The 72,089-nt window shown below is 44.6% G+C and overlaps 2 protein-coding genes and 1 long non-coding RNA gene across 7 annotated transcripts in view; 2 read left to right on the top strand and 1 right to left on the bottom strand.

The window, feature by feature from the left end:
* Positions 1-10,069, top strand: part of cdk14 (cyclin dependent kinase 14) — a 634,917-nt gene extending 624,848 nt beyond the window's left edge. For all 5 annotated transcript variants that reach the window (XM_068006560.1, XM_068006534.1, XM_068006551.1 and 2 more), the window contains one exon: positions 6,166-10,069. The gene's annotated coding sequence lies outside the window, so the exon portion shown is untranslated. The remainder of the gene's footprint in view (positions 1-6,165) is intronic.
* A 21,654-nt stretch (positions 10,070-31,723) lies between these two features.
* Positions 31,724-35,387, top strand: fzd1 (frizzled class receptor 1). The gene has a single exon (XM_068006504.1). It carries the CDS (start codon positions 32,000-32,002, stop codon positions 33,698-33,700), a length of 1,701 nt encoding a protein of 566 aa, XP_067862605.1. The 5' UTR covers positions 31,724-31,999; the 3' UTR covers positions 33,701-35,387.
* A 1,987-nt stretch (positions 35,388-37,374) lies between these two features.
* On the bottom strand, positions 37,375-67,021 carry LOC137342555 (uncharacterized). Its single transcript, XR_010967288.1, has 4 exons — positions 66,936-67,021; positions 60,210-60,306; positions 39,855-39,973; positions 37,375-37,827 (listed from the first exon to the last, which is right to left on the bottom strand). It is a non-coding gene; the product is annotated as an uncharacterized lncRNA (long non-coding RNA).
* Positions 67,022-72,089: the final 5,068 nt, after the last annotated feature.

The following is a 72,089-nucleotide window of genomic DNA, read 5'->3' as shown; positions in this document are numbered from 1 at the left end:
TACTGGTTTTAGTTGTTCTGAGCAGAGATTCACACCGCGTGTGTTAATTCTGCTGATGCTGGTTTTAGATACTATGCGCAAAAACTCTTCCTAACGTGTCAGAATGTACAAATATTAAAGTTATAAACAGGAAAAGGGCGTTAGGCTCAAACAAACCTATCCTTTTTTCATAGACCCACCACACATACCATCCTTCTCATCATATGCCTCAATCTCTTCTCTCTCTAGAAATGCATCCAGTTGTCTCGAACTTATACTGTCTGCTTCAGTGGTCTTCCCCCTTGGGTGAAAATATTCCACCTCACTTTTCTGAATCCGAAAGTACATTTTTTTGAAACTTCTAGCACTGGTATTTAAACCTACTGCTGGTGAACGATTTACCTGGATCACGTTTTGTCAATTCTCTTCATAATCTTGAAAACTTCAATTAGATCACTTCTCTCCTAAAGAAAATGAGTTCAACTTCCTTGATCTTTCATCATAACTTAAGTTGCTGATACCTGGAATCATCTTTGTTCACCTCTGTACCCTCTCAAAGGCTTCCTATGATTAATTGACCTAAAGTGCACAAAGTGCTTCAGATGGGGTACACATGTCAAATTGTAGCTAATATATCACCTTTACCTGTTTTCTGTAATTTGCTGTCACTGGCAATTCTCATTTTTAGCAATAAAGGGAGAGAACAGAGATCCTTGTTAGACTCTCAGGGAAGGTGGGGATTCCTCAAGCCAGCATTGGGCAGTGCAACAGCCTTTCATTGCAAGTGGGCATATACACAGAAGTGTAGTCTTGTAGGATTCATATGCATTTTGTTACAATTTAATAGCGAATGTTAATTGGTCTTAGATTATGATTTTCGCTGTAATATTGTGCGCTTTTCTATCTAGAGATTGTAGTTATACAGGTTTGCCTTACATTGGAAAATAAAAACCTAGAAACACAAAAATATTGCTCTTACTGTTTAGATATTTATCAAAAATGTAGATCTGCATAAACAGTGCTGCTTGTTTGGTGGAAAGCACTAAAAGACTATTAACTGTGTTTAGCATTGCTCTGACTATTGCTCCTATCCAAAAATAGGTTTATAAAAGTTAAGAGGGAAAAGCTGATTTTACACAGCTTTTTAAAGGTGTTGTCAAAGGCAAGTCATGAAAAACTGCAGAATTGCACAGGGTAGGAGAAAATCTAAAAGGGATACAGGGCTGGAGAGAGTGGTGGCCAAATTTGCAAATGATATTAAAATAGGAGGCATAGTAAACAATTCTGAGGACTATAGGAAGCTGCAACAGGATATTGAAAAAATGGTGGAATGAGCAAAAAAGTGGCAAATGGAATTTGGTATCAGTAAGTGTGAGGTGGTACATTTTGGTGAAAAAAAATAAAGTAATAATTCTACTTTGAAGGAGGGTTAGATGATGTGGATGAGGTGATTTGGGGGTCCAGGTTCAGAAGACATCAAAAGCAGTACCTTAAGTGCATAAGGCCATAAAAATAGCTGATGGACTGCTCATTAATGTGTATGTACATGGTGATGTAAAATGTTTCACAAACATTAGAGGATATGATTAATAGCCACAATTCCATGTTTGAATCCCTCCAATCAGGTTTCTGCCCCCGCCGCAGTACTGAAACGGCCCTTATCAAAGTCACAAATGACATCCTATGTGACTGTGACGATGGTAAATTATCCCTCCACATCCTTCTCGACCTGTCTGCAACCTTTGACACGGTTGACCACACCATCCTCCTCCAACGTCTCTCCTCCGTCGTCCAGTGGGGTGGGACTGTGCTCGCTTGGTTCCATTCTTATCTATCCAGTTGTAGCCAGAGAATCACCTGCAATGGCTTCTCTTCCCACTCCCGCACTGTTACCTCTGGAGTTCCCCAAGGATCTATCCTTGGCCCCCTCCTATTTCTCATCTACATGCTGCCCCTCGGCGACATCATCCGAAAACACAATGTCAGATTCCACATGTGCGCTGACAATACCGAGCTCTACCTCACCACCACCTCTCTCGACCCCTCCACTCTCTCTCATTTGTCACACTGCTTGTCCGACATCCAGTACTGGATGAGCAAAAATTTGCTCCCAACTAAATATTGGGAAGACTGTCTTTGGTCCCCGCCGCAAACTCCGTTCCCTAGCCTCTGACTCCATCCCTCTCCCTGGCTACTGTCTGAGGCTGAACCAGGCCGTTCGCAACCTTGGCGTCCTATTTGATTCTGAGGCGAGCTTCCAACCACATATCCGCTCCATCACCGAGACAGCCTACTTCCACCACCGTAACATCGTCCGTCTCCACCATTGCCTCAGCTCATCTGCTGCTGACACCCTCATCCATGCCTTTGTTACCTCCAGATTCGACTATTCTAATGCTCTCCTGGCCAGCCTCCCATCTTCCACCCTCCATAAACTTGAGCTCATCTAAAACTGTGCTGCCTGTATCCTAACTCGCACCAAGTCCCGTTTCTCCCATCACCTCTGTGCTCACTGACCTACATTGGTTCCCGGTCCGGGAATGCCTCGATTTTAAAATTCTCTTCCTTGTTTTCAAATCCCTCCATGGCCTCGCCCCTCCCTTTCTCTGTAACCTTCTCCAGCTCTATAACTCTCCTAGATCTCTGTGCTCCGCCAATTCTGGTCTCTTGTGCATCCCCGATTTTAATCACTCCACCATTGGCAGCCGTGCCTTCATCTGCCTAGGCCCTAAACTCTGGAATTCCCTCCCTAAACCTCTCCGCCTCTCTACCTCTCCTCCTTTAAGACGTTCCTTAAAACCTACCTCTTTGACCAAGCCTGTCCTAATACCTCCTTTTGTGGCTTGGTGTCAAATTTTGTTTGATAGCATCTTGGGACTTTTTACTATGTTAAAGGCGCGATATAAATGCAAGTTGTTATTGTTATATATCAGTTGGTATTCTTATGTCAGTTGGTATTCTTATGTCAGTTGGTATTCTTATGTCAGTTGGTCTGTGTAACCCTACAACATCCACAGTCCTAAATATTTTCAGAGTCTCCCTCCAAATAAATGTACTGCCAGGGAGGGTGGTGGAGGCAGATTCAATCGTGGCTTTCAAAAGGGAACTGGATAAGTACTTGAAGGGAAAATAATTGCAGGGGATAGGGTGGGGGGAGTGGGACTAGCTGGATTGCTCTTGCATAAAGCCGGCAAGGACTCGATGGGCTGAATGGCCTCCTTCCGTGCTGTTACCTTTCTATGATTCTATAATAATTCTCTCATCATATTCAGAAAGGTTTATGGCTCCACAAATTGTGCTTTGCAGTTATGTGTGAGTTTTGACGTTAAACATAAGAGCAATGGGAATTGAGAGTGGGTGATTTTGGCTGGTGGAAATTCATTTGTGAAGCATTTTCTTGTTGCCATCATGACTTGCATAAGTTGTGTAACCCTACTATTTCACTTCTACCACATTACTTGCTACCTCTCTGTAAATATTTATCTGTGTGAGTAGCGTATTTTTGCATATATTTAACGATTAACAACAATTCATCTCCACATATGTCATGTGCTACTAACCACTTTACAACATTATTTGTGCTTCAACTTTGTGCACTCATTTTTAAACCTTCCAGACCTCCAACCAGGTCACTGCATTATTGTAAACAATTTTACAACACCAAGTTATAGTCCAGCAATTTTGGACTATAACTTGGTGTTGTAAAATTGTTTACAATTGTCAACCCCAGTCCATCACCGGCATCTCCACATCATGACTGCATTATTGGACATAGAGTTCACATTCTCTCTGTCATATTGTCATGCTTGTTCACTCTCTAGCATGTTGAGGAGCTGTCCTCCTATAACACAAAGATCCTGAAATTTCTCCAAAATACAGATGAAAAGAACATAAAGGGTGTCATGGGGGAAAAAATGGCCTTTTCGAATTTCATGCAACCATTTTGCAAAAATATTGTGCATTCCACGGCAGGATAACTGAACTTTACAAAATGCACGTGGGCTAAATGGCTCAGTAGCCACTTCAGAAGTGTTTATTATTGCAGGGTCATTGTGATTGTTTGCTTTTAATTTTCTCATTAACAAAACTGCATTCAAGGAAATTATACATTTCAAAACTGTGCATTCCTGCCATGTTGGCAATTCATGAATGAAAAAGGCCATTGAGCCCATATTTTGACAAGAAAAATGTGGCCCTATGTGATTAACTGATGTAGAGAGCATTTGTAATCATAGTTTCATTGCTTATTTGTAACTGCCTTTTATAAACAGTATTAGCCAAAGCTACATATTTTGTCCAGTGTTAGGCATCTCACATTAAAATTGAATTTAAAGCGTGAACCATACACTTTTATTCAATGTCATAATCTGTTCCAGTGAATCATACAGTTTGACTTTATGACATCTGTCAGCCAATTAACTTTTTACATATTATTTAGCTAACCTGGATCACTCGTATAAAAGCACTGACAAGGCTATTTATAATTTAGTCTTTTTTTTAGGGGAGGCAAGCGAGCAGCACTCATCTCTTGTCTGACTTACATTATAGATAGGAGAAACCACAGCTGTAGAGGTAATGCAGGCTCCCTCATGGCCCCAGCTGAGCAAATTTGGTGTCAATGGGGTGCCTGTGCAGGCAGTACTCTCTTTAATTAGTCTCTCGAGCCTGGTTGGTGGCAGTTCCTCAGACTAACTAATCAATTTGTAGCTGTCTGATGCTAGGTGCGAAAATCTTCCCCGGCTGAGTTTTCTCCCACAGGTCACTCACCTACCCTACAGGAGCGCTCTTTTTAATTTTTCATCTTTTCCATCATGTGGTGCTGTCAGCTGGTTCTAAGAAAAAAGGAGACAAAAAATATTTAGTTCAAAGTGCATGTAGGTCAGGATGGGAATGCATTATGGGTACTGATGGGCCAATTAATTATTCAGCACTTGGTGCTTGTCGAGCTGCAATAGGATAACAGTTGAATACAAATGTTATAAAATATAGGTAACAACAGCAGTTTCAGATGGAATAGATTTGTGATTAGTGGACTGTAATTTCAGGCTGAATGGATTAGTGACTCATGGACTGTAGTTTGAGACTGGTTTTGTGATTAGTTAGTTTGAGGCTGAATGGATTTGTGATCTGTGTAATGTAACTTCAACCTGAATGAATTTACAGCTACAGTGTGCTGATAATTCCCATTAAAAAAATCACTAGGTATTATTATAAATAGTTGAAATAATCAATAGTTTGTAGGTTTTTTTGCTAGTTTGTGGAAAACAATTGATTAGATTTAGTAAATATTAACTTTCTACATGGCTGCATTGCCAAATACTATAATTGCACAAATACTCATGGAATCAAATGAAAAGACTGAAAAGGGAAAATCCAGAGGGACATTTAGTAAATGATGGAGTTAATTGAAAAATGTAAACTGGATTAACCAAGCAATAGTATTCAATGTTAATTGGTGCTATTAATGTAGCCTCCAAATGTTAACATCTGATCTGTTTATATCAGAATGAATGTGCTGGTGTGCTGTGTCTGTGATGTTTACTATCATATGATTGTTGCATATTTGTTGATTCAGATTCCATCTAAAATGCTTGTCTGAAAATATTTCAAGCTGAATCTACAAGGAAATCAACACAGCTAATAAACATCAAAATGTTTCTTCAAATGAAGACTTCCATAGAAGATGAATTATAAAAGCACATTACTTCCAAGCAGTATATTGGTCATCTTGTTAAATGCATTATTTGACTTTGTGTGTAAAACTTTCCTACTCATTCTAGTCAACTGATCCTTACTGACCCTAGAGATACATGGGTAAAAATATCATTCTAATTTCAATCACAGGCGTTTGAGTTCTACAACAGTTCTTTACTAAGTTGGACTAGGTCAACATTTAGGAGAGGGGGAAAATCTGTTTTTTCTGTTCCCTGTTTTAAGAGTTCATTAAATAGCCAGAATTAATTTCACTTTCAGCCTTGTGTCCATCGTGAATGATTGCAAATCTGTGGCTCCAAAGTGTAAGTATATTGTCTTAGAATAGTAGTGTCGGTCAGTCCTCTGTATTTCCTAAATGTCAGAGAACACTGAGATCCCTGATACCAAACTGACTTGGTGTTGGTAAAAGCAAAACTGTGAGGTTCACTCTAATGGCAACAATGATGTGATTGTTTCTTCTTTTTATTGAAGGTTAACTCCATCGCCAGTTCCAAAGAGCAGCTAAAGCAGAAAAGCAAAGGATTTCAAGAACCTATTCTCTCGTCGATACAGTCATGTTAGCGAATGGCTGCTGTCTTTAAGACAATTCTTGCCATTAGCATTGTGTGGGTTTATTTGTGCTTGTGCTCTGAATTTGACATCTTGAATGCTAAACCATGACATGCAAGAACCACCTCGTTTTTTTTAATAGTTTTGTTTAGAGATCTACTTTGCTGATAAATGATGTGTGCTGCTTTACAGGCTCTTGTCTGTCAGTCTTTTGATTTTCTGTGGTAGGGTAGCGTTTTTGTAAAGCGCATTCAGATTTCACAGGCAACACTGAAATTCTGAAGATTTTTTTTGAAACTATCTTGGGCATGCCAGGAAATCCTCTGATGTCAGCATTACAAAGCAATCAACAGTGGCATGAAAGACATTGCATATGTTTTACAAAAATCAGCATACCTTTGTATACAATTGAAATGAAGTAGCTAGTGAAGCACTGTGAACATTTCTGACAGTGCTCCAGCTGGGATCTTGCAAGGAACATAGATAAATCCACAGCTGATGGGGTGAGCTGCAGTGTTTAAAACGGTTTGTACTATCATGAGGATCGCCTGCTTAGCTTTTTGGAAGAATACAAAAACCATGTGTAGAATGGGATCTCTGTAGCTCCTATGAAGTCTGGGGTTAGATTTATACCTAATTCTTTGTCAGTTCAGACCCTAGAAAAGCATTAGTGCTGCAAGTCTGTACTTGCTAAAGACTCTGTAATGGGGGGAACTCATTCAAAAAGCAGAGTTAAAATGTATGGGGATGCAACACTGTACTGAGCAGGAGCCATAGGATTCTTCAAATACTGTTGTTATCCTTTAACCTCGTGGCCTCGGACCATCCATTTTGTCCTGTACCGGCTAGAGCACTGACCTAATTCTTACATAAAGACAAATAAGTAAAAATATGACTTTATGCTTGATTCTACCCCAGACTAAATACTGCGGGAAGATTTCTGCTGTTTTCTGTTTATAGTGAAATTGTAAACATGTTCTTTGTACATGCACTTATGATTTCACTATCAGAATCAATAGATATCTTCCCCTACAGTGAGTTGTTTCAGTTATAGTCAGCAGTCATGAATTCTCAGTTATGTATTTAACAAGTGTTTTTAATATAGGTTGTCTTTATTTTTATTCTTTGTTCACAATGTTTCATATCTCTCCGTACTTGTGTAACGTCTTTTATCATTCATAATCTATTGATTACTCCTGCATAGCTATAAAATCATATTTTCTCTCAAATGATTTGTGGGATTGTATTCAGTAGTTAAGTTTAAATACACTTAATTTTGCAACGTAATATTTATTAGTTACATTTTATTTCAGTATAAACCATTTCTTCCCGGACAAAATCATATTTTTCTATTGTGTCCAGCCCCAAAAAAGAAACTAACCCTGATATTCTGAAAACTGAAGAGGTACATTGTTGCAACAAAATGGAAGTATGTAGTGTAAGCATACTCATAAAAGTATAGATTGTACATTAAACATATACAAGCCTATTCAATGCTTATCAGAAGGAAGAGGAAAAAATACAGTTGGGATGTGAACTTTTAAGGTACTCTACTAAAAATACTTTAGATCATTTCATTCACAAAGTGTGTGCTAATATATGGGACAATAATTAAAGATTGAGAATAAAGAGACAACATTTACTTCATATATTGTCACACTGAAAATAATAATGTTGCCATTTTTCATTAAAATTGAACAAAAATATTGCAGAACATTCCTGTTTTTCCAACTGATGTCCAGTTCCACACCAAAGACATGTTACTTATAATTGCTAATTCCTTTATATACCAATCAGCCCTTCCTTCCTTCCATGATCTGTTCAACATAATATTCACTGGCCCTTTAATAAGTGCAGTCCTTGGTTTTTAGGATACTCCCAAAACATAAATGAAATATATATTTATGTTCAAGTTATGAATGATAACTTTCAAAATTGTACATAAGTAATTGAGGACTGTTATTTAAATTAATAAATAACAACTGTAAGTGCAATTTGATTCATATATTTGTGAGAAATTAAATACAAGATATCAGAAAAATAAACATTTAGACTTTTAAAGACTGTCTGACTTACTAGGGAAAAAAATTATCATGGGAGTTAAACATAAAAATCTGTTTTGCAGTTTTTGCATTGTGTAAGATCAGGACGTCAAATTGTATGATAGAGCTTCACCTCTCAAACTGTATTAGGTTTCAGAAGCTTTCATTTGTATAATTTTCACTCTGATTGAATGTCACTTATGATTCCAACTTTACTTTGGTTGCATCTCTTTTTAACATATAATTCTCATTCAAAGAGCCAGCACAGGCATGATGGGCCAAATGGCCTCCTCCTGTGCTGTATCAACTATGAATTGTCAAAGGTTATTTGAATAAACAAATCTCAGAAGCACATTTTATCCATGCAGCCATTCCATTAGTCACATCTGAGGGTCTTGGAAGATGAGCATACAAATGCTTTTAAAATAAAAGTTAAGATGCAAATTAGGAAAGATAGTTTAAGAAAAATATCTTTTGGAGTTTTAATTTTTTATCAAGCCTGTTAATAAGAATATGTTTCCTCCAGGTCATTAGCAATGGTGAAGTGCCCGTTTACAGTACTTGTGTGTAATATGGCCCCTATACAATATATACGAGATTATATCATGTTAACTTCATGACTCAATTTGCTATTAAATATTAAAACTAACTGAAAAACAAATGCAAATTGAACTGTACTATAGTGCAGCTAATTGATGTGATTATGACATTTGATTTTAATTTGCTTTTTATTTATCAATCTGATTTTTCTATAAAAATAGGTTGCACTGTGTTATGCTGACTTTACAATCACTGAAATACACAATTTAGAATTTTAAAAGAATTTAATAGTGCACTGAGTACTTCAATTACGTCAGCACTTGCACGAAATGGAAGCAAACTCTAGGAGTTAGAAACTTTGAAAATATACTATGAAGTGAACACGTTTATTATTTCTCTTTGTAAATATTCATCTTATGTGCTTACACGGTGATACTATGTTGGGCATACAATATTTTATTTTTCTTTGAGTTTTTGTGTGACATATCAGCAGACATTGTTAATGAGCTTTATTTGAATATTGTTTAAATAGATAAATTGGTTGATAAACATTGGTACATAACAAGAACGCAGAAAGACATAAGTAATCATTGTGCAGCTCGTCTGATAATAAGAATTTTTCTGTTCACTTCATGTGTTCACATTATGAAATGTGTAGTCTCATATTATCCTTCTAAAATGTTCTCTGGTGAATATTTATTCTTTTTTGTAACTTTTATTAAGGAAATATATAATGTGTGTTCCCTGCCAAGACGTTACAAAGAGGAGTTTAAAAAAATAAGCTGTGCTCCTCTTAAGACAAATGATAGTTCAGTGATTGAGGTTACCAAGGTACCTTGCATACTGGGTTTTGAATGTCTCCCCATAGACATTTACATGAAGATCATTGTATATTTATGCTGTACTGCCTTGTAAATTCCTTGAGCACTGAGGTGAAGGCAAGTATCCCAAATATGCATCTGTGATGTGTTGTTCAAAGAAACTGCACATGTATGCTTCAATGATATTGCTTTTTTGTACGATGCATCTATTCAAATCCATCTCCTTGACATGCTGTAGTTTGGTACAGAAATAAAAATGTACATGAAATGCAAACAAATGACACAAACTTTAAAAATCCTAGAATGTAGTAACATAGAGTAAATGTTGCATTATTTGTTACAACTTATATGTAATGTATTATTGCAGATGTATTAATGGTATGTCCTTCTGTAACTGTTGGTTTCTTGTTACATGAGAATAAATAAAATATAGTACATCTGATTATTTTAAACGAGTGAGAATTAATTACTGCCTACTTACTGAGATAAAACCAGTATCATTAAAAATATACTAATATTTTAGACCGCAGTGGATAGATCCTGCACCAAACTACAAGTGGTTTTAACATCTAATAATTCCAAAATATATGTAATAATTGCTGTTCCCACATTGTCCTTTCATTTCAGCATGACTAAGTTAAATTAAATGAGTAAAATACCGTAAGAAAATGCTGCATCAAGGGTTTTTTTCAAGGAGGAGTTTAATGTATTTCTGTTAGTAGAAAATGTGGAAATCTACTGAATTGCTAGCCCGTTGCATTAACACCCTGCCTAATGTGGTACTAAGCAACACAAACCAGGAAGGCCCCTAGATTGCATTGAATCAGCCTATCTCAACATGGGTACTATAATTGGCCTTTTGTCTAGGGTAGGGGAAAATTCTTTGTCTCAGTCACACATGTGCAATGGGCAGTTGGATTAGGTACCACCTGCACCCCTGCAATCATTTGCCAGTATTTGTCTTCACGAAGAGAGAAAGAAAATTGAGGAGGTGGGATGGGTGGGGAGGTGGGGGTTGTGGAACACAAGAAATTACATGCAGTGAATAATAGTTACTGACTGATCATCTTAGTACAGGAGTGCCAAATGAATAGAACGGCCTTAATGTACTAAACAAATCTTTGTCAGTCTACAGCTTCTTGCGTTCTTATAAAGTTTAAATTCAGAGAAATACCTCAATTGGTGTTCCGAAATGAGAATATTCCCAACCACTGATAGATTTACGTCAGTCCTATGATGGATATGCAACATTCCTGGACTTATTTGTTGCTTATTTGTTTCTGATCATTTACCCCAAATCTGAGGAAAACAGCTAACACCACTACCTTTCACAGATCAGCTCTGTAATTAAGGTTGTCATTCAAAATATCTTTGTTCTCATCAGCAACTGGTGTCTAGGTCAGACTTTTTGTCACCTCTGCTAAAATTCCTTGCTTACCCTATATTTGTCATGTCTGTCTTAAAAGATTTGTATGTTTTTACCAATATGGTTCCAATTACCAGAACAAAGAAAAACACATTGGAGAACCCGCTTGTAATCCCTTAGCAGTGCTGGCAGCTTTCACTTGCAAACCTACTACACCCAGGAGGTTAGATCATAAATGTGGGCGTTTACTGTGGTCTGGCAATGTGCAAGGTGTCTGTTGTTAAGATATTTGGCATTACCATAAAAGTGTGCATTTTGGTACTTGATGTGCTGTTCAGCAGGCCTCCAAGGATATAAAAACCAACTTAAATGTTACTGACATTTCAATGCACAGTACAAGTCTAGAAAATCATATGTATTGAATTAGTCGTCTCTAGAAAATGGGGATGGGAAGAGTTGAAGAAGCTACGTCAGAGACTTCTTATAACTGTTGATTTTAAATTGCAGTGTCAGATGAATTTCTAAACCAAAAGTCACAGAAGCACAAATGCAGATATGTATAGAATGAGAAAAGTACAATGTTTTTATGCAAAAAAATGCCCAGGAAGAGCATATTAAAGAACAAATTAAAGAACAAATAAGCAATGTACAGAACTAAAATCACTCATAACAAGTGTGTAATTAACCATTTAATCACCTTGACACTGCTCTCCTTAGGTTCCAAAAAGGGTATCTGCGCTCTGCAGCAAGTAAGTGAGTTTTCTAACCACCCTTACAGAATTAATTTGTTCTAATTTATAAAATCACCACTTTTTCTTGATGTAGTTTTAAAGTTTAGTTCCTGACCTGCAGTTATGTTTGTGGTATTTCAGAGTGGTGTGGTGTTGTACCAATTTTTTGTGTCAGTTGTACTAATTGCTACACAGAAAATTCCTGATATTGGCCAAGCGGCCATGGGAGATACTAAGAAAAAAATGGACACTTCCCCACGGTGAAGCAAAAATCAGAAGGCCATTTACTTCCTGCCATCCTCTCCCCAGCTATTCTAATGCACCTTCTCGTGGCCGGTTAGGGTGTGGGACTGGCAGAGGCTTGAATCCAAGTCACTTGCTCACCCTGTTGGCCAGGAAATAGTATTTAGTGTAGGAGATCTAAAGTAATGATGAAATTGGGAGATACTAAAACACATTTTAACTCTCCAAGGGATAATACATTAGAAAATCCTTTTGATTTTTATGTGCATGATGTTTCTTGCTTGGGGAGCTATTATGCAGTATTTCACTGTTGAGAATATCAGCATCAAACATTTTGCAATCCCAACAATTGTTCTATATCATTATGTTTTTAATCCACAGTCAGCCTTTATTAATACACTTAAAATCAGAACCAAACTTATTATATAAACAGAATCTCACTGATGGATAAGATGCTATTTTTATGGACTGTGGAGATTATGTTAACCTGTCAAGAGCACAATCTCACTGCCAAATAGATAAATTGCCAAGCAGCAGGGTTTCCTGTCTGATGTGAGGAAATTATGTCAAAGATTGACCTGTAACTCAGTCTTGCTAATTTTGGAATTGATTACAAATCATTAGTTTTTATTGTACAAACCTCATAGTGTAATAATATTGTAACTCACTGACCAATGTATAAAGCAGGCTGGGTTTATGACCCAGAACATTATAACTTGGATTTACCAATAGGCGTTATTTTAACTGGTGCGCCACCAGTGTTAAAATAACACTGATCAAAAAATCTAGGCTCATGGTCCAGATCTGGTATTTGTTCTAAAAGAAATATGTCCTCAATTATTCAACCTCTACAAGTAGGAATTGTTGTCATCCTACACAGGATCAAGGTGGTAGAGCTGAAATCACCTACAGATAGCTGTCTCAAAACAAATTGCACTATAATGCTACCATTTCCATTAGCTGATCTTCCCTATTGTGCTGTTCAGAAGGCCTTGTTCGGAATTGCACTGTTAGGTCTTTTTCTCCTCCTGTGGGCCAGGAAAAACTTACTTTTCCTGTTTGATTTTTTTTGTCTTCACTGAAAATCAGTGTAGTTTTATAATAAATAAAAAGTACCATCTTACCAGGAAAACTCAAGACGTTGTTCCGATTGCTTTGCAGTTATAAAATATAGATTAAGAGTCCAACCGATACTGCATCTAAGTTTATTTTGAACAAGAAGCTAAAATGTTAACACTTTCATGGACGATCAAAGTTGTCCATGCAGGGGACTGGTTTCCAGCCACGGATCTCCTGGCTGCATATATTCACCTTGAAATCAGGGAATGCCATAGAAAATATTTGACATTCAACATGAAAAATTTACCAGTAGCTGTTTAAGGTACTCATGTGGCCTTGTGTTAACTCCCAGCATGCCTACCAAATCCTTCCAGTGGTGGCAATGTTCCTCAAGATTCAACACTTGTACCTGTACCCGTAACTGGATGCCTGACCGACATGAGCTCCTTCCCAGGACTCTGCCTTTTGGGCGGGGGGAAAAGAGAAGGCCAGGGAAGAAAAGGGTATCATTGTAAATTTGGAGGAATGACAGTTATGGTCTAGAACTGTTAATTTTAGAAGCCCACCTTTAGATCACATGGATTTGGTTTTACTGCTACTGGAGAGGTCCCTAATCATTCAAACATAACAAAATGGCTGAACGTCCTCGGAGTGGGGGGGGTTCTGCCAGTCTCCTGTCGTCAGCAGGAGACCAGTGGAACCCCTGGAAAATGGAGATCTAGTTGCACCAGCTCTCTGCTTTTTCCAAGAGTTTCCAATTTACCTTCTGAACGGTGGAACCTCTGCCTACCCCTTACAAGACAAGTGACTCCATGGAGGTAGGCCAGAGGCGGGACCCTGTTTTCCTGCTCGGGTAACTCATTTGGGATCCAGTGTATCTGCGGTGGATGGTATGCCCAATGAGGTGAGCTGTCCAGCCTCTACATGGGTGGGCATGGGCTCCATCAATGGGGTCCAGGTCAGAGAAGCAGCAAGAAACCTGAAGGCAATTTCGAAAAATGTTTTGGCTGTCTTCTGGGGGCCGAATGAACATGGCTAGAGTTCGGTGGGGGGTAGGGGGGGTCATCAGTTTCTGGCTACATGGAAACTGGAAATTTCTGGCCAGAGATGCAGCCGCCTGCCTCGTGCTATTTAGGTGCCCTCCCACTGACCTTCCAAACTTCGTCGGGCACAATCCCTGTGTAACCTCTAGGATTGCGTCCTGAGGAATTTCAGCAATAAATGCTTTGACTTAAAGATATAAGTCTAGAAGTTCTTAATTGCATGCAAACTGTGGTTACTACAAGTTTTTGCTGTAAATGTGGGCACTGCTGACTGAGAAAAGCCTCTTTAGGTGGAAGCTACAACCCTCTGCAAGGACACGGGCAGAGAAGCCACACGTTTAAAGGAACCGATGCCCATTCTCCTAAAAGCACCTACCGCATAAGGCATTGGAGAAGATAGCTTAAAGCTAGCAACGCTGGTCGGCCACCACAATCCCGAATATGGCTGACTGGCGTGCAAGGAACTGCCGATATAAAACCCAGGAAGGTCAAGGGCCACTAGAATCCCAGCTAGTGAAACCCTGCTGCCAGTGAACACGCTTACTTTTTCCACAAGGGAATCACTTAGAAAGAATGATGGTTTAGGTGTCACAAATCTGGAACAATCACAAGCAGCATAGAGCAGCATTATCCCAGCTCAAGCTGCCCACATTCATGCACTGCATAATAATGGAAATAACTGCACTGCACGTGATTTGGGTATTGTGCTGGGTATTTATTTATCATCACGGAGCCCGTCACCAGATGGCAATAGATGATTTTTGAAGAATTGAGCATGAAAGTTTAGGACAAAGTGGTTTGAGCACTGTTAACAGATACTTTAAAATATTTGTTTTTAGTATGTGGGCAACACTGGCAAATCAGCATATATTGCCTGTCCCTAGTTGCCCTTAGGGCACTAAAAGTCAACCACATAGTGTGGGATTGGAGTCATCTAGGCCTGACCAGGTAGGGGTGGCAGATTCCCTTCCCTGAAGAACATTAGTGAACCAGATGAGTTTTCACAACAATTTGGCAGCTTTAATGTAATTTCCTGCTGCCAACCTAGAAATTGCCAAATTTTATTGGTCAATTTCACAACTTGCCGTGGTGGCATTTAAACTCATGGCTCTGGGTTGTTAGTTCTGTACCGTAACCACTAGACTATCGCACCACTTGAAAAATCAAAAATGATGGAAGGCAATTGGTACCAAGTGCACCATTCTTCTCTACTATGTTGCTAGCTCCACTGCTAATTCCTCATTGGCATTTTCACCTTCTAACTCTGCCATGGAGTTGCCATCTTAGTCATCGAGATGTGTGTTTCAGGGTAATATTCAACGCTTATCCTGGAAAACCTGTGGGAGTGGGTTGTACTATAAGGCTGCCCCAATCCATTCAGACATGTAGAGATGCTTGAATTTTCCATTGATATGCTTGACATTTTTTGGTTGTACCTTGAGCGTTTTTTGCATCTTTTCTCTGCTTCTGACTGTGGTTAATGTACGAAAGTTAGGCTGCATAGGTACCATCCTTCCACTCTTACCTTTCAAATTAAGGTGGCGCCAATGATTGCCTTAAATGAAGCACCATGAGAACTCCAGGAAAACATGCTGATGGTCAGACGCCATGTAACATTGACATAATGTTATATAGGCTATAGCATTGTGCCCAGGGTTCCAAACAGCAAGAATGGAAGGCACCAAGGCGGCCATGGCTAACCTATGCAGCTATGACTCCTGACACTCATACACTAACAACAGACAGATGCAGACGCTGACACTGTATTCTGGGAAAGCCAGCTGTTCTGCAAAATTATGTTCCCTTCTATTGCCATTGTTGATCAGTGAGAAACCATTGGCTAGGAAATTTCAGGTTGCTTTCCAGTTCTTTCATGTGATTGAAGAATAATTGAATGAAGAATAATTTCAGCTTGGCAAAGTTATTTCATGTTCTATTAAATTCATATTTGAAATGAATCATTAAATAACTGAATATTTCCAGTCTTCAAACCACAGTGAACATTGTGTTATCACTGAGACATCAGGGTAAATATTATAATCCACTTCACCAGTTCCACCAGCAAAGATCAGATGAGTGGGGTCGGTAACTAGGGAAACTAGGCCTTTGGCCTGTTTTTTCCCTTATTTTTACAGTACCTTTTCAGTACTGTGTTTTTGTAATAGTTGTTTGCCATTTTGGATTTTTAAAAAAATATGTATATTTTTGACTTTATTGTTGGGACAATTTTTATTTACTGATAAAGGTACTTATTTTTAAAAAGACGAGTATTGTCCACTAAAAGTGAATTGTAAATGAAGAATTTTCAAGACTTCAGGATAACAGGAACAGATGAAAAAAGAGGGTTCATGAGAAAGAAACTCTTCCAATTGTGACCTACAGGAAACCTCAGGAGCAACAAGGCATCTAAGCAGCAGTTAGGGAGTTCTATGGTAATAGCAAGTCCAGGTAAAATTAAATAAATGAAGTTAGTTTTAAAGTATCCAAAAATAGGGCTCAATTTTAAAACAGAACCAGGAAGGGGGCAGGGGGTCAAATTGAGGTCGGGAAACCCGGACGTCCTTACGATTTTGACGTAAGGACGCCTTTTATTTTTTTTTGTCGATTTCCCATCCAACTGACTGGCTGATTGACAGGCTGGTTTCAGTCGGCCGGGAGACCAGCCAGGGAAAGGACGTCTTCAGGTAAGTCTTTGTTCATATGGATGGGGGCTGGCACGGGTGGGCATAGGTTGGCATGGGGGTCATGAGACATGGGGGATGGGATCACAGGGGGGTGTCAGGAATGGGGGTCATTGCGGGGGTCCGCGATCGTTGAGGGGGAGGGTCGGGGGTCAGAGGATCGGATTGTGGGGGAGGATCGGGGGAGGGGTTGGGAGGGGGGGATCAGGGTCGAGGGGGAGGGGGGGTCTGCGATCGGGAGCCTGGGGTCCACGATCCGGGGGGGGGGGGGGGGGGAGGATCAGAGTGAAGTGGAGGGTTGGAGGACGGATGGGGAGGATCAGGGTCGGGGGGGAGGATCGGGGTCGGGGGGGAAGATCGAGGTCAGGGGGTCTGCGATTGGAGGGGGTGGGAGGATCGGGGTCAGGGGTCGAAGGGGGAGGATCAGAGTCAGGGGGAAGGGGGGTCTGCGATTGGGGGCCTGGGGTCCGCGATCGGGGGTGGGGGGGGGGAGGATCAGAGTGAGGTGGAGGGTCGGAGGACGGATGGGGAGGGTCGGGGGAAGGATCGGGGTCGGGGGAAGGATCGGGGTCGGGGGTCGTAGGGGGAGGATCAGGGTCGGGGTCGGATTGGGGGAAGGGGAGGGGGTTCCGCAGTGGGGGGGTGGGGGGTCAGGGGTCCGCGATGGGGGGGGGGCTGCAATCGGGAGGGGGGGGTGTCGGTGCAGGTAGACTTGTTGGGCCTGGGGGAAGCACTCCTGCTCCTCCGGGCCCACGAACTGTGCCTTTCTAGGCACCTACCTGTTAGTCTCGGGCCTTCCTCGCTTCCTTTCACGAGGCGTAAAACAGAAGGTCTGGGAATACCGGCCCCCCGGGGTTGAAATCGGCAATACTCTGTTTGCATGAACCTAAAACAAAAGAACAGACCAGAAGTGGAGAAAGTCTCTGTGAAAGCAGGCCTGTAGAGGAGATCACGTTGGACATACTTGCATAAAGGTAGTGTTGTAGTATGATGCCGCAGGCTGCCCCCAAGCTAATATGCCTGTTCTTCACACTCCCACACAGGGATACACACAAACAGTATCTTAGAATCATAGTTTACAACACAGGAGTTCAGTCAGCCCACTGTGGCTGCGCTGGTTCTTGAAAGGTTTTACGGCCTGATCCACCTCCTGGGAATGGGTTGGTCGCCCGCCACGGTGAAAACCGTAAATGGGGCGGGTTGGAGGCGGGTCTGAAATGGTGGCGGGTCTGAAATGGTGGCCATTTTCAATGCCCCCACCACCACCACCAACCCACCCGTTTTTTACTTTGAAAATTGAGCCCATTGTATTTGTGGTTAAAGGGACACAAGATCAAAGAAGACATTCCAGGAGTTCAGCAGGCACCACAGGTGCACTGACAACTCTTGTCATGTTGTAAGCTTTGGCACACCCATCTGCCAATAACCAAGGGCACCTACCTCCACTTTGCTCCAGGTCAGTAGGCAGTTAGTTGCAGAGCCTTGCCATCTACTACAAGGACACCTGCACCCAACTTGCAACAACCAGTGACAGGCAAGGTAATCACCACCCTCAACGTTCATGCTTCTGGCTCAGTCCAGGCTAGCACTGCGGTATCAGCTGAAGCACCGCTCACATGCTTGTCACGGATACACTTTCATTTCCTTTCCCGTTGAAGAGCAACAGAAACATGAACACAGCTGCCCAATTTCACCACACTTTTCACTTCCCAAAGCATAGTTTGTCATTGATGGCAGCCAGACATCATATTGCTGCTCTTCTGCCATCGCCCACTTATTTGTCCACACCTTAATTTCACTAAATGTATTCTCCAGGATGGTAACTGTACTACTGCTTGTAAACTCTGGTTAGTGGTGCACAGGTCAGTTTTTTTCCCAGCCACTGGCAAGCTGCTCTACCAGGTTTACAATAACAGAAAAGGAGCAAGTGTTAGAAAGCTGGCTCCAAGAGACACCATCAAACAGAACTTGCATTGAGAGTTGGAGAGATTAAGAGACATTCATTTGAACATGAGGACAGAGGTTGGGAACAATTTCTTTAAGCAGAATTGGAGCATGGAATGATTTGTCATAGAGTAGTGGCATCTTTTAAGGTAAAAGTGTATAAATCTTTGAAAGAGGAAGATACAGAGCTATGGGGAGAGTGGTACAGTGGGATTAGTTTGGGATTGTCGTAGCAAAGAACCAGCGCAGCCACAGTGGGCTGACTGAACTCCTTCTGTGTTGTAAACTATGATTCTAAGATACTGTTTGTGTGTATCCCTGTGTGGGAGTGCGAAGGACAGGCATATTAGCTTGGAGGCAGCCTGCAGCATCACACTACAACACTCCCCCCATTCTCTCTTAGGCAGGTATGTCCAAGGTGACCTCCTCTACAGGCCTACTTTCACAGAGCTTGTGATTTCTGAGACTTTCTCCACTTCTGGTCTGTTCTTTTGTTTTCGATTCCATCTCGTTATGCAAAGAGTAGTAATCTTGAGATTTAAGGTGATATAGCACATATACAGTTATGTTATTAAGTGACATGCATCATGCAGCTAGGCTATATTAAAGCAATTTGATGTATGTAGCTCCTGGAAGATATCAGTGTGCTTAGGCTTTCAATTGTAAGTTACACTTGAACGTGTGCTCTGCTGACATATGGACACTTATATATGTAATAAAAACTCTCTACAGTTGCATAATGTTTGGTCTGTGGGAAGCAGTAAATGGAGAACAGGTTAACAGGCATCAATGTTGTGGTATGCAGTCTTTAGACATCTACGTGGTACGTGATATTGCTGGATAGTCTTGCCTTACCAGATTCTATAAAGTGTGTCATCATCTGCTGCACATGTTTGCAGGTTTTGTACACAGTATTACTTCTCCCCCATACATCCTTTGCATGGCTGACAAATATTTAAATACATTTTGAGCCTTTCTGGTCCCCCATCTGCAGCCACTTACCTTTAAGTGGCCACATTCATTTAAATTTAAGCACTCCTAGTTGCAGGCACAGGATACTCCTGTAGCTCAAAACTATTTAAACAGTCCTACCTTGTAAACTAGCAAGAGGTACAACTGTGACCATTTTGGTGAGTGCTACACTTGAGATATTTCAGTCTCAGCTGCTCTGCACCAAGATTGGCAAATATATCCTATAGTTGTAAAAGTAAATAGTCAATAAAATTTCCCATGAAACTTTAATTGGTTATTATAATATTGCAGCTTTGGTCCCAGTTAACTGGGATTGTTAATTTATATACAAATTTATGGATTGAGGTGAAGTGATAAAACTGTAATTGAAATAACAGGCTCTGTTGACAGATGTAAAAGTGAAACTTGTTTATGGGTAGTAAGTAAATGGAAAATAAGCCTTCTTACACCACTCCTTGCCTGAGCCATATATCTCCAACACTTCACAGTCCAGCAACTGTCTTCATTCTTGACTTGGCAACTAGAATGATCTACAACATCCATTTCAAATGGGTGAAAGTAGAACATCGTGAGGCCAGTGCATTATTTCAAAACTATTGCAGACCACCTCCTTAAATATCCAGATTTGAATGTGAAATCACCGTTACTAACAGTCTGTGTGGGAAACTGCATTGCCTACTGAGGCATCCTGCAGCAATTTCAAGCATTGCACTCAGCAATTAGAAAGCCGTCGAGTTGAGGAACTCCCGATTTTCCTGCCTCTGCATGCAGTTCCTACTGGCACAAGCACTTCGGCCTCTTGTATCCTCAGCAGAACCCCACCACCAGTTTCTGCACTACTCTGATCTATTCCTATTTATTTGTGGAGGTTAAACAAATAAGAGTATTGGATTACTTATGATAGGTATGCTCTTGCTCATTCATCAAAAAGTCCAGATTCCACATTACAAGCACCTAGCCAGCTGCTCCCTCAGTTCTCTTCCTGATCTTGTTACTTGAAGCTGTGTCAATCTATGTGCATTACATTGCTTTCATGGTTGTGCTGCCTCTTTCCATCAAAGAACTACGGGTATGATTCAGAATGAGGCCTTACATATCAGAGTGGGAGGAAAATCACCTGAATAAAATGCCAGTGCTATAATGCTTCATCCCTCCCCTTCAATGAATGGTGGCAATTTCTGTTTTGCATGTGGAGATTGAACTTTATTTTATTATTTATGAAGTCACAAACAAAAAAAAAATCCTGGAAATAAAACAACAGGCCAATCAATATCTGTAAACAGAAAGATAGATTTATGTTTTGCATTTGGACTCATCAGAAGTGATGAAATCATGTCATTTTGGAGGGAGGGGGGAAAAAAGAGAGGAAGAGAAATGAAAAGTGCATTCTGCGCTCCCATTCAAAGAATATAGACATATGCCATAATTACATCATATTTTTACATTCCTCATGATAGCAGCAATATATTATTAAATCATAAATATGTTACATTTGTTGTACTTGGAATCTTTACTATTAGTTATCTCTACTTTAATTTGATGACAAGATTTTAATTATTTTTGTTAAATTATGTTGCATTGAAAACTACAAAAATATTAGCTGATATCAATCTGAAAGCTCTGAAGAAAGAGAGATGTGATTTACTACCTTATCCGAAAATTCACAAATATTTCTATGACACTATATGAATGCAAGTTCTTTCCTTCATAGCAGGGCAGGCATGGCCAGTGGTGCTCCCCATCAAATGGACCCACATTAACAGCTTCCATTTCAGCAGCAGCAGGCCTAGTGTTGAATGTCTAGAGGTTCCTGGTTGGCTGAGATTCTACCCCACAACGACTTGCAGTCTTCCTCTCCTACCAGAAACTTCATTCATAAAGCACGTGAAATTCAAGATGGTCTATCAGCTTATTCAAGCAATGTGCCCAGGGAATTGGTTAGCAGCATTCTTGCACATCACCATGCAGAAATATCATCAAAAAACCTCAGATTCAGTTTCAGAGGGCAAAGTTACCAGTACACAATACTGCCATCAACCTCTGTGTGGCACTCAGAGTTTTTAAACCAGGCAGTAATTTGCAGTAGTGCATTTCAGGCTGCAGCATTTCCATATGTATCTCACCTGGATAAGTGGCTGGTTAGAGGCTTGGTCTAGAGGTAGCTGGCAAAGCTGTTCAGCAGAACCTTAGTATAAATGGACTGCACTTCTTGACCAACCTGGAGAAATCTCAACTGGGGAATCCAATATTTCCAAACCTCCCTGTTTTCCTCCAAGTAGATCAGTTCAACGTCCTCAGGGTATTGGTCATTCTCTCAGAACAGTCAATCAACTCAGCCAAGCTTATCTATGCATACTGATGGTACTGACTATATTCCTTAATGCCAATACTCACCTACTTTAAGGGCCCTTAGGCTGAATTTAATCAGCCAAAGCCCCTCTTAGTCAGCTCCCTTGATTCAACCAGTGAAGCTTATTCTGGCCTCAGCTTGCCTCACCTGGTGGTCATAGGACAGCAAAATCCTTCAAGGGGTTCAGATACATCATCTTTGACCACTGCCAACAGTAATATCAGATGCTTCCCAGGTAATGGAGATAATCACCTACAAGGAGAATGAGTGCAGGGCAAATGAAACCCAGCCATTTTGGCATATGAACTACCTCAAGCTCAAAGTGTAGCCTTCAAGCCCCATATGCTAAATCATCAAGAGTTGGGGAGGTATCAACTAGTGATGACAGTCACATATTCCACATTTATAGAGGGATCAGCAAGGCACGTATCAGCACCATTACAAATTAGGTCTTTTTTTTTTGCAGGCTGTGTTTTTTTTGCATACTGAATAGCAATCCCAGGAACCAGTGGAAAGACAGTCAGACTCCCACTTGCAGGATAGTTTGAAGAATGAAGACCATCCTGCTAATCCTGTTTCAATAAAAGTACATACTCATATAGCTATTGCTGGTATTACAATGGAAGGCAAATACATCCAAATGTTGGATGTGTTAATTGCCATCGTTCAATGTGATTCGCTTCCAGTTGTCCACTGCCACTTTAACTTACCAACCATTTATCTGCGACTGCACAGTGCTGCCCGAATGATTATCAGTGTCTTCTGGCCTCGTCACCGGAGCGTCAAATTAACGTCACTTCTAATCAACGTCTCGCTAGTCTTGTGAAGTGCTATCAAAACAAGAGTTAATAACAGGCCCAATTGATTTAGAAAAGAGACAAATAACCTATTATTTCAATAGTACTATATCACAATGAATAAAACTCGACTACACGTTGCCAAAAACACCCTACAAAATCTGCAACCCAATGAATCATTGTTGACAAATGAGATTAAAATGTAAGGGCAGTAGGAATGTACATAACTGTCAACAACGTGCTGCGACTTGTAGCATTTAAAAAGAAAAAAAGAACTTTATTCGTGTTGTTCGTAATTTGCTGCATCATCTTGGAGACATGTAGTAATGAATGAAGTATTAAAGCACAAAGCGACGGCTTGTGCCCGCTCAGGCTCTCTGTTCGGCTTTACTTACAACAAAAGGTCAGTGTACTTATTTTCGAAATTCATACTAAATTTTATAGCGTTTATTGCGGCTGTATCATGCAATATGCCATTCTTCAATTCACACATTAACTGAGCAGGTTTTTTGTGTTCGGACTTATTGGGCTCAGATTGCAAAATACCCCGGTCCAGTAATACCAGGTTCACTCCAAAATCTCCACGACTATAAGTAAAACCTGAACATTCAAAAGTTACGCCAAATTCTACTTTCCTCACTGGGCGTATATAAAAAAACAACTTCCGAGAGTGACATTGGGCTGTACGTGGTGGGCGAGGTCCCTTCTCTAGTTTCGTACTCTTCAAATACCCTCCTGTAAAGTTCCCACCCACTTCCCACCTCCCTCTTCAGTCCCAAGCTTTCGAGTTTTGCACCCCGGAGAATCTCGCAGCCCCGACTCCTTCAATCTCCACCTCCGACACTTTCAGTTCCCGAGCCGGCTCAAGATTTAAGCCTTCCGTTCCTGTAGTTCAGAGCCGTATCTCCCTAAACTCCCCTCTCTGAGCCCCATCTCCCTAAACTCCCCTCTCTGAGCCCCATCTCCCTAAACTCCCCTCTCTGAGCCCCATCTCCCTAAACTCCCCTCTCTGAGCCCCATCTCCCTAAACTCCCCTCTCTGAGCCCCATCTCCCTAAACTCCCCTCTCTGAGCCCCATCTCCCTAAACTCCCCTCTCTGAGCCCCATCTCCCTAAACTCCCCTCTCTGAGCCCCATCTCCCTAAACTCCCCTCTCTGAGCCCCATCTCCCTAAACTCCCCTCTCTGAGCCCCATCTCCCTAAACTCCCCTCTCTGAGCCCCATCTCCCTAAACTCCCCTCTCTGAGCCCCATCTCCCTAAACTCCCCTCTCTGAGCCCCATCTCCCTAAACTCCCCTCTCTGAGCCCCATCTCCCTGAAGGTTTGATCTCACAGCCCTCACCTTCCCAGAAAACTCCAAAGAGCAGCTCCCTCTAGGTTTGATACTCATACATGTTTCGTTCATATTCCCTTCCACAAACTCACTGGCTCCACCCACCATCTCCATGTTCACTATCTCCCACATCCCTGTGGTCAGTGGCAAGAACTCCACACACCCCCCAGCCCTGAGGTCCAGCGCTCCGCCTTCAGCCTGTGACCCTGGGGTCCAGCACCCTGCCGTTAGCCACAGGTCCCTGGGATCCAGCGGTCTGACCGAGGAAGCCCAGGGTCTTACCCTTTGACTCCAGGGGCTTTGACAGCGACGCGTTCTCAATCCCACTCCCCGGAGTGAGGCTAAGTTCTGACCCGGAGACTCCGGGGAACCGGAGGGTGATTCGGGGGTGTGTGCAGGTCCGAGGGTCCGAGGCTCTGACCCGTCCCGCCCCCTCGTTCGCGGGGGAAGGAGTGTGCAAGCCCTGGGCTCCGACCCGCTCCGCCCTCCGGTACCTCGGGGAGGGGTGTAAGCCCCAGTGTGTGACCCGGGGGTGAATCTCAGACTCTCCCCGGGGGGGGGGGGGTGAACCTCAGTCTCTCCGGGGGGTGGGGGGTGAACCTCAGTCTCTCCGGGGGGTGGGGGATGAACCTCAGTCTCTCCCCAAGGGGTGTGACCCGGTCCCCGGGGGTGAACCTCAGACTCTCCCAGGGGTGTGTGAACCTCAGACTCTCCCCGGGTTGGGTTTGGGGGGGGGGGGTGAACCTCAGACTCTCCCCGGGGGGGTGAACCTCAGACTCTCCCCGGGGGCGGGGGGGTGAACCTCAGTCTCTCCCCGGGGGGTGTGACCCGGTCCCCGGGGGGAGTGAACCTCAGACTCTCCCGGGGTCAGGGGGGGGGTGAACCTCAGACTCTCCCCGGGGGGGTGAACCTCAGACTCTCCCCGGGGGCGGGGGGGTGAACCTCAGTCTCTCCCCGGGGGGTGTGACCCGGTCCCCGGGGGGAGTGAACCTCAGACTCTCCCGGGGTCAGGGGGGGGTGATCCTCAGTCTCCCCCCGGGGGGTGTGACCCGGGTCCCGGGGGGTGATCCTCAGTCTCTCCCCGGGGGGTGTGACCCTGTTCCCGGGGGGTGATCCTCAGTCTCTCCTCGGGGGGTGTGACCCGGGTCCCGGGGGGTGATCCTCAGTCTCTCCCCGGGGGGTGTGACCCTGTTCCCGGGGGGTGATCCTCAGTCTCTCCCCGGGGGGTGTGACCCTGTTCCCGGGGGGTGATCCTCAGTCTCCCCCCGGGGGGTGTGACCCTGTTCCCGGGGGGTGATCCTCAGTCTCTCCCCGGGGGGTGTGACCCTGTTCCCGGGGGGTGATCCTCAGTCTCTCCCCGGGGGGTGTGACCCGGGTCCCGGGGGGTGATCCTCAGTCTCCCCCCGGGGGGTGTGACCCGGGTCCCGGGGGGTGATCCTCACTCTCCCCCCGGGGGGTGTGACCCGGGTCCCGGGGGGTGATCATCAGTCTCCCCCCGGGGGGTGTGACCCGGGTCCCGGGGGGTGATCCTCAGTCTCTCCCCGGGGGGTGTGACCCGGGTCCCGGGGGGTGATCCTCAGTCTCTCCCCGGGGGGTGTGACCCGGGTCCCGGGGGGTGATCCTCAGTCTCTCCCCGGGGGGTGTGACCCTGTTCCCGGGGGGTGATCCTCAGTCTCCCCCCGGGGGGTGTGACCCTGTTCCCGGGGGGTGATCCTCAGTCTCTCCCCGGGGGGTGTGACCCTGTTCCCGGGGGGTGATCCTCAGTCTCTCCCCGGGGGGTGTGACCCGGGTCCCGGGGGGTGATCCTCAGTCTCTCCCCGGGGGGTGTGACCCGGGTCCCGGGGGGTGATCCTCAGTCTCTCCCCGGGGGGTGTGACCCGGGTCCCTGGGGGTGATCCTCAGTCTCTCCCCGGGGGGTGTGACCCTGTTCCCGGGGGGTGATCCTCAGTCTCTCCCCGGGGGGTGTGACCCTGTTCCCGGGGGGTGATCCTCAGTCTCTCCCCGGGGGGGTGACCCGGGTCCCGGGGGGTGATCCTCAGTCTCCCCCCGGGGGGTGTGACCCGGGTCCCGGGGGGTGATCCTCAGTCTCTCCCCGGGGGGTGTGACCCTGTTCCCGGGGGGTGATCCTCAGTCTCTCCCCGGGGGGTGATCCTCAGTCTCTCCCCGGGGGGTGTGACCCGGGTCCCGGGGGGTGATCCTCAGTCTCTCCCCGGGGGGTGTGACCCGGGTCCCGGGAGGTGATCCTCAGTCTCTCCCCGGGGGGTGTGACCCGGGTCCTGGGGGGTGATCCTCAGTCTCTCCCCGGGGGGTGATCCTCAGTCTCTCCCCGGGGGGTGTGACCCGGGTCCCGGGGGGTGATCCTCAGTCTCTCCCCGGGGGGTGTGACCCTGTTCCCGGGGGGTGATCCTCAGTCTCTCCCCGGGGGGTGTGACCCTGTTCCCGGGGGGTGATCCTCAGTCTCTCCCCGGGGGGTGTGACCCTGTTCCCGGGGGGTGATCCTCAGTCTCTCCCCGGGGGGTGTGACCCTGTTCCCGGGGGGTGATCCTCAGTCTCTCCCCGGGGGGTGTGACCCTGTTCCCGGGGGGTGATCCTCAGTCTCTCCCCGGGGGGTGTGACCCGGGTCCCGGGGGGTGATCCTCAGTCTCTCCCCGGGGGGTGTGACCCGGGTCCCGGGGGTTGATCCTCAGTCTCTCCCCGGGGGGTGTGACCCTGTTCCCGGGGGGTGATCCTCAGTCTCCCCCCGGGGGGTGTGACCCTGTTCCCGGGGGGTGATCCTCAGTCTCCCCCCGGGGGGTGTGACCCTGTTCCCGGGGGGTGATCCTCAGTCTCTCCCCGGGGGGTGTGACCCTGTTCCCGGGGGGTGATCCTCAGTCTCCCCCCGGGGGGTGTGACCCTGTTCCCGGGGGGTGATCCTCAATCTCTCCCCGGGGGGTGTGACCCTGTTCCCGGGGGGTGATCCTCAGTCTCTCCCCGGGGGGTGATCCTCAGTCTCTCCCCGGGGGGTGTGACCCTGTTCCCGGGGGGTGATCCTCAATCTCTCCCCGGGGGGTGTGACCCTGTTCCCGTGGGGTGATCCTCAGTCTCTCCCCGGGGGGTGTGACCCGGGTCCCGGGGGGTGATCCTCAGTCTCTCCCCGGGGGGTGTGACCCTGTTCCCGGGGGGTGATCCTCAGTCTCTCCCCGGGGGGTGTGACCCTGTTCCCGGGGGGTGATCCTCAGTCTCTCCCCGGGGGGTGTGACCCGGGTCCCGGGGGGTGATCCTCAGTCTCTCCCAGGGGGGTGTGACCCTGTTCCCGGGGGGTGATCCTCAGTCTCTCCCCGGGGGGTGTGACCCTGTTCCCGGGGCGTGATCCTCAGTCTCTCCCCGGGGGGTGTGACCCGGGTCCCGGGGGGTGATCCTCAGTCTCTCCCCGGGGGGTGTGACCCGGGTCCCGGGGGGTGATCCTCAGTCTCTCCCCGGGGGGTGTGACCCTGTTCCCGGGGGGTGATCCTCAGTCTCTCCCCGGGGGGTGTGACCCTGTTCCCGGGGGGTGATCCTCAGTCTCTCCCCGGGGGGTGTGACCCTGTTCCCGGGGGGTGATCCTCAGTCTCTCCCCGGGGGGTGTGACCCTGTTCCCGGGGGGTGATCCTCAGTCTCTCCCCGGGGGGTGTGACCCGGGTCCCGGCGGGTGATCCTCAGTCTCTCCCCGGGGGGTGTGACCCTGTTCCCGTGGGGTGATCCTCAGTCTCTCCCCGGGGGGTGTGACCCGGGTCCCGGGGGTTGATCCTCAGTCTCTCCCCGGGGGGTGTGACCCGGGTCCCGGGGGGTGATCCTCAGTCTCCCCCCGGGGGGTGTGACCCTGTTCCCGGGGGGTGATCCTCAGTCTCTCCCCGGGGGGTGTGACCCTGTTCCCGGGGGGTGATCCTCAATCTCTCCCCGGGGGGTGTGACCCTGTTCCCGGGGGGTGATCCTCAGTCTCTCCCCGGGGGGTGTGACCCTGTTCCCGGGGGGTGATCCTCAGTCTCTCCCCGGGGGGTGTGACCCGGGTCCCGGGGGGTGATCCTCAGTCTCTCCCCGGGGGGTGTGACGCTGTTCCCGGGGGGTGATCCTCAGTCTCTCCCCGGGGGGTGTGACCCTGTTCCCGGGGGGTGATCCTCAGTCTCTCCCCGGGGGGTGTGACCCGGGTCCCGGGGGGTGATCCTCAGTCTCTCCCCGGGGCGTGTGACCCGGGTCCCGGGGGGTGATCCTCAGTCTCTCCCCGGGGCGTGTGACCCGGGTCCCGGGGGGTGATCCTCAGTCTCTCCCCGGGGGGTGTGACCCTGTTCCCGGGGGGTGATCCTCAGTCTCTCCCCGGGGGGTGTGACCCTGTTCCCGGGGGGTGATCCTCAGTCTCTCCCCGGGGGGTGTGACCCGGGTCCCGGGGGGTGATCCTCAGTCTCTCCCCGGGGGGTGTGACCCTGTTCCCGGGGGGTGATCCTCAGTCTCTCCCCGGGGGGTGTGACCCTGTTCCCGGGGGGTGATCCTCAGTCTCTCCCCGGGGGGTGTGACCCTGTTCCCGGGGGGTGATCCTCAGTCTCTCCCCGGGGGGTGTGACCCTGTTCCCGGGGGGTGATCCTCAGTCTCTCCCCGGGGGGTGTGACCCGGGTCCCGGGGGGTGATCCTCAGTCTCTCCCCGGGGGGTGTGACCCGGGTCCCGGGGGTTGATCCTCAGTCTCTCCCCGGGGGGTGTGACCCGGGTCCCGGGGGGTGATCCTCATCTCCCCCCGGGGGGTGTGACCCTGTTCCCGGGGGGTGATCCTCAGTCTCTCCCCGGGGGGTGTGACCCTGTTCCCGGGGGGTGATCCTCAATCTCTCCCCGGGGGGTGTGACCCTGTTCCCGGGGGGTGATCCTCAGTCTCTCCCCGGGGGGTGATCCTCAGTCTCTCCCCGGGGGGTGTGACCCTGTTCCCGGGCGGTGATCCTCAATCTCTCCCCGGGGGGTGTGACCCTGTTCCCGGGGGGTGATCCTCAGTCTCTCCCCGGGGGGTGTGACCCTGTTCCCGGGGGGTGATCCTCAGTCTCTCCCCGGGGGGTGTGACCCGGGTCCCGGGGGGTGATCCTCAGTCTCTCCCCGGGGGGTGTGACCCTGTTCCCGGGGGGTGATCCTCAGTCTCTCCCCGGGGGGTGTGACCCGGGTCCCGGGGGGTGATCCTCAGTCTCTCCCCGGGGGGTGTGACCCGGGTCCCGGGGGGTGATCCTCAGTCTCTCCCCGGGGGGTGTGACCCTGTTCCCGGGGGGTGATCCTCAGTCTCTCCCCGGGGGGTGTGACCCTGTTCCCGGGGGGTGATCCTCAGTCTCTCCCCGGGGGGTGTGACCCAGGTCCCGGCGGGTGATCCTCAGTCTCTCCCCGGGGGGTGTGACCCGGGTCCCGGGGGTTGATCCTCAGTCTCTCCCCGGGGGGTGTGACCCGGGTCCCGGGGGGTGATCCTCAGTCTCCCCCCGGGGGGTGTGACCCTGTTCCCGGGGGGTGATCCTCAGTCTCTCCCCGGGGGGTGTGACCCTGTTCCCGGGGGGTGATCCTCAATCTCTCCCCGGGGGGTGTGACCCTGTTCCCGGGGGGTGATCCTCAGTCTCTCCCCGGGGGGTGTGACCCTGTTCCCGGGGGGTGATCCTCAGTCTCTCCCCGGGGGGTGTGACCCGGGTCCCGGGGGGTGATCCTCAGTCTCTCCCCGGGGGGTGTGACCCTGTTCCCGGGGGGTGATCCTCAGTCTCTCCCCGGGGGGTGTGACCCTGTTCCCGGGGGGTGATCCTCAGTCTCTCCCCGGGGGGTGTGACCCGGGTCCCGGGGGGTGATCCTCAGTCTCTCCCCGGGGCGTGTGACCCGGGTCCCGGGGGGTGATCCTCAGTCTCTCCCCGGGGGGTGTGACCCTGTTCCCGGGGGGTGATCCTCAGTCTCTCCCCGGGGGGTGTGACCCTGTTCCCGGGGGGTGATCCTCAGTCTCTCCCCGGGGGGTGTGACCCTGTTCCCGGGGGGTGATCCTCAGTCTCTCCCCGGGGGGTGTGACCCTGTTCCCGGGGGGGTGATCCTCAGTCTCTCCCCGGGGGGTGTGACCCTGTTCCCGGGGGGTGATCCTCAGTCTCTCCCCGGGGGGTGTGACCCTGTTCCCGGGGGGTGATCCTCAGTCTCCCCCCGGGGGGTGTGACCCTGTTCCCGGGGGGTGATCCTCAGTCTCCCCCCGGGGGGTGTGACCCTGTTCCCGGGGGGTGATCCTCAGTCTCTCCCCGGGGGGTGTGACCCTGTTCCCGGGGGGTGATCCTCAGTCTCTCCCCGGGGGGTGTGACCCTGTTCCCGGGGGGTGATCCTCAGTCTCTCCCCGGGGGGTGTGACCCTGTTCCCGGGGGGTGATCCTCAGTCTCTCCCCGGGGGGTGTGACCCTGTTCCCGGGGGGTGATCCTCAGTCTCTCCCCGGGGGGTGTGACCCTGTTCCCGGGGGGTGATCCTCAGTCTCTCCCCGGGGGGGTGTGACACTGTTCCCGGGGGGTGATCCTCAGTCTCTCCCCGGGGGATGTGACCCTGTTCCCGGGGGGTGATCCTCAGTCTCTCCCCGGGGGGTGTGACCCTGTTCCCGGGGGGTGATCCTCAGTCTCTCCCCGGGGGGGTGTGACACTGTTCCCGGGGGGTGATCCTCAGTCTCTCCCCGGGGGATGTGACCCTGTTCCCGGGGGGTGATCCTCAGTCTCTCCCCGGGGGATGTGACCCTGTTCCCGGGGGGTGATCCTCAGTCTCTCCCCGGGGGGTGATCCTCAGTCTCTCCCCGGGGGATGTGACCCTGTTCCCGGGGGGTGATCCTCAGTCTCTCCCCGGGGGGTGTGACCCTGTTCCCGGGGGGTGATCCTCAGTCTCTCCCCGGGGGGTGTGACCCTGTTCCCGGGGGGTGATCCTCAGTCTCTCCCCGGGGGGTGTGACCCTGTTCCTGGGGGGTGATCCTCAGTCTCTCCCCGGGGGGTGTGACCCTGTTCCCGGGGGGTGATCCTCAGTCTCTCCCCGGGGGATGTGACCCTGTTCCCGGGGGGTGATCCTCAGTCTCTCCCCGGGGGGTGTGACCCGGGTCCCGTGGGGTGATCCTCAGTCTCTCCCCGGGGGGTGTGACCCTGTTCCCGGGGGGTGATCCTCAGTCTCCCCCCGGGGGGTGTGACCCTGTTCCCGGGGGGTGATCCTCAGTCTCTCCCCGGGGGGTGTGACCCTGTTCCCGGGGGGTGATCCTCAGTCTCTCCCCGGGGGGTGTGACCCTGTTCCCGGGGGGTGATCCTCAGTCTCTCCCCGGGGGGTGTGACCCTGTTCCCGGGGGGTGATCCTCAGTCTCTCCCCGGGGGATGTGACCCTGTTCCCGGGGGGTGATCCTCAGTCTCTCCCCGGGCTCCGTCCAACAAGTGTTGCCAATTATTCAAATTTCCCCACAGCTGCCAACCAATCGCATCGTTTGCTCTGGCTCGGGCTGGGCCGGAATCGTGTCGCGATTGGTTCGAGTTTGTGGAAAGAAGAGCCCCGAGCCGGTTTCAAGGCTCCTCTCGCCGACGCGCGTCCCGCATTGCGCAGCCAGTCAGACGGAAAAAAGGGGGGGGGGGGCTCCTCGAAACAGCCGGCAGGGAACTGATGGAGTGACACAAATGGACAGTGGAGTCGGAGCTGGGTTGCTGCTCGAGTTGGGGCTGTTTTCTTTTGGCATCTGAATTGCTTCCAAAATTAAATCAAATCCCCAAACGTAAGTGTTCAAAATAAGAAAAAAAAAACTTCTGCTGTATTTAATGCCGTAGAACAAATTCTTGCACCGAAGTGAAAGAAGTAGTTTGAAGAGAAGGAAAGAGCGAGGGAAAGTATGGCTGGGTGTAATTGCTTCCATCTGGATTTATGCAAACTTGCGAGCGCTCGGTGGTTGTTTGTGCTCCATCTCTTTCTTCAGGGTTTGGGACCCGTCCGGCCACAGGGGCAGTACAACGGCGAGAGGGGCATCTCGATCCCTGATCACGGCTTTTGCCAGCCGATCTCGATCCCTCTGTGCACCGACATTGCCTACAACCAGACCATCATGCCGAACTTGTTGGGACACACGAACCAGGAAGACGCCGGCCTGGAAGTTCATCAGTTTTACCCGTTGGTGAAAGTGCAGTGTTCGCCCGAGTTGAAGTTTTTCCTCTGCTCCATGTACGCCCCGGTGTGTACCGTGCTGGAACAGGCCATCCCCCCGTGCCGATCACTGTGCGAGCGGGCCAGGCACGGATGCGAAGCGCTTATGAACAAATTCGGTTTCCAGTGGCCCGAGAGCCTCCGATGCGAAAACTTTCCCATCCACGGATCTATCGACCTGTGCGTCGGACAGAACAACACGGATAAAGGCAGCCCGACCTTAGACCCGACCCAATCTCTCCCTGACGCCGGCACCATTTACCCTAAAGGGTACCCCAGTCGGGACCAATTCATTTGCCCCCGGGTTTTGAAAGTACCCCCTTACCTGAACTACCACTTTCTGGGAGAGAAGGACTGCGGGGCTCCCTGCGAGCCCACCCGATCCAACGGGCTGATGTATTTCAGCCAAGAGGAGCTGAAGTTTGCCAAGATTTGGATCGGGATCTGGTCGGTGCTGTGCTGCGCCTCCACCTTATTCACGGTGCTGACCTATTTGGTGGACATGCAGAGGTTCAGCTATCCCGAGCGCCCCATTATTTTCCTGTCTGGCTGTTACACAATGGTGGCCATTGCCTACATCGCCGGGTTCCTGCTGGAAGAAAAAGTGGTCTGCAACGATACGTTTGCAGGCGACGGCTACAAAATCGTTGCCCAGGGAACCAAGAAAGAAGGCTGCACCATTCTGTTTATGATGCTCTACTTTTTCAGCATGGCCAGCTCGATCTGGTGGGTGATCCTGTCCCTGACTTGGTTCTTGGCAGCTGGGATGAAATGGGGTCACGAGGCCATCGAGGCCAACTCCCAATACTTCCACCTGGCCGCCTGGGCAGTGCCAGCCATCAAGACCATCACCATCCTGGCCGTGGGCCAAGTGGACGGAGACGTCCTGAGCGGGGTCTGCTTCGTGGGGCTCAACAACGTGGACGCGCTGCGGGGCTTCGTGCTGGCGCCGCTCTTCGTCTACCTATTCATCGGCACCTCGTTCCTCCTGGCCGGCTTCGTGTCCCTCTTTCGCATCCGGACCATCATGAAGCACGACGGCACCAAGACCGAGAAGCTGGAGAAGCTGATGGTCCGGATCGGCATCTTCAGCGTCCTCTACACCGTGCCGGCCACTATCGTCATCGCCTGTTACTTTTACGAGCAAGCCTTTAGGGACCAGTGGGAGAAAAGTTGGATCAGCCAGACTTGCAAAAGTTACGCCATCCCTTGCCCCCATAACCAGCATCCACACATGACGCCGGATTTCACCGTCTACATGATCAAATATCTCATGACACTTATAGTGGGCATCACCTCTGGGTTTTGGATCTGGTCTGGTAAGACTTTACATTCATGGCGCAAGTTCTACACTAGACTCACAAACAGTAAGCACGGGGAGACGACTGTGTGAGACGCTTTTAGTCAACATTCCCCCGAAAGGGGAGGGAGAGAAAAAAACACCACACAAAGTGAAGCCCGAGTTTTGAGATGTGACAGACTATATTTCAAATACTGTATGTTGTAAATAGCATCTGTAAGATTTTTGTAATTATATATTTGTATTTAAAATATCACCTTCAGGGGTGTATCTTGTTTCCCCAATTTGTGGAGTTTTTTTTTTCCTTGAGGGGGAAGGCACTGGTTGTTTCAGTGCTCGGAAAACAAGGATTGTCGTAACTCAACTTATAGTCGAACACGGAGAACGAAATGCAAATGACTCAGACTTGAAAGTTGATCCTGGTGCCTGCCAACTCGCATGTCTGAATGTTGAACCTTTCGCGACATAAAATTGGACCTGGAGGCACTGGGACAATTAGTCTTACCCCGGAATGAAAGGCTTCCCTTGGGTCCTAACGCCAACCACGTTAACATCATTATTCTTTATACAACTTAGAAAATTTGAATCGAAAGCTAGGGTAAATAAAATAGCCTAAATAATGGTTTTATGCATTCCATTACCTCTGAACATCCAGATTACAATCTAGCATGATACGCATCTGATGGGTGCCCTACTTCCTGAATAATAAGATTAATTAATCCTGATTGCTTTAGTCTTGCATATTAATCTATCCTAAGTGGACTTATCCAAAAACGCTGGATCAAAATGAGTCTGAAAACTGAAATTATACAGGGTGTAGGAGAACTTAGTTTTTCTGTTTATTTTGATTAATTCCCTACAATTGTCGTCAGTAGCAATTATATTGGCTGGTACATTAGAAAAAAAACTCTCCATTGTTATGTTAATTTAGTCATACTGAAAGATCATCCTCAATACATCTTTGTTATGGATTGCTTTAACATTTTTGTTGGAGAGACAACAAATACTGCTTTTCTGTAGCACCACATAAAGAAATTGTTTAAAAGTCTGAAAACCAGGTGGGAATGTTTATACTCAACATAACTTAACAGACACCGAACAGCTGAACAAGCAAAATGAACACTCTTGGTACCCTTTTTTGAGAGCAGGGGGAATGTTGAACTTCAGAAGCATGTGAACGGGATAAAAGTTGAGCTGAGGATAATGTTAGGACCCAGAGGTAGTCCTTTGTATGGGATAGAGCAGAAAAAGGCTCAATCAATGTTTAATTAGAGCTTAAAAAAACATTCCCATTCTATTCCGAGTGAGTGGTCCAGAAAACAAATTATCTATAGAAATACTGTGTAATACCATACCCGCACGTTTAACCCATTGATTGAAATGTGGGCCATTCCTGTCAAAAAAGGGCATTTGCCAATTTCTATTTTCATTGTACTATATTACAAGCATTTTAGTACAAGCAGTACAAGCATTTTAAAGGCACCATAACTGCACATACAGGCATTTTTTATTGTACTGTATTTTAAAATAATTTGCATGATTGTTATCAAATAATTAATAGGAGTCTGTAGCCATAACACCGTACAAGCCTGTACTCATGGTTCAAATTCATTATTGGCTTCAAATCCCTGATGAGCAAAAAAATGTCTAAACTTGGTATTCATTTATTCTTGTTCACCATTACAGAATCCTTTATATTTATAGAGCAATAGAAAAGTTTATATATTCCATATTTTTAATTTCTCTGAAATAAAACTTCCAACTTTTGTACAAAATTAAATTGAGTCTGCCTTAACAGAAGTTTATGTGTGCTAAAAAAAAATTCAGGAACACACTGTTTTAACATATTGTACAACTTGGTATTAAATTCAGTTTTGCAGGGGAAAATGGTGTTTGGTTTGCTATTTGGTAGAAGATAGAGTAGGTTTTTTTTATTAGCTGTGCTTTCATATGCTGTCTGCCCTTTGAGATCTGAACAAATGGCTATCCTATTGCATTGTTTTTCATAAAATCTTTTAATAGTTATAAACCCTATGCTAATTTCACACATTACTTTTAGATTTGTGAAATCTCATATAAACAGCAAAAGCATAAATTTGCCCATCAGTTAAGCCATTTAAACTTGACGGACCATCCAAACAATTAAAACACAACAATTTTTAAAAGCCCATGCATTCTAAAAAGTATTGTACACCAAGACATATTTTTAATCCTGGATCTGTGTAAGACTTGCAGAAATTAATTTGTTAACCCTTTTGGTACTTAAGGATACATTTTAACACTAGATTTTAAAATGTATCAATATACATTACAATGTTTCCATCAGCGTAAGAAGATCAATATAGGATTTTAAATATGGCAAGTATTTTTTTTAAAAGTAAAAGGTTAGACACTACACCAAATTTTAGTGTAGGCAGTTGAATGTAGTACGATCTCAAATACCCTATGTTTTGGGAGCCTTGTATTTTTTTGTGTTAATTTGGAAAATGCTATCAATTGTTCTGCATGTTTCTCTAATTCTGCTTTACAATATGATATTTAGAGTTAGAAATTTACAAGATTTTTTTTGGTAAATATCTTACAATTAAGTGTATCTTTTGAAGCTATAAAGACCTGTAGTACTCCACAGGGTTAACATGACATAATCCTAATTCTGATTTGACAGTATCCCTAAATAAATTCAAACATTTAGGCACTTCATTTTAATTCAGTATCAAATGTCACTCTTCTGCTTGATTCTAGCCAAGTTCACAGGATATAAATTTTGAAAAATCCATCAGAATTTTTAATTTTAATAGTGGGGTTGAAATGTTAAAAATCAAAATGGTAAGTAGTTTAATTATCTCACAGTCTCTGTTTTAGCATAAAACCTACTGGAACAGCCTCAGGATCTCTGGAGTTTATGATATAAACACATCATTAACACCAAACTGCAATTCATAACAGTCCGTGTATTTAATTTTATTGCAATAACCATTATGGTTTTATGAAGATAAATGTATGCATTTGTCAAGGTCACACACCAGCTGCTTTGTGATGCTTTCCTAAAAGTAGTAGACCATTATTAACTCCCTTAATCTTTGGATATATTTATGCATATCCCATGCAGAAAGGGCTCTCTAATCCTTGTTTATTTCCTAAGGGAGTGGCAGATTATTCCATACACGTGACTGGATTTTGGGAACCAAATTTCTGGTTTACCGATCAGTTCTTAGATCCTATTTTTGGAAGTTGGTCATTAAATAGTATTTCCATAAGCTTCATTATCCTTCATCTTTAAATAGTCGTGCACACTAGAGGTGCCTTTTTGCATTTAAATGGTGTAGTTTTAAGCTTGTCCAGTGCTAATTACTGAACTTCTAACATGCACAATGAGTGCATGATTTTAGAGAGGTGCGCACTTGGTGAATAATTTAAGAGTAAAATTCATACAAATTGTAAAAAAAAATACTTTTTAATGTAACATCAAAGAACCAGATTCTCAAAAGCCATGTTTAAGACAGTTTACTGATTGATTAATAGTATAGTTTTAAAAAATCACCAAAAATATATCAGTGTTTCTTACCAGCTTTTTAAAAGGAGTCCATAATTAATATTTTATTTCAACATATTTCACTTAAATAGGTATGTTTTTTTTAAGTTTCAAAATGGAGGAACTGTGATACAGCATTTACCTTATCTTTAAACATTTGACCATTAAAAAAGGATTTCAGTTAGCTCAAAATACTAAAATTAAAAATTATTTAAAATTTCACATCAGTGGCTGCTTTTATTTGATCACGTCTAAGACAAATTATTGACCTATTCATTTAACATTTTCACTTAATTGAGGCAGATATTGTTAGGAATAACATTGCTAAATAACTGAAGTCAAAATTATTTTTTAGTACTTTTTCTGGGCTGATGGGATTTTCCATTATGTAATGCTACAAAATAAGCTACTGGTATGCAAAATACTTATTTCTAAACCATCATATCAATACATCAGTTTGATTTAAATGACCTTAACTGAACATCAATTCTCAGAGTTTTGGTTTCACAGATGAGATAACTCTAGCAAATTAAGTATTACCTAATCTGTATTTTATAATCTTTATTATCAGCCCTTAAAAGATAGACTATCAGAAGCTGCTTTAGCTTCTAGGTCCAGAATGTTTGCATACTGCGTTCCTGACAGAGGAGCCACGCTTCATCGCTGCCTTGGAATTCCTCAAGTCTGCCTTCAAAGCAAAGGTAATGGTAATGGAACATAAACATGGTATTAGGGATTTACCGATTTTTAGTGTTCAAGTTGTAAGGTGACTTTTGCAACATTTTACTTTTAAGTCTTAGTTAAAACCAAAGCTTTCTTAGAACATTTTTAAAAATGTAACCAAATGCACAAGTTTTTTTTTGTTGTTGCTGCAAAGTAAGGTTGTTTGTCTTGAAAGCCATGTATCAATCAAGGACTGCAATTAGTGGATACGTTTGATTATAATCATTTATAATCTGGATGGAGAAGAATTTAGACCCATGTCAAATTAAGACATTACTAAAAAAAACTCTATAGGACTGAAGAAGCAGATCAGCGCTATAGTATTTTACATACACAGTTGCAATTGGTAGGGAGTGTGTTATGTGTAGGAGATCTGGAGTATCACATTGAGGATTTAAGATGGTACAATAAATGGCATAGTGGGGTGATTTCACCTGTCAGTCGTGCATACTTGGGAACCCTGGCACTCACCCCACATAATTTCCTGATATGTGCAACTACCGGGTCAGGCTCTCCAGTGATAATGTGTGTTCATAAAATTGGATTTATTAGTTCCTTGAAGTACTGCAACCTCATGCGTGCAGCTGGGGGAGGATGAGGTTTATTCCATTTAAGTAACTGATCACTCCCGCCTTACTTAATGAACTACAACATAGCATCAGTGGTGAATATATTAATCACTTCAGCTTCAACCATATAATTTATCGCAACATTGTTACTGCCTTATAATGCACTTCAAAACAACTGTTCCGCATTTAACAAAATTGGGAGTGAGTATAATAAAGCACAATCAAAGTTTATGTGTTCATCAAAACATGAAGGCTGTGAACCAGGAAACATAACCACACAACCAGTCAAAGTGTAATCACAAAAATTGAAACAATTGACTACTTTTATAATTGGTTACTACATCATGCCTCACCCTTACAAGTATTGGTACAAATCATATGATGGAGCAGGGACATGTGATGGCTAGAATTAGTGGTAAGAAGGCAACATTTTATGCCAATTAGAAAAATATTCATGTTCTTGGAGAAATGTTGTCAATTCTTTCCATGTAAAATTGATTAATTTGTTGGGGAAGAGCAATAAATATGGCAATTTGAATTTGGCTTACAACCCAAGCACAAATACAAAAAGTACTTTTTATTTCGTCATAGCAGTAGAATCAGAATGTTCATATAAGACTTGTAGATCACCCATGGTGTTACTCATGGGTAGTCTGGGGCCTGCTGTACGGTTTCTGATGTTTATATGTGCAGCTTATACATGACAATGGGCTGTAATACAACAAATTTACTGAAACAATATAGAAAAGAAAGAAAGACTTGTATTTATACAGCGCCTTTCATGATCTCAGGATGTCCCAAAGTGCTTTACAACCATTGAAGTATAGTCACTGTTGTGATGTAGGAAATGCGGCAGTCAATTTGCGCACAGCAAGCTCCCACAACAGCAGTGAAATAAATGACCAGATCATCTGTTTTAGGTGTTGGTTGAGCGATAAATGTTGGCTAGTACACCAGGAGAACTCCCCTGCTCCTCTTCGAATAGTCCCATGGGATCTTTTACGTCCACCTGAGAGGGCAGACAGGTCCTCGGTTTATCTTCTCATCCGAAAGACGGCACCTCCAATAGTCCGGCACTTCCTCAGTACTGCACTGAAGTGTCAGTCTAGATTATGTGCTCAAGACTCTGGAGTGGGACTTGAACCCACAACCTCCTGACTCAGAAGCATACTACCACTGAGCAAAAGCTCAAATGTATGACATGACTGACATGAGGCAAAAATATCTCTCACTGCACTGATACAGGTTTCACAGCTTTAATATTTGTAAAACTCTTTACCTCCTTGCATCTTAAGCAGCTTTTGTAATGATTACAATCCCAAATTTATCCACTAATTATAGTCCATCCTTGATACATGGCTTTTAGGACCAACAAACATTCTTTGCAGCAAAAAGAGCATCTTATTCCCTGTTACGAACATACCAAAATGAAGGTCAGGAAAAGATCAGCTGGTCCATCTAGTCTGTCCCATACTGTCATGGTGCAACTTATGTAAACCATGACCACCATCCATGTCATTTCTGCACCACCCATGGAATCTCCTGAGGCAAAAAACAAAAAAAAAAACCTTGGGTCAATTTAGGAAAAAACTCTGGGAAATTCCACCCTGACTCCCGAAGGCAAATATTTACGTTATCATTTTTTTTGCTCTGCCTCCCATGATAGATTTGCAGTTTTTGTATAAAGTATAAGTTTGTTTATTTGTTTATTCTACTCTACTCCCCCAAACCTTGCTTTCTCAATTACCTCCAGTAGATATTTGCCATTGTCCAGGGCTAGCTGACCAACAGTGGTCACAATATCCAAGGTCTGAGTCAATATGCTTCATAATTATCCTTTTCTGGACCGAATGCTAACATCAGTCCTGTTCAGCCACACAAAAAAATCTCATCACAAAAAACACTGAAAAAATTATATAAAACAGAAAATGCTGGCAACACTCAGCAGGTCAGGAGCATCTGTGGAGAGAGAACCATAGGGTTAACATTTCAAGTCAATGACCTTTCGTCAGAACTGGAAGATGTTACAGATGAGCAGCTTTTAAGCAGGTACAGAGTCAGGGAAAGGGTGGCTGGAAAAGAATAAAGGAGTAAAAAGGTCATCGACCTAAAACCTTAACTCTATTTCTCTCTCCATAGATGCTGCCTGACTTGCTGAGTGTTTCCAGTGTTTTCTATTTTTATTAAAGAGAAAAGGTTGGGTGAAGGGCAGGAGATGATTAAATGACAGAAGTGATGATGGTGCAAGGCAAAATGAGAGAAATTAAAGAAAAGATGTGTCCAGAGGATGTGTGAATGGTTCCAGCAGAGGGACAGGGAAGCATGGAAAATCTGGCAAAGTGGAGAATGATCCCATGGTCCAGGTGGTGGAAGAAAGGCAAGTACCTACCCTACCGCCCATGTACCGATCGGGGATCCCCATACCATATACCAGCTCACATCTCCCCCATTTCTTGTGCATCCATTCTACATTACCAGTACCCGCTCTGGGAGAGAAAATGGGAAGTTGTTAAAGTCAATGTTAAGACCAGAAAGCTGTAAAGTGCGTAGTAGAAAAATGAGGTGCTGTTCCTCAAGCTTGCATTGATCTTAATTGGAACAGTGTAGGACGCCAAGGACAATGAGGTCAGAGTGGGATTGGAACGGAGAATTAAACTGGCAAGTGATCAGAAGCTCAGGGTTGCCCTTGTGGACAATAGGGAGGTGTTCAGCAAAGCAATCGCCCAATTTGAGTTTGTTTTCCCCAATGTAGAGGAGACCACATTTTCTGGAAAAAAAAATGAAGTCTTTTAGTTTTAATATTTTGCTCCTGCCATTCATGTTTAATGGTTATTTGTAAATTTTCTGCCGAGTTGTCACAGTACACTCGGAGTGTTGTAGTTCCATAAGAGCAAAGTGAAAAATACAATTCCCATGACATAGTTCTCACTCACACAGAATTTTTATACAGCATCTGAAATTCCTTGGTCCTTTTCTACCTGGTTGTCATTGTTAAGTGTTTTGTCATAGAAACATAGAAAATAGGAGCAGGAGTAGGCCATTCAGCCCTTCGAGCCTGCTCCGCCATTCAATATGATCATGGCTGATCCTCCAGCTCAATGCCATATTCCCGCTCTCTCCCCATACCCCTTGATGCCTTTTGTGTCTAGAAATCTATCTAGCTCCTTCTTAAATATATTCAGTGACTTGGCCTCCACAGCCTTCTGTGATATAGAATTCCACAGGTTCACCACCCTCTGAGTGAAGAAATTTCTCCTCATCTCAGTCCTAAATGTCCTACCCCATATCCTGAGACTGTGACCCCCCCCCCCCCCCCCCCAAGCCAGGGAAACATCCTCTCTGCATCCAGTCTATAATTTTATATGTTTCAATGAGATCCCCTCTCATTCTTCTAAATTCGAGTGAATACAGGCCGAGTCGACCCAATCTCTCCTCATACGACAGTCCTGCCACCCCAGGAATCAGTCTGGTGAACCTTCACTGCACTGCCTCTATGGCAAGTATATCCTTTCTTAGGTAAGGACACCAAAACTGCACACAATACTCCAGGTGTGGTCTCACCAGGGGCCTGTATAACTGCAGTAAGACATCCATGCTCCTGTACTCAAATCCTCTTGCACTCTGGGAATTGTAGTTCCACATGAGCAGAGTGGCAACAACATACATGATACTTCACAGAGACACCAAGTTAATGGTAAGGAAAATCAGGCAGGATTGATCTGCTACCGACCCTTTTTCACCCCTGCCGAAGTTGAATTCCATACGATCGTGCGTGCACACAGAATTTGATGACAGCAGTTGAAATTCTCCAATGCTCAGTTGAAGCTCCAGGCAGTAGGACAGGCCCAGCTCAGGAATCTTCTTTCATGCATTTCTAACGTTAAATGGCCAACTTTAATATTTTTTCAGAATTGTGCAATTTTTTATGATTTGTTATTTCTAACTATATATTAACCTAAGTGAAGAAGGAAAATGGTGGATGATAACAGTGTGAAGAAATTATTTGAGGGATTGGATGATTTTGTAGCACTTGCTACTTAGTGAACAGTGGCTTTGGAAAATATCTTGAGATATTGATTGCTCAGTTTTCGGCTTATTATTTATTCCTCATTTGTACTTTTTGTTTCTGTTGATTCATTGACATTTAGTCAATTGGTATAACAGCGGGGGTTGAGGAAATTGGCACAAGTTCCACTTCAGGTTCTGCTGCAGGATTTCTGCACCCCCCCCACCGGCTATTGGTTAACCATAGAGTATCATTGATTAGCGATTATCATGCAGTCATCCTCTTAAACAGAGTCAAGACACATTATTGGGGGGGGGGGGGGCAACTTATGGAAAAGAATAAATTAGATAAATTAAATTTTTGATCTTCATTTTAAAATCTCATAGGATGAAAACATCTCAACCTTGCACAAGTCCCTGTAAGGACTTAAAATGCAATGTTAAGTCCAACATATACATGTCAGACAACAACGATTCATTCAGTTCAGAAGAAAAACAATTATATACATGATTTAGGACCATAATACACTTTGCCGAGTAGTATAAGGTATGTAGCAGACATGCACAATCCAGACACAAGTCACTGGAACCACTGCAATGCTGAGCCAGATGTTTTAATTACCACATTTTATGGTAGTCTTTGATGGCACTGAAATCAGATCTGTCCCATTGGGCTCTGAAGAAATCTAAGAAAATGCATTGTTTGACAAGTGAAGGCAAAAACAAGCGGTTGAGGTTTCAGGTGTTGGCTGTTAGGATCAATAACAGAGGAAACAGTTGTACAGAACAAACAATTTACAAACATGTGAGAATGCTGAAGTTTGCTCAGAGCAGCCCCTCTTGCTGAAGTTCAGCAAACTAATCAGTGCAGAACAGTCATTGTTAGTTCAGTATCTTAACCAGCAGGAAATAAACTTTTTGGCTCCCATAAGAAACTGTTCAGCAATTCAGATTCGCTGGGGAAAAAAAAGATCCGTGGCTCAGAAACAGTTCCTAAGAAGTTGTTTCATGGACACAGAAGTATCTATCAATGAGAGAGCGCAACTGGCCAGAATAGCAGTGATACTGGGCTCAAGTGTATAATCCCTCCCCTAAGCCACATGCTAGATAACAAGTCTGGGAGGACATCACCAACTGGATAAATGCTGTATCCATTCCATGTAGAGCCTCGTACCAGATCAGGGAAAATTTCCATGATGTGTAAAAAGACAACAAAACCCTCCAACCACAAGGCATGAAAGACAGATAGTGGTGTCAAAAGTCATGACACCAAGAAAAGCTGTGATGGAACTGTTTAACCTGGAGAAAGTGATGGAACAATATGGGCATATCTCTCAATGAATCTGGTAAGTGTTCTCTTGTAAATGTCACGTGCACCGTTAAGTGGAGTGTAATTTGCATTAAGTGTTGGAAAACATGCTATTGCCTCTGATTGCTTGTTTCTGAACAATGTTAACTGCTGAATTGCTGAACTAGTAATGAGCAATATTTTTGGCTGTGACAGACCTCTGGTACTTCAATGAGATCTATCATTATGTTCTCTCAACAGAAAATGTTGGACCTTCCGACTGGAGAATACTACTGCACCAAAGCCACTCTCACAACCACCATGACTGTACACACCAACACAGATAGAGACACCAGCAATTCTACAATGAATCACCAGCATGGGTGCAGTCACTGAGCACAACAGATGTAGCACCTCCACTTATGGGGGGTGGGTGGGGGGATCTGTAGGCCTTGGAGAGGTCACCTGAGGGTCTAGTACCGGGAGTGATAGGTATGCAGCTACCTTTTGAAATGAGGGAAAGGAGCACTAGTAAGATATTCAGCAAGTGATGGACAGATTGAATTACGTGGATAGACTGGAGAAACTGGGTTTGTTCTCCTTAGAGCATAGAAACATAGAAAATAGGAGCAGGAGTAGGCCATTCAGCCCTTCGAGCCTGCTCAATATGATCATGGCTGATAGGAACATAGGAACAGGAGTAGGCCATTCAGCCCCTCGTGCCTGCTCCGCCATTTGATAAGATCATGGCTGATCTGTGATCTAGCTCCATATACCTGCCTATGGCCCATATCCCTTAATACCTTTGGTTGGCAAAAAGCTATCTATCTCAAATTTAAATTTAACAATTGAGCCAGTATCAATTGCCGTTTGCAGAAGAGAGTTCCAAACTTCTACCACCCTTTGTGTGTAGAAATGTTTTCTAATCTCGCTCCTGAAAGGTCTGGCTCTAATTTTTAGACTGTGCCCCCTACTCCTAAAATCCCCAACCAGCAGAAATAGTTTCTCTCTATCCACCCTATCTGTTCCCCTTAGTATCTTATAAACTTTGATCAGATCACCTCTTAACTTTCTAAACTCTAGCGAATACAACCCCAATTTGTGTAATCTCACCTCATAACTTAACCCTTGAAGTCCGGGTATCATTCTAGTAAACCTGCGCTGCACTCCCTCCAAGGCCAGTACGTCCTTCCGAAGGTGCGGTGCTCAGAACTGCTCGCAGTACTATAGCTGCAGCATAACTTCTGCCCCCTTGTACTCTAGTCCTCTAGATATAAAGGCCAGCGTTCCATAAGGAATAATAAGGGAAAAAAAACATTAGTGGGCGTAGTATATAGGCCTCCTAATAGTTGCAACTCTGCTGGAAGAAGTATTAATCAGGAGATAGTCGGGGCATGTAATAAGGGAACAGCCATAATTATGGGGGATTTTAATTATCATATTAACTGGACAAATCAAATTGGGCAGAGCAGCCTTGAGGACGAGTTCATTGAGTGCATCAGGGATGGATTTCTTGAGCAGTATGTAACTGATCCTACAAGGGGGCAGGCAACCTTGGACCTGGTCCTGTGTAATGAGTCAGGATTAATTAATAATGTCCTAGTTAAGGATCCCCTTGGAACGAGCAACCACAACATGGTTGAATTCCATATCCAATTAGAGGGTGAGAAGGTTGATTCTCAAACAAGCGTACTGAGCTTGAATAAAGGAGACTATGATGGTATGAGAGCGGAATTGATTAAAGTGGACTGGGAAAATAGATTAAAGGGTAAGACGGTACATGAGCAGTGGTGTTCATTTAGGGAGTTATTTTACAACTTTCAAAATAAATATATTCCACTGAGGAAAAAAGGGTGTAAAAGAAATGACAGCCATCCGTGGCTAAGTAAAGAAATCAAGGATAGTATCCGACTAAAAACAAGGACATATAAGGTAGCCAAACTTAGTGGGAGGATAGAAGATTGGGAATTCTTCAAAAGACAGCAAAAAGTAACTAAAGGATTGATTAAGAAAGGGAAGTTAGATTATGAAAAGAAATTAGCAAAAAATATAAAAACAGATAGCAAGAGTTTCTATAGTTATATAAAAAGAAAAAGGGTGGCTAAGGCAAACGTAGGTCCCTTAGAGGATGAGACCGGGAAATTAATGGTGGGAAACATGGAGATGGCAAAAATGCTGAACAAATATTTTGTTTCAGTCTTTACAGTAGAGGACACTAAGAATATCCCAACACTGGACAAACAGGGGACTCTCGGGGGGGAGGAGCTAAATACGATTAAAATCACTCAGGAGATGGTACTCAGTAAAATAATGGGACTCAAGGCGGATAAATCCCCTGGACCTGATGGCTTCCATCCTAGGGTCTTGAGGGAAGTGGCAGTAGGGATTGTGGATGCTTTGGTGATAGTTTTCCAAAATTCCCTGGACTCAGGAGAGGTCCCGGCAGATTGGAAAACTGCTAATGTAACACCGTTATTTAAAAAGGGTAGTAGGCAGAAGGCTGGAAATTATAGGCCAGTTAGCTTAACATCTGTGGTGGGTAAAATTTTGGAGTCTATTATTAAGGAGACAGTAACGGAACATTTAGATAAGCATAATTTAATAGGACAAAGTCAGCATGGCTTTATGAAGGGGAAGTCATGTCTGACAAATTTGCTTGAGTTCTTCGAGGATATAACGTATAGGGTGGATAAAGGGGAACCAGTGGACGTAGTGTATTTAGACTTCCAGAAGGCATTCGACAAGGTGCCACATAAAAGATTATTACTTAAGATAAAAAATCACGGGATTGGGGGTAATATTCTGGCATGGGTGGAGGATTGGTTATCGAACAGGAAGCAGAGAGTTGGGATAAATGGTTCATTTTCGGACTGGCAACCAGTAACCAGTGGTGTTCCACAGGGGTCGGTGCTGGGTCCCCAACTCTTTACAATCTATATTAACGATTTGGAGGAGGGGACCGAGTGCAACATATCAAAATTTGCAGATGATACAAAGATGGGAGGGAAAGTAGAGAGTGAGGAGGACATAAAAAACCTGCAAGGGGATATAGACAGGCTGGGTGAGTGGGCGGAGATTTGGCAGATGCAATATAATATTGGAAAATGTGAGGTTATGCACTTTGGCAGGAAAAATCAGAGAGCAAGTTATTTTCTTAATGGCAAGAGACTGGAAAGTACTGCAGTACAAAGGGATCTGGGGGTCCTAGTGCAAGAAAATCAAAAAGTTGGTATGCAGGTGCAGCAGGTGATCAAGAAAGCCAACGGAATGTTGGCTTTTATTGCTAGGGGGATAGAATATAAAAACAAGGAGGTATTGCTGAAGTTATATAAGGTATTGGTGAGACCGCACCTGGAATACTGCATACAGTTTTGGTCTCCATACTTAAGAAAAGACATACTTGCTCTCGAGGCAGTACAAAGAAGGTTCACTCGGTTAATCCCGGGGATGAGGGGGCGGACATATGAGGAGAGGTTGAGTAGATTGGGACTCTACTCATTGGAGTTCAGAAGAATGAGAGGCGATCTTATTGAAACATATAAGATTGTGAAGGGTCTTGATCGGGTGGATGCAGTAAGGATGTTCCCAAAGATGGGTGAAACTAGAACTAGGGGGCATAATCTTAGAATAAGGGGCTGCTCTTTCAAAACTGAGATGAGGAGAAACTTCTTCACTCAGAGGGTGGTAGGTCTGTGGAATTTGCTGCCCCAGGAAGCTGTGGAAGCTACATCATTAGATAAATTTAAAACAGAAATAGACAGTTTTCTAGAAGTAAAGGGAATTAGGGGTTATGGGGAGCGGGCAGGAAATTGGACATGAAGCTGAGTTCGGATCGGTCAATGCCCTGTGGGTGGCGGAGAGGGCCCAGGGGCTATGTGGCCGGGTCCTGCTCCGACTTCTTGTGTTCTTTAGATTTGTGGTTGGGATCAGATCAGCCATGATCTTATTGAATGGCGGAGCAGGCTCGAGGGGCCGATTGGCCTACTCCTGCTCCAATTTCTTATGTTCTTATGTTCTTATTAGGCTTTTTGATTATTTTCTGCACCTGTTCATGACACTTCAATGATCTATGTACCTGAACCCCTAAGTCCCTTTGGACATCCACTGTTTTTAAACTTTTTACCATTTAGAAAGTACCCTGTTCTATCCTTTTTTGGTCCAAAGTGGATGACCTCACATTTGCCTACATTGAATTCCATTTGCCACAGTTTTGCCCATTCACCTAATCTATCAATATCGCTTTGTAATTTTATGTTTTCATCTACACTGCTTACAATGCCACCAATCTTTGTGTCATCGGCAAACTTAGATATGAGACTTTCTATGCCTTCATCTAAGTCGTTAATAAATATTGTGAATAATTGAGGCCCCAAGACAGATCCCTGCGGGACTCCACTAGTCACATCCTGCCAATGTGAGTTCCTACCCATTATCCCTACTCTCTGTCGCCTTTCACTCAGCCAACTTCCTAACCAAGTCCATACTTTTCCCTCGATTCCGTGGGCTTCTATCTTAGCTAACAGTCTCTTATGTGGGACTTTTTCAAATGCCTTCTGGAAGTCCATATAAATAACATCCATTGGCATTCCCTTGTCCACTACTTTAGTCACCTCTTCAATACCATATTTCTGCTCTCTCCCCATACCTCTTGATGCTTTTTGTGTCTTGAAATCTATCTAGCTCTTTCTTAAATATATTCAGTGACTTGGCCTCCACAGCCTTCTGTGGTATAGAATTCCACAGGTTTACCATCCTCAAGTTAAGTAATTTCTCCTCATCTCAATCCTAAATGTCCTACCCTGTATCCTGAGACTGTTACCCCTCCTTCTGGAGCTCCCAGCCAGGGAAACATCCTCCCTGCATCCAGTCTGTCTAGCCCTGTCAGAATTTTATATGTTTCAATGAGATCCCCTCTCATTCTTCTAAACTCGAGTGAATACAGGCGAGTCGACCCGATCTCTCCTCATACGACAGTCCTGCCATCCCAGGAATCAGGCTGGTGAACCTTCGCTGCACTTCCTCCATGGCAAGTATGTCCTTTCTTGGGTAAGGAGACCAAAACTGCACACACTACTCCAGATGTGGTCTCACCAAGGCCCTGTATAACTGCAGTAAGACATCCTTGCTCCTGGTTTAGATAGAGAGAAACTGTTCCCATTGGCGGAAGGGTCAAGGACCAGAGGACATAGATTTAAGCTGATTGGCAAAAGAACCAAAGGTGATGTGAGGAAAAACGTTTTTACATAGCGAGTGGTTAGGATCTGGAATGTACTGCCTGTGGGGGTGGTGGAGGCAGATTCAATCATGGCCTTCAAAAGGTTACTGGATAAGTACCAGAAGGGAAAAAATTTGCAGGGGTACGGGGATAGGGCGGGGAGTGGGACTTGCTGGATTGATCTTGAAGAGAACCAGCATGGACTCGATGGGCCGAATGGCCTCCTTCTGTGCTGTAACCATTCTATGATTCTATAAGCCTGGAAATCATAGAGAGGGCTTCATATATGAATCTCTGACATACATTATTTGTTGGGCAAGTGATTGGCTGCACCTAGTCCACCATGGAGGGAATGAAACTAATTTTTCAACAAAACAGAAAATGGTGGTACTACACATTCAGTCTGATAGCATCTGATAAAATAAAAGGTACATTTGGATTCAGACCATTCATCAGAACTGAAAAAGGAAGACAATCCCCTATAGGATTGATCAAAATATAAAAGGAAGGGTGAACAACAGACAGGAGCAGATTTTCCTCTTTTGTGCTTGAGTGTAAATAATTGCCTGTAACAGACTGCCCAATTATCCATCTAAATATTTAATTGGATAGATAATTGGGCAGCTTCATTACAGGTGTGGGTTGCTTCCCGCCTATGTGCTCCACCCAGGTGCAAAAGTGGAGAATCTGTCACATGCAGTCAGATAGGTCAGCAACTGTTACAAAAGCAGGAAATGGGTTTTAATAGTCTGTGAACTGATCGTTGTAAAAACTGGAAAGAAGTGGAAAGTGTTGGATGATAATTAAAACGGCAGTCTATGAAAAATCATCAGGAAAATAAAAGTAAAACAGCTGTAAAATGGTAAAGACAATGTAGAATGTGAATGGCAGAGACTGTCAGGAAAATGGGGGAAAGAGTTCAGGTCTAAAGTCCTTGGGCCCAAAATTGCAGGATCAGGGAGCTCAGAAATATAGTGCAATCCTGGTGGAGGAGAGGAGATATGGGGCAGGATCTGGATCCACTCGGTTCTGCCCCGTGTAACTTACGCAGGAAATTGGGCCGGGGGACGATGGGCAATTTTTGAACTCACTCCCTTGACATCCTGGACAGACTTTGGGGGCATTCCCAGGCACCCTGATAGGCCCAGAGGAACTCACATCTGCTGAGAGAAGGCATGGGTTCTGTTTTGAGCGATCAAAGTTCATTACATCAAAACTACAGCACAGAAATAGGCCATTCGGCCCAACTGGCCTATGCCGGTGTTTATGTTCCACGAGTCTCCTCCCTCCCTACTTCATCTAACCCTATCAGCATACCCTTCTATCCCTTTTTCCTACATGTGCTTACCCCTTAAATGCATCTATTCTATTTGCCTCAACTACTCCTTGTGGTAGTGCGTTCCACATTCTTACCACTATTTGGGTAAAGAAGTTTCTCCTGAGTTCCTTATTGGATTTATTAGCGACTATTTTATATTTATGACCACAAGTGGAAATATTTTCTCTACATCTACCCTATCAAACCCTTTCATTATCTTAAAGACCTCTATACGGTCACCCCTCAGCCTTCTCTTTTCTAGAGAAAAGAGCCGTGGCCTGTTCAGCCTTTCCTGATAAGTAGATCCTCTCAGTTCTGGTATCATCCTTGTGGATCTTTTTTGCACCCTCTCCAATGCATCTATATCCTTTCTATAATATGGAAACCAGAACTGTTCACAGTACTCCAAATGTGGTCTAAACAAGGTTCTATACAAGTTTAACATAACTTCTCTGCTTTTCAATTCTATCCCTCTAGAAATGAACCCCAGTTCTTGATTTGCCTTTTAAATGGCCTTAATAACCTGCATCATTGCTGTACTCCTAAATCCCTTTGCTCCTCTATCCCATTTAAACTCTTATTATCCAAGCAGTATGTGGCTTCCTTATTCTTCCGACCAAAATGCACGACCTCACATTTATCTATATTGAAATGAATTCGCCAATTATATGCCCATTCTGCAAGTATATTAATGTCCTCTTGCATTTTGACGCATTCTTCCTTTGTATTAACTACACCCCCAAATTTGGCGACATCCATAAATTTTGAAATTGTACTTACGATTCCCGAATCCAAATCGTTGATGTAAATTATGAACAACAGTGGTCCCAGCACCGATCCTTATGGAACATCACTTCCCATCTTTTGCCAGTCTGAGTAGCTACCTTTAACCCTTAGGGCCCGATATTACCATGGCGGCGGGTAGATTGGGCGCGTGGGTAACACGCCCGGTGAAATCAGTCTGCCCCGCGCGCGATCGCAGGCTGATTGGATCCACTTACCTGTTCTTCCGGGTTCCCCGCTGCTAAGCTGCGCGGCGGGCGGACTGCGCATGCGCAGTAAGGTCTGTCAGCTGGAGGAGCTCTATTTAAAGGGGCAGTCCTCCACTGACTGATGCTGCAAGAAATAGGAAAAATTACAGCATGGAGCAGCCCAGGGGGAAGGCTGCTCCCAGGTTAATGATGCCTCACTCCAGCTCTTATTGGATGGGATGAGGAGGAGGAGGAGGACAGAGATCTTGGCCCCCCCCCCCCCCCCCCCGGCGGGCAGAAGGAAGCGGCCTGCATCTGCTACCAAGAAGGCCTGGCTCGAGGTGGCAGAGGAGGTCACCTGCACCACCAACAAATCGCCAACCTGCATACAGTGCAGGAGGCGCTGCAATGACCTAAGTAGGTCAGCCAAAGTGAGTACACTTACTCATTCCCCTACGCTCCATCTGCCACATCACCGCCCCCACCCCACATTTCCTTCTGCACTGCCAACACTACTCTGTCACATCACCCCTCACACCCACTCAAACCTCATCCTCATCTTACCTGCACTTACTCACCTCGCCAGTACTCATCCCGCCACTACCACTCAACCCAATCCTCGTACAATCTCATGGCTCTATCTCATACCCTCTCATGCATCTCTTTCACAGTCAGCCTCACTCAACCTGCCACTACCTGTGCTGCATCCACAGGGCATGCATCACATATGTGCAGTAGGAAGCGTAAGGCAAACGTGTCGTGAGCATGAAGGGGATGCACAAGGGTGTTTGAGGGTTTGTCATGGTTTTTACTTATATTTAATTTCTGATCAACTCACATTACATATTATATTGGCACCACTACTGCCACATCTTTGCGAATCTTGTCTGGTTTGTGCAATAATGCCCTTTCCTGAGGATCGCAATGAAGACCCACAACTGATGCCACCCATTGTGTCACTGCAGAGTGGGTGTAGGTGTATTTGCAGGGCTCTTTTGTGCAGACGACTGAGAGACATCGGCGATGTCCCCGGTGGCACCCTGGAAGGACGTGGAGGAGAAGTTGTTGAGGGCAGTGGTGACTTTGACAGCGACAGGTGAGAAGATGGTGCTCGGGCCAGCCGGGAGCAGCTTGGCATGAAGGAGGCTGCAGGTGTCCACAACTACATGTCGAGTGACTCTGAGCCTCCGTGTGCACTGCTGCTCAGAGAGGAGCAGGAAGCTGAGCCTCGGTCTGTGGACCCTGTGGCGAGGGTAGTGCCCTCTGCGACGCATCTCTCTCTGCGGTTGCCCTCCCTCCTGCTGCGCAGGTGGATGTGTCACAGCACTGTGTTGTGGAGCTCCACGTGTCAGAGGTAGACGGCGTGATCGGCGAGGCTGGTGATGCTGTTCGCCCTCCGAGGAGGTCATGGCTGCAGCTACAGCGGCCCCCATCCAGAAGGTGTACATCTGAGGGGGTCCGCAAGGTAGGTACATGTCTCTGGACCCCGGGGTAAGTGTGCAAGTTGGTGAATTTTGTTGTTAGGAGGAGGGTGGTGGAGGCCAAACTTTGTCCAAAGTGACAGAGTGGCCTCCTGCAATGAGTGAGGGTCCCCCCCTCCCCACCTGTCAAATGGACCTTTGCAGCTGCCACAGGCTGATGGCTGCAACACGTCCATTTGAACTGGGAGTGTTTCCCCCAGTACGGGAAACAGTCTCAGTCAGTTGCAAAGTCCCATCCCTCCTGAAATAACAGGTCAATCAGGTCTGTAAACATCCTGAAGTACCTGTTCAAGTACTTTAAGTGGCACCCCGCCGACTTTAATTGCCGGCGGGAGTCCCACATGCAGGGGTCCCACATGCGGGGGCTGCGCGCGCACGTCAGCGCATCAGTGGGAACCCGGAAATGGGGCAGGTTGGAGCCGGGCTCCGGACCCGCCCCGGGAATCCCCGATTTTTGCAGCCCCCCCGCCACGAACGCACCTGATCACGAGTGCGAAAATCGAGCCCTTACTCTCTGTTTTCTGTTTTGTAGCCAACTTGCTCTCCATTCTGCTACTTGTCTTCTGACTCCACCTGCTCTGACCTTAGCCACGAGTCTACAATGCGGTACCTTATCGAAGGCCTTTTGAAAATCCAAATATATTACATGTTAGAGGGTATTCTGAGAGACAGGATCTACGGGCATTTAGAGAGGCAGGGACTGATTAGAAACAGTCAGCATGGTTTTGTGAGAGGAAAATCATGTCTCACAAATTTGATTGAGTTTTTTGAAGGGGTAACCAAGAAGATAGATGAGGGCTGTGCAGTAGACGTGGTCTACATGGACTTTAGCAAAGCCTTTGACAAGGTACCGCATGGTAGGTTGTTACATAAGGTTAGATCTCACGGGATCCAAGGTGAGGTAGCCAATTGGATACAAAATTGGATTGACGGCAGAAGACAGAGGGTGGTTGTAGAGGGTTGTTTTTCAAACTGGAGGCCTGTGACCAGCGGTGTGCCTCAGGGATCGGTGCTGGGTCCGCTGTTATTTGTTATTTATATTAATGATTTGGATGAGAATTTAGGAGGCATGGTTAGTAAGTTTGCAGATGACACCAAGATTGGTGGCATTGTGGACAGTGAAGAAGGTTATCTAGGATTGCAACGGGATCTTGATAAATTGGGCCAGTGGGCCGATGAATGGCAGATGGAGTTTAATTTAGATAAATGTGAGGTGATGCATTTTGGTAGATCGAATCGGGCCAGGACCTACTCCGTTAATGGTAGGGCGTTGGGGAGAGTTATAGAACAAAGAGATCTAGGAGTACAGATTCATAGCTCCTTGAAAGTGGAGTCACAGGTGGATAGGGTGGTGAAGAAGGCATTCAGCATGCTTGGTTTCATTGGTCAGAACATTGAATACAGGAGTTGGGATGTCTTGTTGAAGTTGTACAGGGCATTGGTGAGGCCACACTTGGAGTACTGTGTACAGTTCTGGTCACCCGATTATAGAAAGGATATTATTAAACTAGAAAGAGTGCAGAAAAGATTTACTAGGATGCTACCGGGACTTGATGGTTTGACTTATCGGGAGAGGTTGGATAGACTGAGACTTTTTTCCCTGGAGAGTAGGAGGTTTAGGGGTGATCTTATAGAAGTCTATAAAATAATGAGGGGCATAGATAAGGTAGATAGTCAAAATCTTTTCCCAAAGGTAGGGGAGTCTATAACGAGGGGGCATAGATTTAAGGTGAGAGGGGAGAAATACAAAAGGGTCCAGAGGGGCAATTTTTTCACTCAAAGGGTGGTGAGTGTCTGGAACGAGCTGCCAGAGGCAGTAGTAGAGGCGGGTACAATTTTGTCTTTTAAAAAGCATTTGGACAGTTACATGGGTAAGATGGGTATAGAGGGATATGGGCCAAGTGCAGGCAACTGGGATTAGCTTAGTGGTATAAACTGGGCGACATGGACATGTTGGGCCGAAGGGCCTGTTTCCATGTTGTAAACTTCTATGATTCTATTCTATGTGCTGCATTATCCTTGTCTACTCTTTCTGTTACTTCTTCAAAGAATTCAGTAAGGTTGGTCAAGCATAACCATCCCTTTTGAAATCCATGCTGACTATTTATCATATTTTGGTTCTCTAGATGTTTTTCTATTGCATCTTTGAGTAAAGATTCCATTATCTTTCCTACCACTGACATTAAGCTAACTGGTTTATAGCTCACTGGACTTGTTCTATCTCCCTTTTTAAATATAGGAATCATATTAGCAGTCCGCCAGTCCTCTGGCACTATTTCAGTTTCTAATGAATTTTTATATATATGTAATAGTGCCTCTGCTATCTCCTCCCTAACCTCTCTTAATATGCATCTCAAAGTTTGATTAGTTTATCAATTATCTCCCCCCTTTATATCTTAAATGTTTTTATGTCCTTTTTGATCTCTTCTAATGTCATGCCCACCATGTTAGTCTCCCTGGTAAATACTGAGGCAAAGTGACTATTTAATATTTCTGCCATTTCGCTGTCATTACCTGTGAGTTTATCTTGTTCATCACTTAGTGGCCCTATCCCTATTCTGATTTTGTTATTCATGTGCCTGTAGAATACTTTACTATTTCTTTTTATATTCCTTGATAATTTAATTTAGTAGTTCCTCTTTGCTTTCCTAATTGTTTTTTTGACTGTTAATTGATCCCAGAGGGATTGATAACCTTAAACCGGCTGCTCAGACATTCCCTGTAGGGATTAAAGTTTAGTTAAGCTTTTTAAATCATTGGCCCCAGGGTCTTGGGTGTCCCCTCTCTGAAGGGCAGAGTGCCACTTCGAGTTCTGCCATCTCATCGGGACAGGTATCTCTCTTGTGCCATTTCAGGCTTGGGCTCCCCAGCTCAAATATGTAAATTACCCCATCCCAGTGATTTGGGCTGGCGTCAACAGCAGGACAAAGCAGTTGGCAGAAGTCCCCTTCTGTCACATTTCACCTCCCTTGAAAGCATTCCCAGAATTTCAGGGCCTTTTCTCGTACCTTAGACCTGCAGCATACCAAATAGATAGATGAGATATTGGGAGTAAATTGGTGAGTCTCTGCCCCCAGCACAGAGCCTCACTAACAATGAGCACGGGAGCAGAGATAGGACTAACATTTTCTGACTTGCACTTTCTGCTAGCGAGGCATCACGCTGAGAACGGAGCCTTGCAAAATTACCCCAATCATTCTTAAAGTTTACATGAGCTTCACTGGAGCCTTAAGTTAAGTGTAGTCAAAGTGGGAGTAGGAGTGGGAGGGGTTGAATGATGAACCACAAGGCGGTTGGGATCATGCCTGTGAACAGAATAGAGATTGCTCCAAAACAGTCACCCAACTGCATTCTATCCGCAAGTACGATCATCTCCATTCTGTCTCTACGAGCATAATCCTGGCCTTCCTATGGATCGCCATTTTTATGGCACCTCCAATTTCAATTCTGACCTTTCCATCTTTGGCTTCCTGTTCTGCTCCAAGCAAACTCATCATTAACTTCAGAAACCGTGGCCCTGATTTTAATTGGGGGGGGGGGGGGGAGTAAACGTTGCGTGCAAGCCCCGAAGCGGGTGGTGCACCTAGAAACAACGGAGACGTCAAGGTTTGACTGTGCCTCATTTCAATAAATTTCTTCCGACTCCTGCCTAAACCCAGTCAGAACCATTATCAGGCTGGCCGGCAGGCGGAAGCGGGATTTCAGGTGGCAGGACCGTGAGAACTGTCCCTGGCAGTCAGGTAAGTGGTAGGGGTGAGGGCGATCGGAGAAGGCCAGGCCAAGGTTTCCTTGTGAGGAGCACTCTGCTCCTCCTGCCCAAAAGGAAAGTTAAATTTTTAAAAATTTAAACTTACCTGCCTGGGCCTCTTCAGGTCCAAGATCCAGCTCCCGGCAGGTTTGGCCTGACGGGGAATCCGTCACTGCTTCCCTGCTCAGGCTTCAAACTAAAATTGCAGTCGGGTCTCAACGACATCATCGGGACCTGATCTGTGTTTTTAAAGAAGGGCCTCGCTGCCTTCTTGAGGGGGTCCTGCTCAGCCTGCTCAAAAGAGCAGGTTAATATCGGGACCCAGCTGGAAGGCAACAGGAGCACATTGGGTTAGTGACTCGCCTTATTTTAACTTCTAACAGAGTTAAAATTTGGGCCAATATTTTTCACCTGATTTGTGAAATAAATTGATATTGGTAACTTTTGTTTGTATATGGGGTGCCATTTTTGATCTTCATTCTTGGTTTTATGTCAGGTAGGAACATTGCTGGCAATGCAGGTTGGAAATTCATGCCCCTAACCTCATGTCCCCTCATTTCATTATGCCAAAGTTTCCAATGCACAATTTTAGGGGGCAAAAGGAGGCTGCATTGCTGGCATGTGTAAGCCTGCTATTACATAGAATCACATAGAAATTACAACACAGAAACAGGCTGCTTTACCAAACCAGTCCATGTTGGTTTTTATCTTCCACACAAGCAGCAGTTCTAATACCAAGTGCCCACTCTGTTCTTATGTCCCTTTATCCTCTTTCCATCAACTATATATCTAACCTATTCTTATGTTGACATGGTCTCTGCTTGAATCTGATTCAACAGCCTCACGCACTTCTGTGTGAAAAAATTCCTCCTGCTCTCTGTTCTAAATCTCTTAAATTTAATCTTATATCTATATCCCCTTATTCTAAACCCCTCAATAATTGGAAACAGTCTATTTCCATCCACTTGGTCCCATCCCATCATAATTTTAAATACCTCTTTCAAATCAATAACAACTTGCATTTATATAGTGCATTCAGCGTAGTAACACGTCCCAAGGTGCTTTACAGGAGCGTAATCAGACAAAAATTGACATTGAGCCAAAGGATATTTGGACAGGTGACCAAAAGCTTGGTCAAAGAGGTAGGTTTTGAGGAGCATCTTAAAAATGGAGAGAAAGGTGGAGTGGCGGAGTGGTTTAGGGAGGGAATTCCAGAGGTTAGGGTCTAGATGACTGAAGGCACAGCGCCATTGGTGGGGCAAAGGAAGTGAGGGATGCATAAGAGACTGAGTTCAAGGAACGCAGAGTCCTCAGAGGGTAGTAGGGCTGGAGCAGGTTACGGAGATAGGGAAGGGTGAGGCCCTGGAGGGATTTGAACATGAGCATGAGAATTTTAAATTTGTTGTGTTGGTGGACTGGGAGCCAATATAGGTCAGCGAGTACAGGGGTAATGGGTGAACGGGGCTAGGTGCAAGTTAGGATACGGGGCAGCAGAGTTTTGGATAAGATCAAGTTTATGGAGGGTGAAAGATGGGAGGCCGGCCAGGAGGGTATTGGAATAGTCGAGTCTGGAGGTAATAATAGCATGGGTGAGGATTTCAGCAGAGGATGGGCTGAGGCAGGGGCAGTGACCGGTGATAATATGGAGGTAGAAGTAGGCGGTCTTTGTGATGGAGAGGATATTGGGTCGGAAGCTCAGCTCAGAGAATATAGGTTGCTGAGGTTGCGAACAGTCTGGTTCAACCTGAGACAGTGGCCAGGGAGAGGAATGGAATCGGTGGCCAGGGAAACGGAGTTTGTGGCAGGGACCGAAGACAATAGCTTCCGTCTTCCCAATGTTTATTTGGAGGTGCTGAGGTAGCTGGACTCCTTTATACACTGTTGCATGCAATACAAGGTGCAGGGCACACTTGCAGTGGGACATCCTAACACCTTTTGCTTACTGCTTGAAAGTTCTGTTCCAACTCAGTATTGCTATCACAAAGAACATGCTCTCTTCTTTGCAACATTTTCTCTGGAGTGCTGTGACTTCTGCCATTGAGATCTTGGAAACCCAATTAAAAGAAGTCTGCTTCTGCCAGATGGGAAGATTTTGAAGATCGTTTATAGAATCATAGAAAGGTTACAGCACAGAAGGAGTCCATTGAGTCAGTGCCGGCTCTATGCAAGAGCAATCCAGCTAGTCCCACTCCTCCACCCTATCCCTGTAGCCCTGCAATTTTTTTCCTTTCAAGTACTTATCCAGTTCCCTTTCGAAAGCCACAATTGAATCCGCCTCCACCACCAGCTCGGGCAGTGCATTCCAGATCCTAACCACTCGCTGTGTAAAAAAGTTTTTCCTCATGTCACTTTTGGTTCTTTTTCCAATCATCTTAAATCTATGACCTCTGGTTCTAAACCCTTCTGCCAATGGGAACGGTTTCTCTCTATCTAATCTGTCTAGACCCTTCGTGATTTTAAATACCTCCATCAAATCTCCTCTCAACCTTCTCTGTTCCAAGGAGAACAACCCCAGCTTCTCAAGTCTATCCACGTAACTAAAGTCCCTCGTCCCTGGAATCATTCTAGTAAATCTCTTCTGCACCCTCTCTAAGGCCTTCACATTTTTCCTAAAGTGCGGTGCCCAGAACTGGACACAATTCTCCAGTTGTGGTCGAACCAGTGTTTTATAAAGATTCATCATGACTTCTTTGCTTTTGTACTCTATGCTTCTATTTATAAAGCCCAGGATCCCGTATCCTTCTTTAACCGCTTTCTCAACCTGCCCTGCCACTTTCAACGATTTGTGCACATTTACCCGAGATCTCTCTGTTCCTGTATCCCTTTTAGAGTTGTGCCCTTTAGTTTATATTGCCTTTCCTCATTCTTCCTACCGAAATGTATCACTTCGCATTTACCAGGTGGCCGCCTATTTCACCAGCCTGTCTATATCCTCTTGAAGTCTATCACTATCCTCCTCACTGTTCACTACACTTGCAAGATTTGTGTCATCTGCAAATTTGGAAATTGTGCCCTGTACACCCAAGTCCAAGTCATTAATATATATCAAGAAAAGCAGTGGTCCTAGTACCGAACCCTGGGTAACACCACTGTACACCTCCCTCCAGTCTGAAAAACAGCCGTTCACCACTACTCTCTGCTTCCTGTTACTTAGCCAATTCTGTATCCATGCTGCTACTGCCCCTTTTATTCCACGGGCTTCAATCTTGATGACAAGCCTATTATGCGACACTTTATCATACGCCCTTTGAAAGTCCATATACACCATATCAACTGCATTGTCCTCATCTACCCTCTCTGTTACCTCATCAAAAAACTCTATCAAGTTAGTTAAACATAATTTGCCTTTAACAAATCCGTGCTGGCTTTCCCTAATCAATCCACCTTTGTCCAAGTGACTGCTAATTCTGTCCTGGGTTATCGTTCCTAAAACTTTCCCCACCACCGAGGTTAAACTGACTGGCCTGTAGTTGCTGGGTTTGTCCTTACACCCTTTTTAGGCGAAGCATTGATAGCTAAACCCACATGAGAGATACTTTACAGATCATTCTCATGCTGCCAGTTGGGCTTCTGCCTGCAGTGCCCAGCATCAATGACATGCAGAAAGATCCGATGAGGTGACTGGCCAGACAACTTTTTCACCGTAGCTGGGTCTCACAAAGGATTGCACTAAAAGAGAGCAGGCACAGCTTTATCACATGTGGCTGCAGCTGTTGCAGGGACATCGTCTTAAGAGGCTCGCCGCACCCTACCTTTTCCTGACACCACAATTGCTTGTCCCACTTTGGAAGCACTTCATCAGTCATGTCCATCCTCCCAGTCTTCCTCAATGGTACTTGAATTGAAGCACTTTAAACAGAAGTTCAGAAGAGCAAGAGTGAGGATTGTGCAAAAGGTCATTATCAGGCACCCCAATAAATATATACACCATGGTGAGTGCACAAGCTTCTAAACACTAGCAGCAAAAATAATCAATTTCCAAATGCAAACAACAAACAAGCTTTAAGAAAGCCTATTAGTCAGGCCTTATCTGCTCGAGCACTCATGGGGCCAGTTTTCATGGGTAAGGCTAACTAATGCTGTGGGCAAAACCTTGTCTAAACTTGGAAAATTTGAAATGGGACCTGAAAAGCCTCATTAAATATTAAATTCCCAAATCGCACCTTGTAAATTTGGGCGTGCAGGAAACTGAGCATGTGCCAGATATTATGACCACTGTTGGCTGTGGATGAGGGCCTGGCCTTGCAAAATTTACCTGTAGTGTTGAACATCCCCAGCAACGTACCCTGACTTTACATTCAGTAAAGCATCCCTGTGACACCATTGTCAGATTTCTGTTTCCTTCACATCTATTCTTTTGATCACTTGTGAGATTGCCCAGTTAGTGAAGTATGGACAGTTTTGTACTGCAAACTTTGTTGAGAACAGCATTGGAGCTAGCCAGGAGAACAAACTTTCATCCCAATAATCTGAGCTGGATTCAAAACTAGTTTTCAGTCATGAAATGAAAGTCCCCCTGCTCTGTTGTCTTGTTTGTAATGCACTTGATATATATAAGACAAAAGAAAAAGAGGCAAATAGAAATTACATTGCAAAAATGTAAAAATGATTTAAGGGCCAATTTCAGGAAATTGCATCCTCTGCAGGGAGTCTTACCCACAGAGAGCACATAGTAAGATATGGACAGAAAATTGGGAAGTGCCCACAATTTCCAGATAGGTGCTCCTGACGGGTGAGGCTCCATGCAGGAGTGCACAATTGTAAAATTGGCCCTTTAGAGTTAAAGGAGATAGTCTTAACTATCATTCAGGTTTTAAGCTTTGACAGTGAAATGCCAGCAGGCCATTTGACCCAGGTGGGGCCATCACAACTGAATCCATGCTTTCCTCACCTGGTTTCCACCCATATGCACTTCCAGCGGGGGTCACTGCATAGCAATCAAGATTGGGAATCTGACATGATTTTCCCTTCTCTCGTCAGAGGTGCTGAAGCCAATTGTAGTGTCACAACCGCCACTCTGATCAAGGTACAGTACCTCTGTATAGAACCTTTGATCATCCTGGTTTGCATGACTAGACTACTCACTAAATAAACTCACTCATCTATTTGGGGATGCCCAAATTATTTTTTTTAAACAACAAACTTATCATTTCAGTTGCTGGGAAGCTGCTACAAGGACAAAAAAATAGACACTATTGCAGACACCAGCCACCAATGATTCATTAACATAATTTAACATAGCATAATGCAATTTCTATTTTTATGCTGCAGCAGAAATCTTAACATCAGCCATCAAGGGTTGGGGAAAGAGAGACCTGAAATGTGCTGTTCTTTTTCTGCACATCAGAGAGAGCAGATAAGAATTTGTGAACTGTTTGGTCCTGAAATACTGCAGAGATTCTATTGGTCTTCCATCATAAATCTAGTGGGAGACTGGTGGAACCCCAAGGGAAACCATATGAACGGCTATAGTCCATGGAATTTTAGGCTCTTTATGTTTAGTTCTTAGACATTGCCCTACCCCCTCCCCCAGGTGAAATTCTTCAATAATTTTGTTTAAAAAATCAGCATAAGTACAAAATAAAAACTCCCGTTTGTACTTGCATTGATTTTTTCACTAAATTTCCCCCACCTTGGAATTGGATTCACACAAAAAGAAATACATGTGAAGATACCACTTTTTTTTGATTTATCAAATTTTAATAATTAAGGGTAGATTTTCTTAATTCTGCAATCATGCATTAGAAAATCATGAGCAATGGGCAAGGTACCTTGTCACATGTGACGACCTGGACATTCCACTCTATATTGTCACTTTAAAGGTTTTTGTTTTTTTACTGTGCCATATGTGTTTATTCCTTTTCTTTCCTCTTGCCCACTTTTAAATGTATTCATTAATCAACTCACACTATATTGAATTTCATTTGCCATTTATGCGCCCACACTGCAAGCCTGTGCACAAAACCATGAGGGGGTATAATTTCCTTTTTGGGTAAAATGTAAAGTACTCATGTTTCTGGTCTTTTTTAATCCCTGGTGGGTACTCCGCTGTTTCCTGTTGAAGTTTTCATGGTGCCCACATTCACTGATCCCACCCATTAGAAACCAACATGACACACCTACAAAAACACTTATTTTGAGATGTTTCAGGCAACTTAGAAGCTCCTTAACTAATGAAAAAGATGAAATGGTCGCAAGTCCAGCTGGCAAATTCTAGCTTTGTCCCTGGCCCAAATTTACTCAAACCTGGGTTGCTGTGACTTCACAACCTGATCCAGCCTAACTCCCGCTGACTATGAAGTACATTAGCTACTGTATATAATTATAATTTCAACCCATATGTCCATCTTTAGCATAAGCAAGTTCTAATTAATAAAATACTGCAGTGAGCACCCACTGGAAATAAACTGGATGAGGAAATATTGTCATCTTGCCAGTTTCCACAATATACAGTGGAGGCATTGACATACATACAATTGTGTACTGCACTAGTTAATGTCATGTGATATTATAGTGTGCATGCTTGAGCTGTGGCCTTGTTGTTTATTAATTTGGTGTGAGCAGTTCTATTCATTTCACTCATAACTGCACAAAACTATTGTATATGCTAAATATGTCTACACTCTCCAAATCAAGAGTGGCTGACTTGAATTTATAAGTATGAATTTCTTAGTTCTGAATGAAATGCTCACATGTTCAAATGAATAAATTTTGCATGTGTAAGTATTTAACTCATTCAGTGGATATATGAACAGCTGAAAGCCATTTGTAGTTTTGTGGAGGTGGTTTCTCAGATCTCACAAAATCACAAAATAAAGGAAGGACTTTTGGCCCATTTTAGCTCAGCCATCCAGAATAAACCTATAATCCCCCATCACAGCAACAAACTGCTTATGAAATGATTCCGGGGCCTTTGCTTCCATTAGTCTACCCAGAAGTATATCCCACCTGTTGATCATTCCCTTTATTAAGAAATTTCTGATATCAGCCCTAAATTTGCCTTTTGCTACTTTTAACTTGTGCTCTACTGTTGTGAAGTTGTGTTCCAGATTTACGTTTTCTATACCAGTTGTTGTTTTGTATGCTCTATGAGGTCCCTTGTCCATCACATCCTTTCAAGCTGAAAAGCCCAAGTTTCTTCAGTCGTTCTTCATAACTCAGTCCACTGACACTTGGGATTAACCTGCATCTTTTTTCTGCACTACCTCTGGGACTTCAATGCCTTTTCTATGTCTTGGTGACCAGAAATGGATACAATACTCAAGACATGGTCTGACCAGAGCACTGTATAGCTTAACCATGATGTCCTCAGAATTGTACTCTGCTCTTTTGGTTATTTAATTCAGAATTCCGATTGCTTTGTTGATTGGATATGTTAAGTGTTGTGACTTAGCAATGTATACACCACTCATGAAGCATTTCAGTCCATTTTCTCAATACTCTAAACTTGTTTATATTAAATCTTATCTGCTGCTGTTCCTTTCACTAATATTTTATCTAATACTTCCTACAGATTCCTAGCTGCCTCTTCAGATTTCCTCTCTCCATTCCCACACCAGTACTGCATCCTCTCCCCCCATGCCGCTCCAAAGCTTGGTATCATCTGCAAATTTGAATAACTTCCATTGAGCTTCTAAATTGAAGTTGTTAATATAAGTTAGAAACAGTAGAGTCCCAATACCGATTCATGTGAAATCTGAACATGGTTTATTATAAATAAAGATTACCTTATCTTCAAGATAATTGTTGTACCTTTGCAAATCCAAAATGTGACACTAAATGGAGTTCACTTACATGCCCAGCAGAACATTTAATATGAATCACTTTGCAGCAAAATCACAGCAAGACATTTTTCAATGTGGCTATTGCAGTCATTTTGTGAAGGTTTTGATTACAGTGATTACAGTACAAGAACTGTAAAACTGGTTGATACATTTGACTGGTTACTCTGCAGGGAGCTGACTTGCAAAAGATATGCATACTTTAGCAAGAATACGTTTCAGAGAAAAAATGAAAACTGAGATCCACTCAGTTCATTTGCATTGTATTCACTCTGCGATTGGTATCCTCTGCTTGACATTTGTAAAAAAAAAATGCTCACAAAACAAGTTTTTCAGATTACAATAGAGTACATTTGAAAACCCCTAAATTAAAACCAGAGGAAATGGTTTCAAGAATTAGTATGCATCGTCCCAAATCATCAGGCTAATGTATAGAGAAAATGACGGTAATGCTCACTGATATAGAAACTGTTGGCTGGAACTGACAATAACAGTTGGTACATTAGCTTACTGGATTCAAAACTGGTTTAGCAACAGATGAAGAAGGTGATGATCAATGGAAAAAAAAACTCGGGAGGGATAGTGAGCAGTTGAATTCCACAGGGATCTATGCTGGGACTCCTGCTGTTCACGCTATTTATTTATTCTTGTGATATTGTAAGGTTTGGTGATGACACCAAGCTACTTTGCCAGGTAATGAGTGTGAGGGAGATTGATAGTATACAAAGAGATCTAAACTAATTAAGAGGCTGGGCTAAGGAATGGCAGACGGGCTATGCATAAATATAAGTTTATGCACATTAGAATAGCAGCAAGAGAATGCATTTGATGAAGGGCGTTTGGTAAAATGGAATTTTTGTACTGTTATATGGCTAGAATCAGCATGTAAGGGGTTAAATCGGTATCACCGCAATTATTTTTCAAGGAAGAGCACGTCAATTCAGTTCTAGGCATCCCAGCTCTAACAGTCCTTACATATAGAGATTGATTAAAAAAAAATGAGAATAACAGGAAACATAATGGGTCACTTAACTGGAATGGTCACATTCATTGACAAGCATTTTAGGCCGTTAATAGAGATTGCTTACTTTCAATATTGATGAATAGCTTTTGTAAGTTTAATCACTTCCCTATCTCTTAGTCTTAATATACTGAGTGGAGTAATGAGTTTCAAACAAATTCAATTGTTCTCACAACACTCTACTTTTTAGTTTAAGTTGTACACTTCTTAATATAATTATCAGTGTAATACGATGATACAGTTCCCTTAACTTTAATGGCTTAGATACATACAACCTTTGAATGGGTTGCAGTGCACTCGGAACGCTGAGGTGATCGACCTCTTTGTTCATGAGGGTTCTTCCCAATGTCTATCTTCTTAGACGGTATGTTTCCTCGCCATTGGCTCACACCGAAGTGGCTAATTCTATCTTCTTTTATCCTTCCTTAGTGGCGTGGACAGCACGTGATTGCTGGCACGATCGTCCTCTTCAACCACTCTTGATTTGTCATTTGGGTGGTCACATATCCTGATAGGTTACGTTCACTTGTGCATCAAGCTTTTTCCAGTAATTGTTACCCATTCCTTTATACGAACATACAAAATTGACGGGCAGGAAGAGACCAGCTGGTGCATCAAGCCTGCCCCACACCATAATGGCCTGACCATCATGGCTAAACACTTCTTCCCTCCCCTGACCTCCCCCCCTCACACCCACCCCCACAGCCATGTAATCTCCTGGGAGAGACAAAAAGCAGAAAAAACCCAGGGCTAATAAGGGAAAAAATACCCTGTAAAATTCCTCTCCACCCCCCTCACGTGATCGAAACCAGTCCAGGAAATCACATGGACCAAGTGTTATCTATAAAGACACTTACCTTCTATATGATGTGATCTCTGCCCCAGTCAGAAACTGGTCCAGCTCCCACTTGGAAGCATAGAGAGAGTCAGCACCCATCACACCAGCTGGCAATGTATTCCAGAGACTCTCAATTCTCTGGGAAAAGAAGAACTATCTAACATCCAGGCTATTCCTACTCTTCCATAGTATAAACTCACGTCCCCTGGTCCTCCCTAATCTGTTAAACTGAAATAATCTACGAACAGTCATGCTATCCAGCCCTTTAATTATGTTATAGGCCTCTATCAGGTCACCTCTAAGTCTACGCTGCTCTAAAGTGAATAGACCGAGGACCTTGAGCCCATCTGAGTAGCTGAGGTTCTTTAAGCTAGGAATCATTCTTGTAGCTCTTCTCTGGACCTTTTCCAAGGCCACCATATCACCAACCATGAGGGGGGACCAAAACTGGGCACAGGACTCTAGATGCGGTCTGACCAGCGACCTGTATAGTGTCAAAATGGTGTCCTTTGATTTATACTGAGTGGTTTTATTAAACAACCCAATACCTTCTAGCTTTAGCTATAGTTTCTCTACATTGGTCATGAACCTTTAGTGATCTGTACACAATAACACCAAGATCTTGTTGTCGCTCAACCTCTTTCAGTATTGTTCCCTGCAAATGATACGTGTTTTCTGTGTTGGCCCCACCAAACATGCGTAACACTATATTTATCTAAATTAAACACCATTTTCCAATGTGTGTCCCACTCCCCTAGCACATCTAAATCTTTTTGGATTTGATTGTACTCCTCTACCACCTTGTACAGATTTTGGTGTCACCTACAAACTTACTTACCATACTCCCAACACCACTGTCCAGGTCATTAATAAAGACCATGAAGAGTAACGGGTATCTCTGCTAATCTTGACACACCACATGCCTATTCACTCACGATTTTAACAGTTTGAACAGTCTGTGTGGTTGATCACAGTTCGTAAACAAGTCCAGAGTGCATCGCGCGATTCTGCTGACTCACACCAGGTTTTTCAAGATATGACAAATAATTGTCTCTTTTCAAGATATAGGAAGTCATAAGGAAATGTCAAGTAACTGTCTCAAAATCCTTCACTTTTTGGTTTGATTAAATCGTGAGAGGTGTATCATCTGCTGGGTTTGTTTCAGGATTTTCTGGGGTGGGTGGTGGGGGGAATAGTCTGCATGTTGCTGCTTAAAATTAAAAAAATAGTGACTTTGATTAATGTCAATTTTTAAGCCGTTTGAAAAGAGAGCAGGACACTTGATTGGCTGGAGCCCTCTCTAATTAGCAGCTTGGCGGGCAGAGACTCCATTTGACCGACTGATATTGAAAGTTCTGAGGGAAACAATCACTGTGTTTATAATGTGGAGTTGTTTAAAATTCCATGCCACCCTGATGAATGAAATCTAGCTAGTTTGAGTTTATAGTAAGTAAACATGTGTGCCTGGAATTTCTGTGTAGGTTCTCCCAATCATCTGCCATAGTTTGCATTGTCTGCCCTCCTGCTCCTCCTGGCCTGCAAAGAAACCTAAAATTAAATTTTAAAACTTACCTGACTGGGCCTCTTCTTGCCCACGATCCACCTCCTGGCAGGTCTGGCCTGACCGGGGAAGCCATCACTGCTTTCCCGCTCAGGCCTCCAACAAATATTGCATTATCGGGATCCAATCTGCATAATTAAAGAAGGATCCCGCTTCCTTACTGCTGGTGTCCTGCTCGCCTGCTCAAAAGAACAGGTTAACATTTGGATACGGCGGGAAGGCAGTTGAAATGGATTTCCCCGGTTCGCCACCCGCTTTGGGGCTCGTGCGCACTGTACCTGCCCACCTCCCCCCCTCCCCCTTTAAAACCAGGGCCAGAGGCTGTGTAGGTCATTTCTCTGTGGTTTGCGTCAACCTCCTGTCGAAGTTAGTGCTGGAGATTGGGAGAACCTCTGCAGAAATTCTACCCCCCTGGTTGTCTTAAAACCAAATATTGAAAGATTCAGTAGCCTACTGTGTGGTTATTATGGTTAGCGGCCATATATTTATATATATATATATATATATATATATATATGTATAGTATGGCAGCTAAACTTAAAATTAGTAGCTTATACAATGGCTCTAAACAACTACATTCTTGTATAGAGGTGATCGCACTAAACATGAGTTTGATATGAAGAAAAGAAAGCTGCTTTTGGAAATGATACCCATTAAACAGTGAACAAATGGACACACCTATATTTCAGCACAGGAATTTCAAGTTGTTTAAGGAAATATATTTTGTGTTTTCTCTAAAGCTCAGTAGATACAACTACCAGATGGAGGTACCCTTGCTTGGCAAGCATAGACCTGTTTTTAAAGAGTGCTCTCTTTAATGTATTGGAAATCCCTGAGGCTACAGGATGTTCCAGACATTTTATATTGACAATTCTGCATGAAGATTATGAGTGTCTCCAGTTCTACTGCACATTTTAAAATAACAGTTGTGATGGTATAATTCGAAACTAAACCTAAGAAAGTGCCCAGACTAGATAACAACATTCAGGAATGCTCATGTTCCTGGCATCAGCCAAAGTACCTGAAATGTTAATCATTCTCACAATGCCTTGGTCTCGTCTCATCTCAGTATGCTGACTTTATTCCTTTTCACATTTACAGAAAAGAAAATATTAATGCATGCTTTATAGTATTGTAAGCAAATGATGCTGGAAACTGCAGTAAGCTGTAAAAAAAAATGGTGCAGTCCAATGACTTCAGGTTCCCTGAAACTATTCATATTCTAAGTACCCTTGGTAGAACCTTGCAACACAAGGGGGTAGAATTTCCATGGAGCTTCCCCACTCTGCTGTCATAACTTTAGCGGAAACCACAAAGAAACAGCATATAAGGCCATTTCTCCGGGATTTCCACCGATCTGTCGACATTTTTTTAAAAAGGATGATTTCTGTGTATCAGCTTGGGGGAGATAAGTTGCAATAGAGTGTTAAGGAGGGAGGATGGCTTCAGGAGTTGGGATCTGAGGTTCTCAATATGCGTTCCCACTTTAGATGCCAGTTTTGTTCAAAGCCTGTTTGTTTATTTTCCAGCCTGCAGAACAGCCTGGCAGGATTTTGCATGCTGAGTATTCTCATTTGTAGCGTTCAGCAGGGGCTTCCCATTGAGAGTGGGAGGAAACATTTCTTGCGCCAGCCTTATCTCAGATTCGCATAGGGTTGATGAAACCTCCTCAACTGATTGCAACTCCTCTAGAGAACATCAACTGGGACATCCCCTTTCCACCATGTCAACTAAGACCCAAATATACTAGCCTGTGCCCAAGACAACATCTGAAGGAAGGAGAACTCAATGTACTCAAATAAAATGCCTCCAGCAAAATAAGGGTCAGCAAGTTGATCTAGTGGGTGGTTGACCCAGGGAGATCCCAGGTTCAGTCTTGTCTCTGCTGGTCTCAGCCAGAGTGACGATTGGGGCACTGGGGAGGGTAAATATTGGCTAGGATTTGTGCTTTTGATTGCTATTCATTGACTTGCTGAAGTGTTAATGTATGAACATCGGGTGAGGACAATATTGGACTTGCCTATGATACTTCTCGCGTTGAATGGCTTACTGACACTCACACATGAATAACAGCACTTGGTCAAGGTATCAGAATGTGGCTAGTTCTCGTGGATCCATACACCAGACAGGAGCCAGCACCTTCAGTGGGCAGAAGACAAAATTGGCAAGAAAAAATAGCAAACTAAGAATAATTTGGTTACTGCAAAACATGTCTGTAACTTTTCATGATTTTTACTATGATTTCCATGACTTGTTACACTTTTGCCATAACTAGTCCATGATTTTTCCAAACATTTACCCTGACAAAAATGACTGCCCTAATCGTCAATCGATGATTTCAGTTGTAGGGCCACCAATTGTGAAGCAACAACAGCTTGCATTAATTTACAGCCTTTAAAATAGAAAATGTCCCAAGATGGGCATGAGGAAAACAGACACCGAGCCAAGGAAGGAGGGATTAGGATGGGTGAGCAAAATGCTTGTTTGAAGAGGTGGGTGTTAAGGAGGGTCTTAAATGAGGAGAGAGAAGTGGAGAGGTAGGGAATTTCAGAGAGTGGCACCTCGGTGGCTGAAGGCTCTGCCACTTGTGGAGGGGCAAAGCTGAATAAAATAACACTTTTGCACCCTGCCACACTTCATTTGTATGTTGATAAAGATTACAGCAGTTAGTTGTACCATAGTATGAACCCAAACAGCAACGTCTAAAAGTGTAGCCTGAGGTGTAGAACAATCATTTGCATTTTCTTTCACATTACTGTGAGCTAAATGGAAGAACAGTTTCATAAAATACTGAATATCTGCATAATATGTTATTATCTTATTATACACCAACAGCAACTAATGAAAGTTCATGTTTGCACAAAACAATTATCAAGACCTCACAAGTAACAGGAGGCTTTGTATGTAGTTGAAATTCTTACTTCACTTTGCAGTTTTTGCTCTTATTATTCCTTCTTCATAGGTCCGTTTTGTGTTAGTCTTCTTCTCCTCTTGCAGTCTACAGCCTTTTAAAATTCATACTTGGCCTCACCTAACCACGACTTACTGATTTATCTCATCCTCTCTCCTACTGCTTTCCACCTTAGGGGTGCCCTGCACTATAAGCCTTGGCTGAGCTTCTCAATTGACCTTGACCTAAGCTTCTCAATTTATGAAGTTGTTCCTCCTATTGAACTAAATGTTAAGTTTTGGCTTGTCTGCCTGTTCTTGTGGATATAAATGATTCCATGGTATTATTTGAAGAAGGGCAGGGAGTTCATCTGGTGTCCTGACCAACACTCCTTCCTCAATCAACACCACCAAAAGCAGATTACATGGTCATACAACTAAATTTGCTGTTTGTAGGAACTTGCTGTGTGCTAATTGGATTCCAGGTTTCCCCCCAGAACAACAGTGACTACACTTCATAACTAATTTGGGACATCCTGAGGACATGAAAAGTTTTTCTCTCTCTTCACTAGGGAAGGGTCAGGCACCAAAATGACCAAAAAGGGGGATACATTTTTATAATGAGGATGAAATTCTATTTAATTAAAGTATCAGAACCTCCTTATAAAGTAGAGAGTTTGTTTAAAAAGCAAGCCACCAAGAAGGATGCAATACTAATTAAAGTACTTGTCTAATGTACAGCAGGGAGTAAAATGGATTTATGAAAAGACGTACAGAAGAACAAGTCCTTTGTGTTTTTAAGAGGTTATTTAACTGTTACTTTGTAGTATTTAACTTTTATTCTTAAATGAGACAAAGTATTTCAACTATAAAGAGCAGGGATTTTTAAAGCTAATTAAGTTTGCCTTTAAGAACTATGAAACATGGCTAATGTAAGTGCAGACTATTTGAATCCTCAAGAAAACTTGCAATGAGAAATGAATTTTTCTCTGTAATTAATGACCCACTAATGAAACCGTATTCTCAGAAATTGCATGTTTCGAAGTGGTGCTTGTTGGGATTTTATTATCCCTGTTATTCATGACAGAAAAAAAACAGACAATCTCCCATTTTATATTAAAAGAGGAATAGTTCTGTTGAGGATTTAAATAAACTGTACTTAGGTTAGTCAACGCTGGTCACATTTTGTGACTACCAACGAATTATTGCCAGTTCTCAAACATAACCATCATCAGTGCTGTGGAGGGATTTAATGACACTTCTGGAGTTTTGGTCTGACTTGATGCATCATCACTTCTACATAAAGAAACTTTACAAGAAAAATGGTGCCCAAGAGTGCCAGATGACTCTTCGTCCAACCTGCCCCTAATCTTGCTGCTGGTATATGTCTGCTGCATGATACAACTACATTGGAAAACTGCAAGAAAAGTCACTGAGGACCATAGGAACGATTGGAGTTTGTCCACCAACAGGCGACAAAAACTTTGTCTTTCACTGGATGCTAGACAGCTAGGGGTAGAAAATCCATGGGTGAGGGAAGAG

This window comes from Heptranchias perlo, chromosome 2 (assembly GCF_035084215.1).
Source record: "Heptranchias perlo isolate sHepPer1 chromosome 2, sHepPer1.hap1, whole genome shotgun sequence".
Classification (NCBI taxonomy): Eukaryota; Metazoa; Chordata; class Chondrichthyes; order Hexanchiformes; family Hexanchidae; genus Heptranchias; species Heptranchias perlo.
Note: the sequence above shows the minus strand (reverse complement) of the source record. Positions and strands in the feature narration are given on the sequence as shown.

Coding starts and splice junctions, on each gene's coding strand:
- fzd1 (XM_068006504.1), top strand. CDS start 32,000: ATGGCTGGGTGTAATTGCTTCCATCTGGATTTATGCAAACTTGCGAGC.